We start from the raw sequence: 72089 nt of genomic DNA, 5'->3' as shown, positions 1-72089 counted from the left end.
TGTAATGTCTCTCTTTTTCTCTAGTGATGTTCTTTGCTCAAAAGTCTATCTTATCAGATATTAATATAGGAACTCCTGCTTTTTTTTTTTTTTTTTTTTTGTGGTACGCAGGCCTCTCACTGCTGTGGCCTCTACTGTTGTGGAGCACACGCTCCGGACGCACAGGCTCAGCGGCCATGGCTCACGGGCCTAGCTGCTCTGCGGCATGTGGGATCCTCCCGGACCGGGGCACGAACTCGTGTCCCCTGCATTGGGAGGCAGACTCTCAACCACTGCGCCACCAGGGAAGCCCATTTTTATCATTTTTTTTTAAATCCATTCTGCTGACTTCTGTCTTTTGATTGATGTGTTTAGACCATTTATGTGTAAGATAATTATCGATATGTTAGAGCTTTGGTCTGCCAAAGCTTTTATTATTCATTTTCTGTTTGATTCCTCTGATTATCATTTCTCTCTTTCTCTTTTCTTGACTTCCTGTGAATTTCTTGAACATTTTTTAGAATTCCATCTTGATTTATTTATAGTGTTTTTGAGTGTATCTCTTGGTATAGTTTTCTTAGTGCTTGCTGTCGGTGTTACATTATGCATATGTGACTTTACCACTTCAAGTAAAGTGTGGAAACCTTACTTTCATTTAGGTCCCTTTACTTTCTCTGTTTTTAAATACTGTGTACATGGGTATCAGATAGTGTCTTATATTTGTTTCAATCATCAAATATCCTTATAAACGTCATGAAGAGAATATTCTATTGTATGTAACCGTATATCTGTTTTATCCACTCTTCCTTCTTCTTTCCTGATGCTCCAAGATTCCTTCTTTTATCATTTCATTTCTACTTGAAGAGCATCCTATAGCAGTCTTTAAGGGTAGGTCTGCCAGTGTCAAATTCTTTTAGCTTCTCTTTGACTGAGGATGACTTTATTTCCCCTTTATTCATGAAGGATAATTTTGCTGGACATAGAACTCACTATTGACAGCTTCTCTTTCAGGACTTGAAAAAATGTGGTGCAATTTCAGCTGGCGTCCGTGGATTCCAATGAGAAATTTGTCATTCAAATTGGTGTTCCCCTATAGGTACTGTGTTGTTCCTCCCTGGCTGCATTCAAAATTTTGTGTTTGTCTTTAGTTCTTAAAAGTTTAATTATCATGTGTCTTAGCGTAGATTTCTTTAGATTTATCCTCTGGATTCACTCAGCTTCTTGAATCTGTAGGTTGTGTCTATAAAATTTGGAAAATTTTTGTTTTCAGCTATTATTTTTTTGGATACTCTTTTAACTCCTCTCTTTCTGGGACTCCAGTGCGTAATGTTGGCTTTTTTGTTATTATCCAACCAGAGCCTGAGGCTCTGTTAATTTTTTTTTTCTGTTTTTTTCTCTGTTCAACTGCTTAAATTCTTTTGGTCTGTCCTCAAGTTCACTGATTCTAGCTTGTCATCTCCTCTCTAATATTGAGACTAGCCAGCAAGATTTTTATTTTTGTTATTGCATTTTTCAGTTGGTTTTTGCATTTTGCATTTTCATTGGTTCTTTTTTTTTTTTTGCGGTACGCGGGCCTCTCACTGTTGTGGCCTCTCCCGTTGTGGAGCACAGGCTCCAGACGTGCAGGTTCAGCGGCCATGGCTCACAGGCCTAGCCGCTCCCTGGCATGTGGTTTCTTCCCGGACCGGGGCACAAACCCGTGTCCTCTGCATCAGCAGGCAGACTCTCAACCACTGCACCACCAGGGAAGCCCAATTGGTTCTTCTTTATGATTTCTTTTTTTGCTGAGAATTTCTATTTTTTCATTTGTTTCAAGAGGATTTGTAATTAGTTGTTGAAGGATTTTTATGACAACTGCTTTAAAATCCTTGTCAGGTAATTCCAACATTAATTTATCTTGATTGGTATCAGTTGATTTCTCATGCAAGTTGTGATTTTCTTGGTCCTTGGTGTAATGGATTTTTAAAAAATTGTTTCCTGGACATATTGTCTATTATGTTAGGATACTTGAGTAGCATACTTGAGGTCCTATTTAAATTTTTTTATTTTAGCAGGCATTCACTGTGCTTAGGTTTAGCACACAGGTCCTGGTCTACTTTGGTGGGCTGTGGTTTCAATGACAGTTTAATTTTCAGAGCCTTTGCAGTGTTATCTGGGTCTGCTTGGTTTATCTGATGCTGTTCCCATAGGCCTCTGCTGGAGCTGCCTATGGGGGAGGAAGGGGTTTCCCCAGACTGGAGCCACTGAGTGTCTCTCAGTTGGGGAGGGGACAAGGCCCATGGGGACAAAGAGGCTTCTTAGGCCAGGCACTTGCTATGGCAGAATCCCTCATGTCAATATCACCTGGCTACCCCCATCTTTGGGTGGGAGAATGGAGTTTCAAGCCCATGGGGACAAAGATGCTTCCTGGGCCAGGCTGCCTGTGGTGTTAGAGTCCCTCCTGCCAGTACCACCCACCACCACAGTATCCCCTTGATGGGCTTGGAAGGAGTCTGAGGCCCAGTGGAGAAGTGGAGCATTTCCCCCAGCTGCACTTTTTGTTCAGCAGGGTTCCCAATCTGTTCCACTTGCTAGTACTGCTGGGCTCCCCTAGTGCTGATGGAGAGATTCTTGCTAGATCTGAGGAAGGAGTGAGCTTACCTGGGCTGCCTTCTGTGGCTCAGTTGGGGGTTAGAAATGCTGTGCCTAGGGCGCCTTCCATTTGGTGGGGGGACATAAAACAAGGACTCTTCAGTTACTTCTTGTACGAGCACCCTGGCCTCCTCCCCGCTTTCCTTCTTCCCTTGCTCCTTGTGCACTAACTGCTTGTGGAGTGACCCTCACAGGTGACCTGGTATTGTGCCTGGCACTCTACCTGGCTCGGAAGTGCTCTGAAATTGTACCCTTGTATGATGACTTTGAGAGTAAAGCCCCACTAGCCTTTTCGGAACACATGGCTAATGGTTGTATCATGTTCAATTACAAGCCTGTGTTTGATGGCTGGACAGGTCCCTTTTAGCAGGTGCCAAGAAGGGGGTGGGGGGGAAGGAATGGAAAGTTCTTCCTCATTGTTCCATAGGTTCACAAAGGTTCTGGGCTGCCCTCTAAGTAGAATTTCTTTTTCCTCCCTAATGTGACTATTTCATAAGAGCCAGGAGGTTTAACATACTTTGAGATCTTATGGACACAATTATATCAGACATCTTGCAAATTTCCTGCCATCATTTTTGGCATATTTTTTATCTCCAATAAAAGGTCTAGTTGTCCATTATTAACACAGAGCTTCCTTCCTTTAAAATATTTATTCGCAAGATTTATTTAATTCGTATTTTGGGTTTGATTTTGTTAAAGGGCTGTGACAAAATAGGTGTCCTCCACCCAGCGTGGCCTTATCTGCTGGTGTGAATCCTACCTTCCTTCACGCCCAGCTTGCTGATTACTCCACCTGTGAAGCCTTCCTCACTCTCCTGCCCAGTGTCCTTACCTTCCTCACTACGACATCTGAACCGGGAAGTTATATACTGTTTTGCTCTCTCTCCTGCAAGGGCATTTTACTCTCACTTAGTATTTTGTTTAAACCCCTTTAGAATAAAATCCAAAATCTTTTCATGTTCTAAAGGGCCTACAGGATGCCGCTACCCTGTAATCCCCTCCCCCCCACCCCCCACCCCCACTCCTTCCTCCTCCCTCCTTCCCTCTGCCTCAGCCACGCTGCCCTTCCTGATCCTCGAGATGTCACCACACACACTGTTGAATCCCAGCTTCTAGAAGCATGCCTGGTGCAAGAGGCACTCAGTGAGGATCTACTGAGTGCATTAATTAATGGATTTAAATAAAGTTTTGCCATCAGAAATGTAGTGTGTTTATTTTAGAACTTTAGGAAGTACAGAATAGTGGGAAAACCCTTACCTAATTTCACATTTGAGAGGAAAAACATAATTTACACTCTTTTTTAAGAATATTTCTTCCCAGTCCTTTTACTGCTTATAGTATTCTGGTTGGTTTGTTTTATATGGTTATATTCATAATATATTTTGTGTAGAACTTGATCTTTTTATGTGTGTATGCCTTGCTTTTTCTGTTATATTTATTTATACTGTTTCTCATTTCAAAAATGATTTGAGGCCCTATGAGGTATGTAAGTACAGTATTTCGTTCTATTGCCCTCAGCTTGCAAGCCTGTGCTTTACCCCTGCTATGTGCCTGGGAAACTCGCTTTCCAGTGGAGAGCAGATGCACACTGTATCTGACTCCAGGAAGCAGCCAGGACCTCCCAGCTGTGCCGTCCACATAGTGCCTTTGAAAATGAGTTTGTCTCTGGTCCTTTGTATCCATCTGAATTCGTCTCTCCTTTCTGGAGAAGGAGTGGCCTCCCTCTAGACCAGATTAGACTCATTCCCTCCTGCAGATGTGTATCCCCAAAGGTGCTGTTTGCATGTGAAGCATGCTAAGCCCCAGCCCAGCAACTGGAAGTATCTGGGCCTCCTTCCCTCCCAAGCCCTAGAGGCAAACACTCCAGACCCGGACAAAACTGCCATCACCCTGCACCCTACCAAACGCCAGCATTCTGTGGCTGGGAGATTGCAAACAGGACGACATGTGTAGGTTTCCCAGAAGCCAGGGCCCTAAAATAGTGCTTATAGTTACTGGTGTAAGTGTTTACACCACACTCCCTCTGCCACAGGATCATTACACAGGTTGTTCTCTGCACATACACACACACACACACACATACACACACACACACACACACACACACCCCTACCTGCCCCAACCTACTCCCCCGTCAGATCTCAGCTTTGATGTGATTTCCTCAGGGTAGCCTTCCCCGCACCCTGGGTTCATCATGTGACCTATTAAATGGCCTCCTAACAAAACACTGTATATCCGTCTTTCTTGCACTCATTATACTTTATAGTTAGGCATGCTTTTGTATGTCTTTGTCCCCCCACTAGACTGAAAGCTCAATGAGGGTAGGAACCATGTTTACTCTTGTTCGCTGTCTCCAGTGCTTAGCACGGTAGTGCTCAATAAAGATTTTCCAATGAACGAATGAGTGAATGAGTCATGAACGTTTGCGTTGAGGCAGTGAAGAGTACTGCTTAAGAGAGTGAGCTTTGGAGCCAGATATCTAAGTCAAACCAGCTATGTGACCACATTTCGGTGCCACCGTTTCCCAGTCTGTAAAATGGAACTGATAACAGCACTTCTCTGGTGGGGTGCAGTGCAGGTCAGATGAGGGCCTCAGTGTAAAGACTTCAAGCAAAGCCAGACTCACAGTGAGTCCTCAATATCTATTACCTATTATGACTACTATTTTCTACTCTTTTGGCCAATACAAGCATTGCTGTAATGAATATTCTTTAACATATGTCTTGATATACTTTTTTTTTTTGCGGTACACGGACCTCTCACTGTTGTGGCCTCTCCCGTTGCGGAGCACAGGCTCTGGACTCGCAGGCTCAGCGGCCATGGCTCACGGGCCCAGCCGCTCCGCGGCATGTGGGATCTTCCCGGACCGGGGCACGAACCCATGTCCCCTGCATCGGCAGGTGGACTCTCAACCACTGCCCCACCAGGGAAGCCCGTCTTGATATACTTTTTATGAGCACTGCAATAGTTGAGATTCCTAGAAGTTGAATTGTTGCATCAGAAGGTTAATTTATTTGAATTAATTTTGGTGAACAGATTAAGGGAGAGATCAATTTTGCACTTTTCCAAATGGAGACTTGTGAGAGGCCAAGGCCCCCGTTAGTTGCTGGGTCCGCGGAAATTAGATATTCAGACGTGGAGTCAGTGAGGGCAAGCGATTACTTAACTCAGGTGAAGGGTACCTTGATGGAAAGCTTTCACAGTTCCTCACGACCCACCTTCTCTCTCTGAGGCTCACATAGGGTGGCAGAGGTTAGGATTAGGGGAATCTTTTGTATCTCCTCTGCTCGAGTTTTTATTCCCAATATAGTAGGAAGTCATGTTATTAATACAATAGCTCCCACCCCTACAGCAGTGTAACTACTCTGTACCTGCCAATCTAGACTCCAATTCTAGATGTCCTGATGTCTGGGTTCTTGTTCTCACATTAGCTGTGTCACAGACCTAGGACTTTTCAGTTTGACACGAGGGCTTTCCCTGCCGCGGAGAAACTTTCCGGCCTAGAGCCGCCCAAGCAGCAGGCCAGCCGTGGCCTCTCACACTGGCCAGCTGTCCCAACATCATTTACAAATTTCTTATAAATATAAGGGTCTATTTCTGAACTCTCTTCTGCTCCTCTAATTCTATAGATGTTGCTTTACTCCACCCTCATTGTTCCTATTTTTAAAAAACTCTTGGCTATAGTCTCATCCAAGAAAACCTGAGAATCAAGTTGTCCAAATTGTGCCCCTACCCCCTGCAAAAGTACTTGTTTACACGCACTACACACATGCCCACTAACGCATACACGTACACATTCTCACACACACTTGCTTCCACTAGAAATTTCACTGGAATTTTATTGAACCTATGGAATAATTTGAAGGGGATTGATTTCTTTTCAATACCAAGTCTTCCCATCCTGGTACATGGAATATTGTTCCTTTTATTCATGTCTTTTTTGTTCTTCAGTAGAATTTTATAGTTCCTGTATATTGATATCACACATTTTGTGTTCCTTGTTGCCATTGTCAGCAGGGCCTTATTTAGTATATTTATATTATATTATGAAATGAATATATTTATTTTTATATCTTATATAATTACTATACTTTAGGTTATTACTGGATATAGGAACAACATCTTTTACGTTTGCTACTCATGGTAAGAGGTGAGCTGAGACTCTGAGGCAGATGGCAAAGCTGACTTGGTTGGCATGTAACAGGCAGAGCGCTAAATCAGACATGGCAAACAACTCCCAGGCAGGGCCTAGAATAACCTGGGAGTTGTTCGATGGCGTGGAGTACACAATGGCCAATAACATCTTTACTTGGTTTGGTTGCCACGTAGAATTGCATATAGGTTTAGCTTTTACCTTATAACTACTATTCTGAGCAATCTGGTTATAATTTAAAGTAGCCAAGGGAAGGTGACATTAAAGTATCTTTTTAGATGATCCACTTTTATCTGGTTTTGAAGGTTTGGTTTTCTCAGAGTGCCTTCCTTACAGCACGTAGCACCCATTTTGCACTGATGGTTAGGTTCGCCTAGGGGATTATAGTTATTCAGACTATCTTTTGACCTTCAGTCTTTAGTCTTTGTTATCAAGATTCTGTCCTGCTTGTTTATTTATCTATCTATCTATTTATAGTATAACCATTTTATTGGGATGTAATTGACATACCATACAGTATACCCAGTTAAAGTGTACAGTTCAGTGTTTTTTCAGCATTTCACCAAGTTGAGCAACCATCACCACAATCATTTTTAGAACATTTTCATCACGCTCTAGGGAAATCCTGTACTATGAGCAGTCACTCCCATTTCCCTCCAACCTTCCTCAGCCCTAGGCAACTACTAATCTACTTTCTGGCGCTATAGATTTGCCTATTCTGCACATTTCATATAAAATGAATCATACAATATGTGATCTTTGATGACTGGCTTCTTTCACGTAGCATATCGTTTTCAAGGTTCATTTTTGTGTGGACATATGTTTTCATTTCTCTTGGATATATAACTAGGAGTGAAATTGCTGGATCATATATATGATAAATCTATGTTTAACCTTTTAAGAAACTGGCAAACTGCTTTCCACAGCAACCCCACCATGTTATGTTCCCACCAGCAGTGTTTGAGGCTTCCAAATTCTCCACCCTTGTCAACACTTGTTGCTATCTGTCTTTTATTTTTTTGTGTGTGTGTCAAGATTTTATTTTATGTTATTTTTTTAACATCTTTATTGGAGTATAATTGCTTTACACTGATGTGTTAGTTTCTGCTTTATAACAAACTGAATGAGTTATACATATACATATGTTCCCATATCTCTTCCCTCTTGCGTCTCCCTCCCTCCCACCCTCCCTATCCCACCCCTCTAGGTGGTCACAAAGCACCAAGCTGATCTCCCAATGCTATGTGGCTGCTTCCCACTAGCTATCTATTTTATGTTTGGTACTCTATATATGTGCATGCCACTCTCTCACTTTGTCACAGCTTACCCTTCCCCCTCCCCATATCCTGAAGTCCATTCTCTAGTAGGTCTGTGTCTTTATTCCTGTCTTACCCCTAGGTTCTTCATGACATTTTTTTTTTAGATCCCATATATATGTGGTAGCATATGGTATTTGTCTTTCTCTTTCTGACTTACTTCACTCTGTATGACAGACTCTAGGTCCATCTACATCACTACAAATAACCCAATTTCATTTCTTTGTATGGCTGAGTAGTATTCCATTGTATATATGTGCCACATCTTCTTTATCCATTCATCCGATGATGGACACTTAGATTGCTTCCATCTCCTGACTATTGTAAATAGAGCTGCAATGAACATTTTGGTACATGACTCTTTTTGAATTATGGTTTTCTCAGGGTATATGCCCAGTAGTGGGATTGCTGGGTCGTATGGTAGTTCTATTTGTAGTTTTTTAAGGAAACTCCATACTGTTCTCCATAGTGGCTGTATCAATTTACATTCCCACCAACATGCAAGAGGGTTCCCTTTTCTCCACACCCTCTCCAGCATTTATTGTTTCTAGACTTTTTGATGATGGCCATTCTGTCTGGTGTGACATGATATCTCATTGTAGTTTTGATTTGCATTTCTCTAATGATTAATGATGTTGAGCATTCATTCTTTCTTGTTTGTTGGCAATCTGTATATCTTCTTTGGAGAAATGTCTGTTTAGGTCTTCTGCCCATTTTTGGATTGGGTTTTTTTTGTTCTTGTTGTTATTGAGCTGCATGAGCTGCTTGTAAATTTTGGAGATTAATCCTTTGTCAGTTGCTTCATTTGCAAATATTTTCTCCCATTTTGAAGGTTGTCTTTTGGTCTTGTTTATGGTTTCCTTTGCTGTGCAAAAGCTTTGAAGTTTCATTAGGTCCCATTTGTTTATTTTTGTTTTTATTTCCATTTCTCTAGGAGGTGGGTCAAAAAGGATCTTGCTGTGATTTATGTCATAGAGTGTTCTGCCTATATTTTCCTCTAAGAGTTTGAAAGTTTCTGGTCTTACATTTAGGTCTTTAATCCATTTTGAGCTTATTTTTGTGTATGGTGTTAGGAAGTGTTGTAATCTCATACTTTTACATGTAGCTGTCCAGTTTTCCCAGCACCACTTATTGAAGAGGCTGTCTTTTCTCCACTCTATATTCTTGTCTCCTTTATCAAAGATAAGGTGACCAAATGTGCGTGGGTTTACCTCTGGGCTTTCTATCCTGTTCCATTGATCTATATTTCTGTTTTTGTGCCGGTACCTTACTTTTTTTTTTTTTTTTTGCGGTACACGGGCCTCTCACTGTTGTGGCCTCTCCTGTTGCACAGCACAGTCTCCCGACGCGCAGGCTCAGCAGCCATGGCTCACGTGCCCAGCTGCTCCTAGGCATGTGGGATCTTCCCAGACTGGGGCACAAGCCTGTGTCCCCTGCATCGGCAGGCAGACGCCCAACCACTCCACCACCAGGGAAGCCCTCTCTTGTGTTTCTTGTCTAGAGAAGTTCCTTTTGCATTTGTTGTAATGCTGGTTTGGTGGTGCTGAACTCTCTCAGCTTTTGCTTGTCTGTAAAGGTTTTAATTTCTCCATCAAATCTGAATGAGATCCTTGCTGGGTAGAGTAATCTTGGTTGTAGGTTTTTCTCCTTCATCACTTTAAATATGTCCTGCCAGTCCCTTCTGGCTTGCAGGGTTTCTTCTGAAAGATCAGCTGTTAACCTTATGGGGATTCCCTTGTGTGTTATTTGTTGGTTTTCCCTTGCTGCTTTTAATATGTTTCCTTTGTATTTAATTTTTGATAGTTTGATTAATATGTGTCTTGGCGTGTTTCTCCTTGGATTTATTCTGTATGGGACTCTTTGTGCTTCCTGGACTTGATTAACTGTGTCCTTTTCCATATTAGGGAAGTTTTCAACTATAATCTCTTCAAATATTTTCTCAGTCCCTTTCTTTTTCTCTTCTACTTCTGGGACCCCTATAATTCGAATGTTCGTGCATTTAATGTTGTCCCAGAGGTCTCTGAGACTGTCTTCAGTTCTTTTCATTCTTTTTTCTTTATTCTGCTCTGCAGTAGTTACTTCCACTATTTTATCTTCCAGGTCACTTATCCGTTCTTCTGCCTCAGTTATTCTGCTATTGATCCCACCTAGAGTATTTTTAATTTCACTTATTGTGTTGTTCATTGTTGCTTGTTTCCTCTTTAGGTCTTCTAGGTCCTTGTTAAATGTTTCTTGCATTTTCTCTATTCTATTTCCAAGATTTTGGATCATCTTTACTATCATTATTCTGAATTCTTTTTCAGGTAGACTGCCTATTTCCTCTTCATTTGTTTGGTCTGGTGGGTTTTTATCTTGCTCCTTCATCTGCTGTGTGTTTTTCTGTCTTATTTTGCTTATCTCACTGTGTTTGGGGTCTCCTCTTTGCAGGCTGCAGGTTCGTTGTTCCCGTTGTTTTTGGTTTCTGTCCCCAGTGGCTAAGGCTGGTTCAGTGGGTTGTGTAGGCTTCCTGGTGGAGGGGACTAGTGCCTGTGTTGTGGTGGATTAGGCTGGATCTTGTCTTTCTGGTGGGCAGGTCCACGTCTGGTGGTGTGTTTTGGGGTGTCTGTGGCCTTATTATGATTTTAGGCAGCCTCTCTGCTAATGGGTGGGGTTGTGTTCCTGTCTTGCTAGTTGTTTGGCCTAGGGTGTCCATCACTGTAGCTTGCTGGTCGTTGAGTGAAGCTGGGTCTTGGCATTGAGATGGAGATCTCTGGGAGATTTTCGCCGTTTGATATTACGTGGAGCTGGGAGGCCTCTTGTGAACAAGTGTCCTGAACTTGGCTCTCCCACCTCAGAGGCACAGTACTGACTCCTGGCTGGAGCACCATGAGCCTTTCATCCACACGGCTCAGAATAAAAGGGAGAAAAAGTAGAAGGAAAGAAAGAAATAGGATAAAATAAAATAAGATAAAAAATAAAGTTTTTAAAATAAAGAATAATTATTAAGAAAAAAAATTGGATGGACAGAACCCGAGGACAAATGGTGAAAGCAAAGCTATACAGACAAAATCTCACACAGAAGCATACACATACACACTCACAAAACGAGGAAAATGGGAAAAAATAATATATCTTGTTCTCAAAGTCCACCTCCTCAATTTGGGATGATTCGTTGTCTATTCAGGTATTCCACAGATGCAGGGTACATCAAGTTGATTGTGGAGTTTTAATCTGTTGCTCCTGAGGCTGCTGGGAGAGATTTCCCTTTCTCTTCTTTGTTCGCACAGCTCCTGGGGCTCAGCTTTGGATTTGGCCCTGCCTCTGCGTGTAGGTCGCCTGAGGGCGTCTGTTCTTCGCTCAGACAGGACGGGGTTAAAGGAGCCGCTGATTCGGGGGCTCTGGCTCACTCAGGCTGGGGGAGGGAGGGGCACGGAGTGTGGGATGAGCCTGCGGCGGCAGAGGCCAGCGGGACGTTGCACCAGCCTGAGGCGCACCATGCATTCTCCCGGGGAAGTTGTCCCTGGATCACGGGACCCTGGCAATGGTGGGCTGCGCAGGCTCCCGGGAGGGGAGTTGTGCAGAGTGACCTGTGCTCGCACACAGGCTTCTTGGTGGCGGCAGCAGCAGCCTTAGAGTCCCATGCCCGTCTCCGGGGTCCGCGCTTTTAGCCGCGGCTCGCGCCCGTCTCTGGAGCTCCTTTAAGCAGCACTCTTAATCCCCTCTCCTCAGGCACCAGGAAACAAAGAGGGAAGGAAAAGTCTCTTGCCTCTTCGGCAGGTCCAGACTTTTCCCCGGACTCCCTCCCGGCTAGCCGTGGCGCACTAACCCCCTGCAGGCTGTGTTCATGCTGCCAACCCCAGTCCTCTCCCTGCGCTCCGACCGAACCCCGAGCCTCAGCTCCCAGCCCCGCCCGCCCTGTCGGGTGAGCAGACAAGCCTCTCGGGCTGGTGAGTGCCGGTCGGCACCGATCCTCTCTGCGGGAATCTCCCCGCTTTGCCCTCCGCACCCCTGTTGCTATGCTCTCCTCCGTGGTCCGAAGCTCCCCCCTCCGCCACCCGCTCCCCCCTCCGCCACCCGCAGTCTCCGCCCGCAAAGGGGCTTCCTAGTGTGTGGAAACCTTTCCCCCTTCACAGCTCCCTCCCACTGGTGCAGGCCCCGTCCCTATTCTTTTGTCTCTGTTTATTCTTTTTTCTTTTACCCTACCCAGGTATGTGGGGAGTTTCTTGCCTTTTGGGAGGTCTGAGGTCTTCTGCCACCGTTCAGTAGGTGTTCTGTAGGAGTTGTTCCAGGTGTAGATGTATTTCTGATGTATCTGTGGGGAGGAAGGTGATCTCCGCGTCTTACTTTCCGCCATCTTCCTCCTCCCCCCTGTGATCTATCTGTCTTTTAGATTATAGCCATCCTACAATGGTAGGTGTGATGGTATCTCATTATGGTTTTGATTGGCATTTCCCTGATGTCTAAACCTATACTGTGTCTTGAATCTGATACTTAAATGCCCTCTTTTGCCTCTCCTTGGAGCTACTCTGGCTGGATAAATGATGGGATTTCATACTTACTCCCCCCCACCCCCGCCGATCCCAGAAACCCACACAACTGGAAAATGTGCTGTATGGCCATTGTTATTCCAGCAGAAAGGGTGGGACTTTATTAGACCCTCAGGAGGAAAAAAGCATCTAGAATGCATGTGGCTCATAAAAGAAGAAAAGTGGTTATTTAGCTATCTCAATCAACCATAAAATCTTTGTTACAGGTAATACAAAACTCAGCTAAATCAGGAAAGAAACTTTTTTCTAGTAGCTCTTATTCATTATTAACTCTTAGTGTCTCAACTGAAGAAAAATTTAATGTGTCCTATCTGCTGTGAAAATGCTGCCTGTAGCCTGGAAAGTGCTCTATAAACACCTGCTAATTGACTAAGAGAGTCATGAGGAGGAAGCACCAAGTGTGCATTTGAGATAAAGATTGCTGAACCGGGGGTCAGAGGGCACACGGGACTCAGATGTCAGAGAATAATCCGTAAGGGAAAAGAAGAGAGAAGACAAATAGGGAGTTAATAAAAGATGAGGGAGAAATGGAAAAAAAGTCAGTACTTTTGTCTGCATGGGGGCCTCTAAAACCTGAGTTTAAGGAGACTTGGAGAAAATCTTTGCTGTGGCAAGTGATATAATAACAGCCACCTTTTATTCCAGGTTTGCTATGTGAAGGGCGCACAGCTAAACCTGTCACATGGATTATTATATTTGCTCCTGTTTTACAGGTGAGAAAAACGAGGCCCAGCGAGATTATGGAACCTGTCCAAAGTCCAGTGGTGGCATTTGAAACCAAGCCCTTTTAGATCTTAACTCAGAACTCTGGTTGTTTCTGCAAGGTAATGGACCACAAAAGGAATAGTCTAGTTTGGGGGTAATAGAATTTGGGTGAAACTAAGAAGAAAATAGAGATTTCTTAGTAAACTGCCAAATGGAAAACCCAGATTAGGCAAGGCTAGCCCCAGGTGACTATATCAAAGAATGAAGACTTAAGGATTCTCTAAAAAAAAAGACTACATCTTACAAAGACTCAGATGGTCTTCACGGTTGTATAGGAAAATCAGGTACCTACCTCCACATACAGGTATGGAATTGTGTGAGCAGCACTCTGTACCCTTTGCAACCCCATAAACTCTCCCATCTGTAGTTGAATACGTTGTTACTTTCAAGACTGTTGATATTCTGTTTTCCTGGGAGGAGTGAGGAGTATGTCTGGAAAGAATGAAAAGAAAAAGTCTATACTGCCAATGTTAGAGCTCTAGGAAGAAAGGCAGTCCCCTGGATGATGGGGAATTGACAGTGAAGGGCTTGCCCGGCCTCATATTTTTTACCCCAGCTCATATCTTATAAGGTGTGGCAGCAACAAAAATTATGACTTGTAGCACAAAAAGGCCATCAACCCTCCCCCACCCAGCTCTCCACCCCCAGCTCCCCACCCCCATTTCTCAGAGAACCCTGGCTTAGTACTTGGGGACCATGGCAGTTTGCAGAGTGGAGCCAGTGTGAGGAACCAGTGTTTGGTCTGACAGCTCCTCCCTCAGACACACCTTTATGACTGAGACCCCTGGAGCCAGGGCCTGGCTGGGAGAACGTGCAAATTCCTGAACTTGGGGACAGTGAAGATCAGAGGTCTGGGGTGCATCACCCTTCACTCATCACATGTTAATTGGGGCTACTTTGGATTCTGGCATGGCATGGAAGATTCGCCCTGCACCTCCTTTTACAAGCTTCGTGACCATCAGCCTTTGTTTCCTCCTTTGGGAATTGTCTCAGGAGAATCCCAGACCATTCCAGTATGGAGCAATCACAGAGTCACAGGCTGCTGGAGTGAATAGGCACCCAGAAAGCACGCGGTCGGCCCACATATGTTGCTAAGGCTCCTGGCGACAAGCAGCTGGGCCTGGGTGTTACCTGCCTGGTGCTCCGGATGCAGTCATGGGACAGGTGGGGCTGGAGGAGCACACCTGACCTGCACCCCACATTTTTCTGAGAAGCTCTAGGCTTATTTTAGATAAACATCTGATGTTCTATCTTCCTTTGGAACTGAGGCAGAGAGAGATGGGAGGATGGCCAGGAGCATAGGGAGGCCATGCAGGTTTAGATGCTGACTATACTTCCCAGCCCACAACCACCTGAGGGGAGACATGTCAGGGGTCCCCGCGACCACCCCTAGGTTTGGTAATTTGCTAGGAGGACTCACGCGACTCAGCATATAGTTGTACTTGTGGCTGAGGTTTATTTCAGGGAAAGGATACAAAGCAGAATCAGCAAAGAGAAAAGCTGCATGGGGTGAAGGCCAGAGGAAACAAGGCCTAAGCTCTCAAGAGTCCTCTCCCACTGGAGTCATGCAGGATGTGCTTAATTCCTCAGCAGCACACAGTAACGACACATGTCAAATACCGTCAACAGGGGAAACTCATTAGAGAACTAGTCCCCAAGGTTGCTTCCAGGGGCTGGTCACATAGACACCCTCTGCCTAGCATTTACCAAACTTCCAGACTTCCAGGAGGAAAATGGTATTCAGCATAAACCATATTGTTTGCACAAACAGTCTAGGCACCTAGCTATGTGATCTTGGGCAAGTTGCTTAACCTCTCTGGGCTTCACTGACCTCATTTGTAGAATACAGGTACTAAAGGTACCTGATAAGATTGTTGTGAGGTTTAAGTGGGTTAATATATGTAAAGTGCTTACAATAGTACTTGGCAATGTGGCGAGCACTATATAAAGGTATTGTTGTTAATGTTATTATTATTTTTATTATTCAAGGTCCAGTTTCCGTGATTCTCCCAGGTCTTTCTTCCTAGGTACTTGCACATTATTCTGTCCTTACTATCTCTTCCCTTTAGGCAGTGCTCTTATGGAGAAAGGGCTACCTTATTTCTCTTTATATCCCCTGTATTTAACACCAAATAGATAATCTGCTGATGTTGAGTAGATGTTCACTGAAGGATGAGACAATAATTGTAGTAATAATTCTGAATTCTTATATCTGTCCTCATTTCCTTGTCCTGTCCATTTGTTTATGCAGCAACCGATGATTTTTTTGTCCTGGGGGTCTTTTCACATGCTCAGTAGGATTTGTAAGTGAAAACTGCATTGTAGAAACCATTCACATTAAACCAGCGTTTCTCCAACCATGGTCATGCTCATAGGTATTCTCCAAAAACAGGTTGCATGGATAAATAAGTTTGAGAAATTCTAGGTTACACAGGATTTATTTGTTGTTGTTTTTTTTATGTTTTTTTGACAGCGCCACATGGCTTGCAGGATCTTAGTTCCCCTACCAGGGATCAAACCCCGGGCCCCCTGCAGTAGGAGTGCAGATTCCTAACTGCTGGACCACCAGGGAAGTCCCTAGGTTACACAAGATTAACGAAATATCTTTCCTATAGGACTTCTCAGGCCTTTACTAGGGTAATTAATGCCCAGGGAGTTGGGTAGGATGCCAGGTAAAGTTAGCACATTTCTTAACTTTTTTTGACCAGAGGACCTTTTTCTCAGAACGTTATCAGCGTCTAGTGGGACTGGTTCTATGGAGTGTAGTTGGTGAAAAACTGCACTAAGCCTCATTCTCTCCTAGAACCGACTGGCCTAGGGCTTGGGTGTGCAGATGGGTGCCATTTAATTGCCATCTGTGGTCCCAGGCCTGTAGAGTGTCTGTACCTCTCCTAAAGCCTTTACCAAAGAATTACTGTGCAGCTCATGTATCCACTCAGTAAAGATTTATTGAGTTTCTGCTATGTGCACTGACTGTGGAGAAAACAGGATTCTTGCCAATCAAGGAACTGAGGACTCAGAACAGGGCCTGGTGAGTTGGATGTGGAGAGAGCAGGGCCCTCTGCTGGCTGCCCTGGGAGCTTGAAGGGTGAAGCTTTTGATTTTCCATCCAGACCTCTCAGTGTATAGGTGGGTATATGGGGAGATTGAAGTCAAGGAAGTGATCATTTTTAAAATTTAAAAATTTTCAAAAATTAAAAGAAGTTTTTAGTCCAAACATCTATTTGGAGGCAGACTGGAAGCAGTACTTCTCCACTGTATCACACTGACTCTGAGCCTAAGTGTCTGAATCAGAGAAACACATAGACAAGTCCAACCCGGGAAGAATTTATTCTGTGTTGCTGCCTGGTGGTCTTGAGCCTGTTCAGGACCATCATAGGTTGGATATCTTTCCCACTTCCATTTTCCCGTCAGTGACCCCAGATCAGGTTTATTTTTGCATATGTCTGTCTTCTCATTGCTTCCCTCTTTGAGCATCCTTGGTGAGGATGCCTGTGGCCTGACACGGACTGCAGTCAGAGAAGGGCACACTTTAGGAGCCAGAGGGCTCTGGCTGTGCTTTGCCAGCCAGGCAAGCGCTGGTGGGAAGAAAGTGATGAGAGTAACGCCTTCAGATGGGAGGGAGTTTGTGGTACTGCGGTTCCTGAGGTTCTGTGTACACACTAAGCAAACAGGAATGTAATATGTGTGCTGCAGATTAGAAGGAAACAGGCCACCCACTCTTGCTCCAGCCTGCTCACCGAGGCACCTGGTGTCTGATGCCAAGGAACTAACATCAGCTCCCCAAGGAAGTGCTGCTCCCTTCTCAGCAATCCCTCTCTGCTTTCTGAACGAAGTCCACAGGCTTCCAGGTTCTGTCCCTGGCACCAGACTGCATCTCTCAACTTCTCCTCTGATCTCCCTCTGTACTCGTTCCTGCTTCCTGAGAATGTGCCCCATACAGTCCCCATCCTGGAGTGCTTGCTTTTACACCCTCCTTGCCCTCCACCTCTGCTTGTTTGAAATCCCATCACTTTTCCAAGGCCTGTGAAGCAGCCAGTTTGGATTCAGCTGCATATAAGAGAAGTTATGCTGCAGGGGCCGAACCAACAGGGATCAATGTATCTCATGTAACAGGAAGCCCAGGAGCAGGCAGTCTAGGGCTGGTGTGGCAGCTTCATCCTGAATTCCTTCCAGAACCAGACTCTTTCTATCTACAGACAGCTGCTGTACTCTAAGCATAACCCAAGTTCCTGGAAGAACGAGGCAGAAGTGGTAGAAGCTGTCCTAGAAGGAACCTGCTTATGTCTCATTGGCCAGAAAGGAGTCTCCTCGCCACCCCAACTGCAAGGGAGTCAGGGATGGTCTCTGGCTTTCTAGCCTCTAAGGGCCAGCTAGAAGGGAGCTGAATGGGTGGTGAATGTTAACCTGTTTGAATTATTGCCTCTTCCCCGAAGCCTTTATCAAAGCATCTTAAACCTCCTCATTCTTATCTAACAAGGGTAAACCTTTTTAGAGCCCTTATATATTGCCGTGGGTTATGTACTTGTCTTGCTTTTTCTTCTTCTTCTTTTAATAGATCTTTACTGGAGTATAATTACTTCCCAATACTGTGTTAGTTTCTGTTGCACAGCAAAGCCAATCAGCCACATGCATACACATGCCCCATATCCCCTCCCTCTTGAGCCTCCCTCCCATCCTCCCTATCCCACCCCTGTAGGTCATTGTAAAGCACTGAGAAGATCTCCCTGTGCTATTGCCTTTTCTTCTTGATCATAAGCCTCTTAAGGATGATGAATACATCCTTGTCCCCCTCACAGCTTCTTTTGGATCGATTTGTGATTTCTGCTCCTTTCTCATATGTCCTTCCTCCTCAAAGTTTTCTTCCAGCTGTGAGACCTCAAGGACTCTTCTGACTGGGATTGATTAGCTGCCCTGGGACACTGCAAGGAGGTAAACCCCATCCAGGCCCAGAGAGAGTCAATGAAAGAGGGAGTGGAGACATCCAGGACCTCTCACTCACTGCACAGTGCAAGGGCCAGGCTGAGCCCAGAGGGACAGGAAGGTGAGAGCAGAAGGTAAAGAGAGACTGAGCCAGAATGGCATGGATAAAAGCGGGGGGTAAGACACTAGTTCTGGTGGCAGCAGGCAAGAGAAATCTGGGGAGGTCATGTTTCAGGAAGTGAGAACTCTCTGATCCCCAAATCTTGAAGCCCTTCTGAACCTCACCTTCTGATGACAAGAGGAGGGCTCTCACGAAGACCTCCTTTAGTTTTGGGGCAGGTAGAGGCCCATGTCTGGTATTATACATCAATTGGAACCAGTGCGTCTATCAATTTTATCAATTTATCCTCATGTGGGTTAGGGAAGCAAGACTTATGGGTTGAAGACCCAGGTCTGCCCTTGAGTTTTTCTGAACAAGTTAATTGCCCTCTCTGGGCTTTAGATTCCTAACTATAAAAGATAGGCCTGGCGTATATCACTAATTTTTAGATCTCTACCACTGGAACAAAAACAGATTAAAAGCTTGAAAAGATTCCTCAAGCAGCAACACATCTTCTTGGCAAGAGATACTTAATGATTTGTAGTATCTGGAGCATCTCTGAAGACTCCTGTGGCTGCAGGGAATACCAGTAGGTGATCTTGTAGCTCCGTCCCTGCTCGCTGACCTTGGCCTTTTCTGATTATGGTTACAGCTTTTTTTCCCCTCATATTTTCTGTCTACTGCAGTTTTTGCATTTTTAAAGAGATAACTAATGTACCATCATGACGTGATTTCAAGTTGGCATGTCTCAACTCTGTACATTGCTTGTTTCTGGTCATTCCTCAATTTCTTCATTGGAGTTTTTAATTGCCCTTCCCCACCCTAATAGTTTCCTTTGTCCTTGCCCAGACACCCATTCATGAGATGCGAAGACAAAGTCAGCCATTCCACATTGAGTGAGTCACAGGCAGTCAGTGAGGCTGATGCTGAAAAGAAGCCTCACACCTGGATGAGATGCTTGGTTCTACTTGGTGCCTCATCCAGGGGTGGAAGCTGCTGACTTTAACATTTTACTCATGTGGTCTCTTAGGTGCAGACCTTTCGTGGTTGGTTTCACAAGTGACCTGCTAGACCAGTTTCACTAGGTTCTGCAAGCCAAAAAAGTGATCTTCTTCCTCCTGTTTCAACTTATTAACAGCAAAAAAAAAAAATAACAGTGATACTCAACTAGCATTGATAGAGAGCCTGTTAGGTGCCAGGCCTAATCTCATTTCATCCTCCGACAGCCCTTCAGCTGACAACAGATCAATGACTTGTTGATTCAACACCTACTGTGTGCCAGGTTATTCTTGGATCTGGGTGGAACACAGAGATGATAGATTGCGTGTTAGGTGCCAGGCCTAATCTCATGTCATCTTCCAACAGCCCTTCAGGTGACAACAATGAATTGTTGATTCAACACCTACTGCGTGCCAGGTTATTCTTGGATCTGGGTGGGACACAGAAATGACTAAAATAAGGATTACATGAGATTTTTATTTTGTTTTATTTTCATTATTTTCCCACAATGAATTTATCATGAGAAAAGATTATCCTCTCCCCCCATCCCAAAAAAAGATAAGAAAAAAAAGTCAGAGCAGGCCCCATGAAGGAAATCACAGTCTAGTAGAAGAGACAGAAATGCACAGTGAACCAGCACATGTGGTAGGTCATGGTGAGTTTTATCAAAGTGGTACAAACAGCTGGGACAATTAATTGTGACTCTAGAAGCAGGAGGCCTTTACATGCTCTGTGAATTAGGAGCAATAATCATCCCTGTCCAGTCTGCCTCACAGAGTGGTTGCAAAAGCTCAACAAAATGGACACAAAGTCTCAAATCCTGTGCATCTGTACATCCTAAAAGGATTACTGCCCCGTCTGCTCATGTTTCCAGTAGAGTTGGGGGTGTTGGTCATTCTGTTCCCTCTGGCAGTTGTGCTGTGCAGGGGTCATCTGAGGACTGTCCTCTGGACAATCCTGTGAGCCCTTGAGTTCACATTGTGGGTGGCAGCCCCAGGGGCCACAAGTTCAGTCCTGCTGCTATATTGATTCTTGCCTCGTTTCCTGTCTTTGTCCCTTTTCCCATCTTCTTGTATTGAGCTTTCTTCATCCTTCCTACAAATCTCTTAATCCTTCTTGTCCTTTTTCCATAGTGTGTAGGTATCCCCAAGACCACTCCCAGGTTCTGTGATCTGTTAGGAGGACTCACAGCTGTGATTTATTACAGTGAAAGGACACAAGGTGAGATCAGTGAAGGGAAGAGGTACACGGGGCAGTCTAGAGGGCACCAGGCTCAGGCTTTCTGGAGTGTTAATAGATTCCCAGTAGATGTACCTTAATTCCTCCAGCAACAAATTGTGACCACACATGTGATATGTCATCTATCAGGGGCGCTCACTTGAGCCTAGGGGCCCGGGGTTTTATCGGGGGTCAGTCACATAAGTAGCCTCTGCCTGGCAGGCACCCAAACTCCAGGCTTCCAGAAGGAAAGCAGATATTCAGCATGAATCACATGGTTTGTACAAATAGCTCAGCACAGCGAGCCATTCATCATCTCAGGACTGGAGAGAGCCCTCCTGAAACCCATGTTGCCCAGTGCTAGCCAAGGGCCGGTCTTTCTGAAGTGCAGCCTCAGGCCTGCTATACTCGCTCTTTTCTGCACTGTCCACCCCCTCCATTCTTGGCCAGGGCATCTTTGCAGCAAAATTATTCTCATTAGGAGCGCATGCAGCAGGATGAGACCAGCCTGCAGCACTGACCTCAGTCATGCCCTTTAGAAGTTCGGGACTCTGCCAGTTAAACAAAGCCCAATAACCAGAAAGGGCTGTTTTAGCAATCCAGGTGGCTTTCTTGTCAAGTTTTTACTGGTCCGAGGCATCAGATGAGGTTCAGCACAGCTCTGCACGGAATGTGAAAGCTGACCCGAAGGCTTCCAAGGACGGAGGTGGTGCTAGAAAGTGCAACACACAAGAAGAGTACCCCAGAGGGTGCACGTGGAACCCCTGGAAACCAAGAGCTGATGATCTTTGGGGCACCCCATGCAGGACAGCCACTGGGCAGGCAGTACGGGTTCACAGGGCCCCCACTGTGGGTCCCCATCATGGGGCTCCCTCCGAAGGCCTCCAGTTCCATCCAGTTAGTTCAATTCAGTGTTCGGATTCGGAGGGACTGCCCAAGGCTGGCAGTTACGAACGGTGGGCTTGTCTGTGACAGAAGTTCATCCACCCGCAAGTGGACAGCATCTGCAGGTGTTCTCCACGTGAAGTGCGGGGAGCTGGGCTGCCCCTGCTGTCCCATGCTCAGAGCTGTCAGGTGTGATAAAGGCTCAGTGTGAGTTAAAAGCTTCCAGCCGCTTGGAAAGGTGCTCAGGGAGTTTTCCTTCAGGAAGAGGGGCAGCTTCCAGGGACAGTTTTGAAAAACAGGGCATTAGAGCTGCCCTGAGCCTCCCTAGGTGCTGGGATTTGGTTTTTCCTCTGTTGTTTCAAACTCAGTGTGTCCCATTCAGCAATCATAACCTTACATGTTAAAATCATCCCTTACTGTCATCCAAACCCTTCACCAGAAGGGTTGTATGCAAGAGGATCAAAAGCATTCTTACAGGGACTTCCCTGGTGGCACAGTGGTTGAGAGTCCACCTGCCGATGCAGGGGACACGGGTTCGTGCCCCGGTCCGGGAAGATCCCACATGCCACGGAGCGGCTGGGCCCGTGAGCCATGGCCGCTGAGCCTGCGCGTCCGGAGCCTGTGCTCCGCAATGGGAGAGGCCACAGCAGTGGGAGACCCGCGTACCGGGGGAAAAAAAAAAAAAAAAGCATTCTTACAGAAAAACATTTTTATACAACTGAACCAGAAAGATAATCCTGTTCAAGAATTGGGTGGGATGAAATTCAGCATCTTCAACGCCTTTCAGAATGGACTTACATAACTTCCCATCCTTTTCATCCTGATCTTTTATCCTGTGAGCATCGATTTCTAGAGCAGGCTGCGTTTGATTATCAAACTGCCTCCTAAGGTATGGGCCCAGGAGAGAGGGGAGGGGGAGGGCAAGGGAGCTGGGCCATCGATGCGTCTGCTGAGCTGAACTGACCTGGGAACAGCAGGGAGGCATCCCTGAGAGGGGCTTGAGAGCCCCATCTGTCAGGAGGGGACTGAGGGGTTACAGGCCCTGAGGTGTGCCCTCCCCACCTGGCAGCCGCCATCAGAATACCATCAGTCTCTGTATCAGAAGCACAGAGCCTATCAGGAGCTCCTTTTCAGAGGGTCCCATCTTGAACCTAAGCCCTTTCCTGTGGACCCTTGTATGCGACCCAGACAGTGCAGCCAGAATCCATGACATTCTCATTGTTTAGGGCCCTTTATCTACATAGGTCCCAGAGTTCCCAGAGCTCGGGTCCAGCTTTTCGTTCAGCCCAGCTCCAGCTGGGGCTACAAAGACCCAGAGCAGAGAGTATCAGATTTCAAGTTAGGCTCAGGCCCTTAGAGTCAGTGAATTCAGGACTCCAAAAAGGCCAATAGCATTTCTTTGGCAGCAGAAAAGTCTGACACTGGTGGACCAAAGGGCTGGGTTCCAAGCCCAGTGATAAGCCAGTCTTCCCTAAGCACCTTCTGTCTTATTCTTAGAGTCCAAGTTGATACACTCAGAATTTGCAAAGCAGACAAGAAAATCATCAGCCTGTTAGGGTCAGCGTTTACAACATCTGATATGATTACAGGTGGGCATTAGCTACTAAAGACTGCTTTTTAAATCTCCAAAGTGTGTTTTCTACTGGTGAGTGCTTCTCTTTTCATATCAATTGCCTTTTCCCAGTGAAACCAAGGGCAACCATCAATTAGATCCCTTAAATTATAACTTGCGTAGTAAATAATATCCTGTAACCTGCCTTCATTGATTAAGCTCACCTTAATTGTTCTCTCAAATCATCTCCTCCAAGCTTCATGAAACTTAGACAATATATCACGAGACTCCTTTAACCAACCCCTATAGATAACACCTTTGATGTGTGGGTCGCTATAGAATTGGTTGCTTAAGTTGTTTTCCAGGAACATGGAGCTAGTCTTGTCCAGTTCAAACCAGTAGAGACCACTTAACTGGGCCTGTGTGAGTGTCCAGTGGATGACCTTTTGACATCAGAGGCCAAAATCTCCACCCTCAGATCATGCTAGCCACCATTTTCTGAACACACATCCGATGAAGGAGCACACAAGCCAGATACACCTGCACAGAACACCGCTTACTTCACCTTTTCTTGCCTCCAGTCGTCTGTCCCCACACCTCAGACCACCCTGCTTCTTTATCCCATGAATATCCCAGCCCCTCGGATTTGAGACTTGTTCTCCCATGTCGTTGCTTGGCCGCCTGGTGAATAAAACCTTCCTCCACTGCAAACCTTGGCGTCTCAGCGTTTGGCTTGCGCTGGGCATTGGGCAAACGGACCCAGTTTTGGCACGCCAGAGGCTCCAATAGGCAAAACTCATAGTGAAAATCATCAGTATGGAGACTTATTCTGCTTAATATCCAAAGAGTTTAAATTCTAATTTACTCATCAGTGACAAAAAAGCAAGGAAGTTGTGTTTAATACTTTTTATTTTTTTGCAGTTCCCCTGCTTGGGATGATCCCTCTAGCATTTGTGAAATTACAAGGATAACACTTTTCTTCAATTTTTGCCATACATCCAAATGCCCTAGCCACAAAATAAAAGCCATTTAAAAAATTTCCCCTCCCCTTTTCTTTCATTTTTCAAATTTACTCAAATCCCACGCAGTAAATTCAGCATTTACATGGTTAACAGCTGCCAGGAAATCTTGGCTGGAGTGCCAGGGGTACATGGGCCTGAAGAATTGGCTGCATTGCCTCCTCCTTTATTTTTTCTCTAGTTGGTCTAAAGCTTTGCTCCTGGGAACCAATTTGCCCTCCCCCTTAGAGGAAAGAACATTACAAATGTCAACCTCTGTAGCCCACGTGAGCTCCTCTTTTGCAAGAGTTGGGCTCTGGAGGAGAGGACGAAAGCAAAGGCAACTCTCAGGCTGGATTTCCTCTCTCACTCTAGCCAGCAAGTAGCCAGGGCAGCTGCAAGCCTGTTCTTCTGGAGTTGAGCTCTCATTTTCAAAGTCTATGGGTAACTTTTCCCTCTCAGAAGAGGCAGCAGCCGAACTGCTGTTTTATGCCAGCCCTATCTCCAGAGCCATCCTGACACCAAGTGTTCAGCATCTCCTGCCCCTTCATCCTTCATTTTCCCAAACAGTCCTTTCACTGTATTTCAGAGTCAGGGTCCTTCTGGGGAAGCCCACTTCTGACTCTGCATTGGGGTCCCCCAGAACACCCACAGGTTCATTGATTCCTTATCAGGACTCACAGGACTCAGCATATAGTTGTACTCACAGCTAAGGTTTATTACAATGGAAGGACACAAAGCAAAATCAGCAAAGGGAAGAGGTGCATGGGGTGAAGCCCAGAGGAAACCAGGCCCAAGCTCCCAAGAGTCCTCTCCCAGTGGACACATTTAATTCTTCCAACAATGAATTGTGATAGCAGGTATGTAATCTTGCCTACCAGGGAAGCCTGCCTGACCTCAGGGGCCCAGGACTTTTAGTAGAGGTAGGTCACATAGGCACCCTCTGCCTAGCATGCACCAGAATTCCATACTCCCAGAAGGAAAGCAAAACCACATGGTTCCTACCAACAGTTTAGCACAGCAAGCCACTCTTTTCATTTAAGGAATGATAGAAACCTTCCCAAAATCTAGGTTCCCAGACTTATTGTCATATAATAATGTGAATAAAGTAATTTTTTTTTTTTTTTTTTTTTTACGTTTCCTCCGGTTGGTTTTAATGAATGGCAATACCACATCACATGCTACACCAGCTCAGGATGAGAATTTTCTAATAAACTTTTTCTGATACTAAAACTGCTTCCTTTCGTATCACCCAAAGGTCCACCCCAAGCTGAAGGAAGAGAAGGGCTGGATGAGCCCTAAGTTTCTTGGGGAAAATCTAAGTTGATATGTCCCTTCTTTGCAAGGAGATGGGGCAGGGAGAGTGAGTTCTAGCCCCCAGAGAAAGGACTAACAAGCAATAAACATGCTGCTGCATCCTTCTTAAGAGGCCCGCCTGCCCCTGACAGGCAAGTATACGCTTAACCCACAGGTATTTTGCAACATGGCGGTGGCGCATGCCGCTTCTACAGCAGCGTGCTGGGCTCCTCCCGGCTCCTCTGCCCGCCCGTTACCACCAGCGGTAGTGGGCCAGCGCGCGGTTGGCCTCGGCCATCTTGTGCATGTCATGCTTTCTCTTGATCACAGGGCCCCGGTTGTGAAAAGCCTCCAGCAGCTCCTGGGACAGCTTCTCCGGCATCAGCATCCGCCGGTGCTTCTTCTCCCGACACTCAGTAATCATCCACTTCACGGCCAGGAAGCGGCGACGCTGGTCGGCTAGCGGCACAGGGACCTGATAGAAATGGCCACCCTTGAGGATGGACACCAGCCCAATCACAGGCTCACAGTTTTTCAGTGCTTGGTGGAAGATGGTATAAGGGTTGCGTTCAATGGTTGCCTGTTCTTCAGCAGAAGCAGCGTGGTACTTCTCAAACTGTTTCCTTTTCACAGCTTCCAGAGTCTGTGTCATGAGGGATCTGGCCAGCATTTTGTTTCCTCCTTTCATCATCATGTTGGTGAATTTACTGATCACTGGGTCTTCAAACACAGAGCTTGTTCTCGTCGCAGGGGCAGCTTTGATAACCTGAGTCTTCCTGAGCTCCCTCTCATACTTTTCCTCCTCAGTCAGCGCGGCCAAGGGCTTGCGGTAATATCCCTTGTCAATCTGGGGGTCCTGGTATTCAGGACCATAGCGGCTCCACCTCACCTGGGTTAGCCCTATTAATCTGAGCCTTAAGAGCCTCTCACTCCGAGGTCTAAAGCGAAGAGTCAAAAGGAAACATTCGCTCTCCTATTATCAGTCGCAGCCTGGCGCCACCTTCGGTGGCGACGCTCGGTAATCTCAGCTGAATAAAATAATTTTCACAGAGTGAACACATTTGTGTAACCACCACGTAAATCAAGAAAAAAAAATTACCAGAATCCCCAAAGCCTCATTCATGTCCTCTTCTGGTCATAAATCCATCTCCCCAAGGGTAACCACTATTGTGACTACTAACACCATAATTTGTTCTATCTGTCCTTGAACTTCATATGAATGGAATCGTGTAGCACGTATGCTTTTGTGTCTCGCTTTTTTTCTTATCATGACATGTGAAATTCTCCCATGATGTTGTGCATAGGTTGCTCATTTTAATTGTTGTGTAGTATTCTTTTTGTGTAAATAAACAACAATTTGTTTATCCATTCTAATGTTGATGGAAATTTGGGTTGTTTGCAGTCTTTGCTATGAACATTCTAGTGCATATCTTTGGTGAACATACGAATACAATTGTGTTGGGTACACATCTGGGAGTGGAATTGCTGAGTCATGGGGTATGAATATATTCATTTTACTCAATGCCCCCACACATTATTCCAAAGTAGTTCTGTTTTACACACCCATGAGCAAACCCATGAGAGATTTAGTTGTTACCCATCCTTGTTAACATTTGCTATTATCTGTCCTTTTCATTTTAGCCATTCTGGTGGGTGAGGTTGGTATTATTACATTGTGGTTTTAATTTGTATTTCCTGTTGACTAATGAAATTGAGCACTTTTGTTATGCTTATTTGCCACTTGGCTATCGTCTTTTTTTTTTTTTTTTTTTTTCCGGTATGCGGGCCTCTCACGGTTGTGGCCTCTCCCGTTGCGGACCACAAGCTCCGGACTTGCAGGCTCAGCAGCCATGGCTCACGGGCCTAGCCACTCCACTGCATGTGGGATCTTCCTGGACCGGGGCACGAACCCGTGTCCCCTGCATCGGCAGGCGGACTCTCAACCACTGCGCCACCAGGGAAGCCCAGATATCGTCTTTTATGAAGGACTGGTTCAAGTCTTTTTCTCCCCTCTCTGTTGGGCTGTTTCCCTTCCAGTTTTTACCATTTTAAAAGCAGATCAAAAAGGCAGACAAAGGAAATAGGGATGGGGAAAAACTGATTAAATGTCGCTGCTGCATATCAGACACTGTATAGACTTATGTCATTTACTCTGTGTGACAATCCTGCTAAATCAGTATCATATCATTTTACAGATCCATTCACATTTCAAAAGAAATGAAGTGCCTACCATATTGCCCAGCACAATCCTTGGCGCTGGAGATACAATGAAGATCAAAATCAAGATGGTCCCTCCTATGGCACTTGCTGTGGGGGATAGTCAGGTAAAAGGCAGTTACAGTGCATCCTGTGGTTATAATAGAAGAAGCTCAGAGTTCTGTAGGAGCACTTCGATGGGTCCTAACTCAGACATGGGGAAGGCAGGACTCCCTGAAGCAACTAAAAGGACCTGGGTGACCAGGCACAGGATATGGGGTTGGAAGTGGTGGGTCGGGAAGATGAGAAACAAGGACGGAGTGGTAGGTAGACAGCAGACCCTGGGGAACCTGGTAAGAATTTTGGACTTATCCTGAGATTGGTAGGAAGGTTTTCATTGGTGGGATGACAGCATGAGATGTCCCAGTTCTGAAGAAGACTTAGCTAGAAGTGAGGTCACCTATGACCATGATCCAGAGCAGCAGGAACAGCAGCCTGAATGGGAAAGTATTGGGGGAAAGAAAGAAATGGAAGAGTTAAAGAAATCAGCGTAGGAATCAGCAGGACTCGGTGATTGATGTGCTGTTAGAGAAATCCAGCGTGGCTCTCAGGATTTGTCTTGGGCAGCACTTATGTTACACTGCCACCATCGACTCAGTTGCCCACAGGAGAGAACTGAAGTTCACAGAAGCAACTTGTCCAAAGTCAATCAGCTCATAAATAGTACAGCTGGGACTCAAACCCATCCCTGTTTGACAACTTCCTAATTCTATTGATTTCAGAATTTTCCTAGTCAAGATTGTCTGGAACAGGAGTGCACATGCTCAGAGGAAAGGCCATGTGAGGATTCAGCAAGAAGGTGGCCGTCTGCAAGCCAAGGAGAGAGGCCTCAGACAGAAGCAAACCGCTCTCTGTGATCTAGGACTGTGAGAAAGAACCAAGATGGCGGAGTAGAAGGACGAGCTCCCACTCCCTCTTGCAAGAACACCAGAATCGCAACTAGCTGCTGGACAATTATCGACAGGAAGACACTGGAACTCACCAAAAAAGACACCCCACATCCAAAGACAAAGGAGAAGCCACAATGAGACGGTAGGAGGGGCTCAATCACAATAAAATCAATTCCCATAACTGCTGGGTGGATGACTCACAAACTGGAGAACACTTGTACCACAGAAGTCCACACACTGGAGTGAAGGTTCTGAGCCCCACATCAGGTTCCCAACCTGGGCGTCCGGAAATGGGAGGAGGAATTCCTAGAGAATCAGACTTTGAAAGCTAGTGGGATTTGACTGCAGGACTTCAACAGGACTGGGGGAAACAGAGACTCCACTCTAAGAGGGCACACACAAAGTAGTGTGCACATTGGGACCCAGGGGAAGAAGCAGTGACCTCAGGGGAGACGGAAACAGACGTACCTGCTAGTGTTGGAGGGTCTCCTGCAGAGGCAGGGGGTGGCTGTGGCTCACTGTGGGAACAAGGACACTGGCAGCAGAAGTTCTGGGAAGTACTCCTTGGCGTGAGCCCTCCCAGAGTCCACCATTGGCCCCAACAAAGAGCCCAGGTAGGCTCCAGTGTTGGGTTGCCTCAGGCCAAACAACCAACAGGGAGGTAACCCAGCCCCACCCATCAGCATTAAAGTGGATTAAAGTTTTACTGAGCTCTACTCACCAGAGCAACAGTCAGCTCTACCAACCACCAGTCTCTCCCATCAGGAAATTTCCACAAGCCCCTTACATAGCCTCATCCACCAGAGGGCAGACAGCAGAAGAAAGAAGAACTACAGTCCTGAAGCCTGTGGAACAAAAACCACATACACAGAAACATAGACAAGATGAAAAGGCAGAGGGCTATGCACCAGATAAAGGAACAAGATAAAACCCCAGAAAAACAGCTAAATGAAACGGAGATAGGCAACCTTCCAGAAAGAGAATTCAGAATAATGATAGTGAAGATGATCCACGTCCTTGGAAAAAGAATAGAAGCAAACATCGAGAAGATGCAAGAAATGTTGAACTAAGATATAAAGAATTAAAGAACAAACAAACAGAGATGAACAATACAATAACTGAAATGAAAAATACACTAGAAGGAATCAATAGCAGAATAACTGAGGCAGAAGAACGGATAAGTGACCTGCAAGACAGAATAGTGGAATTCACTGCTGTGGAACAGACTAAAGAAAAAAGAATGAAAAGAAATGAAGACAGCCTAAGAGACCTCTGGGACAACATTAAACACAACAACTTTAGCATTATAGGGGTCCCAGAAGGAGAAGAGAGAGAGAAAGGAACCAAGAAAATATTTGAAGAGATTATAGTCAAAAATTCCCTCACATGGGAAAGGAAATAGCCACCCAAGTCCAGAAAGCACAGAGAGTCCCATACAGGATAAACCCAAGGAGAAATACACTGAGAAACATAGTAATCAAATTGGCAAAAATTAAAGACAAAGAAAAATTATTGAAAGCAGCAAGGGAAAAATGACAACATACAAGGGAACTCCCATAAGGTTAACAGCTGATTTCTCAGCAGGAACTCTACAAGCCAGAAGGGAGTGGCATGATATACTTAAAGTGATGAAAGGGAAAACCTACAACCAAGATTACTCCACTGGGCAAGGATCTCATTCAGATTCCATGGAGAAATCAAAAGCTTTACAGACAAGCAAAAGCTAAGAGAATTCAGCACCACCAAACCAACTCTACAACAAATGCTAAAGGAACTTCTCTAAGTGGGAAACACAAGAGGAGAAAAGGACCTACAAAAGCAAACCCAAAACTGTTAAGAAAATGGTCATAGGAACATACATATTGATAATTACCTTAAATGTGAATGGATTAAATGCTCCAATCAAAAGACACAGGCTTGCTGAATAGATACAAAAACAAGACGCATATATATGCTGTCTACAAGAGACCCACTTCAGACCTAGGGACACATATAGACTGAAAGTGGGAGAATGGAAAAAGATATTCCATGCAAATGGAAATCAAAAGAAAGCTGGAGTAGCAATACTCATATCAGATAAAATAGACTTTAAAATAAGAATGAGACAAGGAAGAGACAAGGAAGGACACTACATAATGATCAAGGGATCAATCCAAGAAGAAGATACAACAATTATAAATATATATGCACCCAACATAGGGGCACCTCAGTACATAAGGCAACTGCTAACAGGTGTAAAAGAAGAAATCGAAAGTAACACAATAATAGTGGGGAACTTTAACACCCAACTTACACCAATGGACAGATCATCCAAAATGAAAATAAATAAGGAAACAGAAGCTTTAAGTGACACAACAGACCAGATAGATTTAATTGATATTTATGGGACATTCCATCCAAAACCAGCAGATTACACTTTCTTCTCAGTTGTGCATGGAACATTCTCCAGGATAGATCACGTCTTGGGTCACAAATCAGCCACAGAAAATTTAAGAAAATTGAAATCATAGCACGCATCTTTTCTGACCACAACGCTATGAGATTAGAAATGAACTACAGGGAAGAAAACGTAAAAAACACAAACACATGGAGGCTAAACAATACATTACTAAATAACCAAGAAATCAAAAAGGAAATCAAAACGTACCTAGAGACAAACTACAGTGAATACACGATGATCCAAAAGCTACGGGATGCAGCAAAAGCAGTTCTAAGAGGGAAGTTTATAGCTATACAAGCCTACCTCAAGAAACAAGAAAAATCTCAAATAAACAATCTAAACTTACACCTAAAGGAACTAGAGAAAGAAGAACAAACAAAACCCAAAGTTAGCAGAAGGAAAGCAATCATAAAGATCAGAGCAGAAATAAATGACATAGAAACAAAGAAAACAATAGCAAATATCAATAAAACTAAAAGCTGGTTCTTTGAGAAGATAAGCAAAATTGATAAACCATTAGCCAGACTCATCAAGAAAAATAGGGAGAGGACTCAAATCAATAAAATTAGAAATGAAAAAGGAAAGTGAGAGAGTGGCATGGACATATATACAATACTAAATGTAAAATAGATAGCTAGTGGGAAGCAGCTGCATAGCACAGGGAGATCAGCTCGGTGTTTTGTGACCACCTAGAGGGGTGGATAGAGCAGGTGGAGGGAGGGAGATACAAGAGGGAAGAGATATGGGGACATAGGTATATGTATAACTGATTAACATTGTTATAAAGCAGAAACTAACACACCATTGTAAAGCAATTATACTCTAATAAAGATGTTAAAAAAAAAAAAAAGAAAAAGGAGAAGTTACAACAGACACCACAGAAATACAAAGCACCTAAGACTACTACAAGCAATTCTATGCCAATAAAATGGACAACCTGGAAGAAATGGACAAATTCTTAGAAAGGTATAACCTTCCAAGACTGAACCAGGAAGAAATAAAAAATATGAACAGACCAATCACAAGTAATGAAATTGAAACTGTGATTAAAAATCTTCCAACAGGGGCTTCCCTGGTGGCGCAATGTTGAGAGTCCGCCCGCCGATGCAGGGGACACGGGTTCATATCCCGGTCCGGGAAGATCCCACATGCCACGGAGTGGCTAGGCCCGTGAGACATGGCCACTGAGCCTGCGTGTCCAGAGCCTGTGTTCCACAACGGGAGAGGCCACAACAGTGAGAGACCCGCGTACCGCAAAAAAAAAAAAAAATCTTCCAACAGGGCTTCCCTGGTGGCGCAGTGGTTGAGAGTCCGCCTGCCGATGCAGGGGACACGGGTTCATATCCCGGTCCGGGAAGATCCCACATGCCGCGGAGTGGCTAGGCCCGTGAGACATGACCACTGAGCCTGCGTGTCCAGAGCCTGTGCTCCACAACGGGAGAGGCCACAACAGTGAGAGACCCGCGTACCGCAAAAAAAAAAAAAATCTTCCAACAGGGCTTCCCTGGTGGCGCAGTGGTTGAGAGTCCGCCTGCCGATGCAGGGCCCACGTGTTTGTGCCCTGGTCTCGGAAGATCCCACATGTCGTGGAGCACCTGGGCCTGTAAGACACGGCCGTTGAGCCTGCACATCCGGAGCCTGTGCTCCGCAATGGGAGAGGCCACAGCAGTGAGAGGCCCGCGTACTGCAAAAAAAAAAAAAAAAAAAAAAAAAATCTTCCAACAAAAAAAAGTCCAGGACCAGATGGCTTCACAGGCGAATTCTATCAAACATTTCGAGAAGAGCTAACACCCATCCTTCTCAAACTCTTCCAAAAAATTGCGGAGGAAGGAACACTCCCAAACTTATTCTATGAGGCCACTATCACCCTGATACCAAAACCAGACAAAGATACTACAAGAAAAGAAAATTACAGACCAATATCACTGATGAATATAGATGCAAAAATCCTCAACAAAATACTAGCAAAGAGAATCCAACAACACATTAAAAGGATCATACACCATTATCAAGTGGGATTTATCCCAGGCATGCAAGGATTCTTTTATATATGTAAATCTATTACTGTGATAAACTATATTAAAAAATAGAATAATAAAAACCATATGATCATCTCAATAGATGCAGAAAAAGCTGACAAAATTCAGCACCCATTTATGATAAAAACTCTCCAGAAAGTGGGCATAGAGGGAAACTACCTCAACATAATAAAGGCCATATATGACAAACCCACAGCAAACATCATTCTCAATGGTGAAAAACTGAAAGCATTTCCTCTAAGATCAGGAACAAGACAAGGATATCCACTCTCACCACTATTATTCAACATAGTTTTGGAAGTCCTAGGCATGGCAATCAGAGAAGAAAAAAGAAATACAAATTGGAAAAGAAGAAGTAAAACTGTCACTTTTTGCAGATGACTTGATACTATACATGGAGAATCCTAGAGATGCCACCAGAAAACTACTAGAGCTAATCAATGAATTTGGTAAAGTTGCAGGATACAAAATTAATGCACAGAAATCTCTTGCATTCCTGTACACTAATGATGAACTATCTGAAAGAGAAACTAAGGAAACATTCCCATTTACCATTGCAACAAAAAGAATAAAATACCTAGGAGTAAACCTACCTAGGGAGACAAAAGACCTGTATGCAGAAAACTATAAGACACTGATGAAAGAAATTAAAGATGATACAAACAGATGGAGAGATATACCATGTTCTTGGATTGGAAGAATCAATATTGTGAAAATGACTATACTACCCAAAGCAATCTACATATTCATTGCAATCCCTATCAAATTACCAATGCCGTTTTTTACAGAACTAGAACAATAAATCTTAAAATTTGTATGGAAACACAAAAGACCCCGAATAGCCAAAGCAATCTTGAGGGAAAAAAACGGAGTTGGAGGAATAAGACTCCCTGACTTCAGACTATACTACAAAGCTACAGTAATCAAGACAATATGGTACTGGCACAAAAACAGAAACATAGATCAATGGAACAAGATAGAAAGTCCAGAGATATACCCACGCACCTATGGTCAACTAATCTGCGACAAAGGAGGCAAGGATATACAATGGAGAAAAGACAGTCTCTTCAATAAGTGGTGCTGGGAACACTGGAGAGCTACATGTAAAAGAATAAAATTAGAACCCTCCCAACACCATACACAAAAATAAACTCAAAATGGATTAGAGACCTAAATGTAAGACCGGACACTATAAAACTCTTAGAGGAAAACATAGGAAGAACACTCTTTGACATAAATCACAGCAAGATCTTTTTTGATCCACCTACTAGAGTAATGGAAATAAAAACAAAAATAAACAAATGGGACCTATTGAAACTTCAAAGCTTTTGCACAGCAAAGGAAACCATAAACAAGATGAATAGACAACCCTCAGAATGGGAGAAAATATTTGCAAACGAATCAACGGACAAAGGTTTAATCTCCAAAATATATAAAGAGCTCATGCAACTCAATATTAAAAAAACCAAACAACCCAATCCAAAAATGGGCAGAAGACCTAAATAGACTTTTCTCCAAAGAAGACATACAGATGGCCAAGAGGCACATGAAAAGCTGCTGAACATCACTAATTATTAGTGAAATGCAAATCAAAACTACAATGAGGTATCGCCTCACACCAGTTAGAATTGGCATCATCAGAAAATCTACAAACAACAAATGCTGGAGAGGATGTGGTGAAAGGGAACCCTCTTGCACTGTTGGTGGGAATGTAAATTGATACAGCCACTATGGAGAACAGTACGGAGGTTCCTTAAAAAACTAAAAATAGAATTACCATATGACCCAGCAATCCCACTACTGGGCTATACCCAGTAATTCCAAAAGACACATGCACCCCAATGTTCATTGCAGCACTATTTACAATAGCCATGTCATGGAAGCAACCTAAATGCCCATCGACAGATGAATGGATAAAGAAGATGTGGTACATATATACAATGGAATATTACTCAGCCATAAAAAGGAACGAAATTGGGTCATTTGTAGAGATGTGGATGGATCTAGAGACTGTCATACAGAATGAAGTAAGTCAGAAAGAGAAAAACAAATATCGTATATTAACACATATATGTGGAACCTAGAAAAAATGGTACAGATAAACTGGTTTGCAGGGCAGAAATTGAGACAGATGTAGAGAACAAACATATGGACACTAAGAGGGGAAAGCGGCGGGGGGGGGTGTGTGATGAATTGGGCGATTGGGATTGACATGTATACATTGATGTGTATAAAATTGATGACTAATAAGGACCTGCTGTATAAATAAATAAATAAAATAAAAATTTTTTAAAAAAACATTGTCTGGACAACAGCCTTGAACAGCTTTGGCCAAAGCACACAGTTCCTTTGAAAGAAATATTAAGAACCTCTCCCACCCAATCCCCTGTTGCAGAGAACTAGTCACTATCCCAAAATTCAGCCTGGGTCATGAAAGTATCAGTAACCTGGGTTGCGAAACCTGAGTTCAAGTTCTGGTCCTGCCACATTCCCTACCTTCTCTGGGCCACAGTTTCCTAATCTAAGAATTAATGAGTTGGGCCTGTTGACCTCTAACAGCCATCTCAGTATCGTCTTCTAAGATTCTACATGTCTGGGGAGCAGGAAATGTGCTTAAACATGTAGGGTTATAGGCTAGAGGCATTCTGGCGACCATTTAGTTTGACTTTCTAAATGATATGTTATCCTCCTCTAATGGTGTCCCAGCTGTGACCCATGTAAGTTGGGGCGTGCACAGACCCATGTCACATTGATCAAGGCAGAATTTGTGACTGGAGCTGCAGAGAGGAATCTTTGAACACTCTCTAGGAATCAGTGTGTAATGAGGAATGAGAGCTGCTGTTCTAGAAGATGCTGGGAAATCACCAAGGTGTGTGTCACCCACAGGAAGCCAGTGGGAAGGTCGAGGGCCTCCACAGAAAAGAAATCAGCCCTGTGAAGTGTCAGGCATTCAAGATCAGGGAGGGAAGTGAATGTATGGCTGAGAGTTAATCCTGACTCAGCTCTAAAATGTGTTTCTGGTGCCACAGAAAAAGAATATATAGGGAAAATGAAGCAAGGGTTCAAGCCCTTGAAGACTTAAATATATGACATGACACTGTAAAACTCCTAGAAGAGAATATAGGTAAAACATTCTCTGACATAATTCATACCAATGTCTTCTTAGATGAGTCTCCCAAGGCAACAGAAATAAAAGCAAAACTAAACAAATGAAACCTAATAAAGCTTACAAGATTTTGTACAGCAAAGGAAACCATAAACAAAAGGAAAAGACAACATACGGACTGGGAGAAAATACTTGCAAATGATACAACCAACAAGGGCTTAATTTCCAAAATATACAAACCACTCATACAACTCAACAACAAAAAACAAACAACCTAATCGAAAAATGAGAAGACCTAAATAGACATTTCTCTGAAGAAGAAGGCATTCAGATGGCCAACACACTCATGAAAAGATGCTCAACATCTCTAACTATTAGAGAAATGCAAATCAACACTAAAATGAGGTACCACCTTATACCGGTCAGAATGGCCATTATTAAAAAATCTACAAATAACAAATGCTGGAGAGGGTGTGGAGATAAGGGAACCCTCCTACACTGTTGGTGGGAATGTAAATTGGTGCAGCCACAATGGAGAACAGTATGGAGGTTCCTCAAAAAACTAAAAATAGAGTTGCCATATGACCCAGCAATCCCACTACTGGGCATATATCCGGACAAAACCATAATTCAAAAAGAGTCATGTACCAAAATGTTCATTGCAGCTCTATTTACAATAGCCAGGACATGGAAACAACTTAAGTGTCCATCAACAGATGAATGGATAAAGAAGATGTGGCACAGGTCTTCCCTTGTGGTACAGTGGTTGTGAGTCCACCTGCCGATGCGGGGGACGTGGGTTCGTGCCCTGGTCCGGGAGGATCCCACATGCCGCGGAGCAGCTGGGCCCGTGAGCCATGGCCGCTGAGCCTGTGCATCCGGAGCCTGTGCTCTGCAGCAGGAGAGGCCACAACAGTGAGAGGCCCACGTACTGCAAAAAAAAAAAAAAGAGGATGTAGCACATATATACAATGGAATATTACTCAGCCATATAAAGGAACAAAATAGTTATTTGTAGTGAGGTGGATGGACCTAGAGTCTGTCATACAGAGTGAAGTAATTCAGAAAGAGAAAAACAAATACTGTATGCTAACACATGTATATGGAATCTAAAAAAAAAGATGGTCAGAGGAGCCTGGGGGCAAGACGGGAATAAAGATGCAGACCTACTAGAGAATGGACTTGAGGATACGGGGAGGGGGAAGGGTAGTCTGGGGCAAAGTGAGAGAGTGGCATGGACATATATACACTACCAAACGTAAAATAGATAGCTAGTGGGAAGCAGCCGCATAGCACAGGGAGATCAGCTCGGTGCTTTTTCACCACCTAGAGGGGTGGGATAGGGAGGGTGGGAGGGAGACGCAAGAGGAGAGGATATGGGGACATACATATATGTATAACTGACTCACTTTGTTATAAAGCAGAAACTAACACACCATTGTAAAACAATTATACTCTTAATAAAGATGTTTTTTAAAAAAACCCCAAAAACCCCAAAACGATACATGCATCCCTATGTTCCTAACGGCACTGTTCACAATAGCCAGGACATGGAAACAACCTAAATGTCCATCAATGGATGGACAAAGATGTGGTACATATATACAATGGAATACTACTCAGCCATAAAAAAGAATGAAATAATGCCATTTGCAGCCACATGGATGCAACTAGAGATTATCATACTAAGTGAAGTCAGAAAGACAAATACCATATGATATCACTTATATGTGGAATCTAAAATGTGACACAAATGAACCTATCTACAAAACAGAAACAGACTCACAGACATAGAGAACAGACTTGTGGTTGCCAAGAGGGAGGGAGGGGGAGGGTTGCATTGGGAGTTTGGGGTTAGCAGATGCAAACTATTATATATGGGATGGATAAGCAACAAGGTCCTGCTGTATAGCACAGGGAACTATATTCAATATCCTGTGATAAACAATAATGGAAAAGAATATAAAAAGAATGTATATATGTATATAACTGAATCACTTTGCTGCACAGTAGAAATTAACACAACATTGTGAATCCACTATACTTCAACAAAGTAAATTTTTTTAAAAAAGAATTCAAGCCTTTCGCCCCGTTGCTCCTCTCCCTCAATCCCTTCAGAGCACCTTCCCAGCTCTCTGCTCCCGCAGCATCAGCGTGAGTATTGTTGCCTTCATCAGGCTCAGAGGGTGAAGGGACTTGCTACAGTCCCACAAGAGAAGACAGAAAATGCCCTGAGTTGTTCAGAGTAAAGCAAGATTATGTCTGGTCAAGAGATGGGGGGAGACTTTGTGAAAGCAGCACCTTAAATTTCATCAGTAAGAATCTGTCAACAAACATGTATGCATACCCACTCTGCCAGGCTCTATACCTCCCCTGAGATGCAAACAGGAAGGATGCAGACTTGGACCATTACCCTCCAGATCAGAGGAGGTGACAGACAAGAAACATTCAATAACAGTGTAGTGTGAGAGGCTCTGGAAGCCCAGAGGAGGGCTATTAAAGCTCAAGCCAGGCATTCCAGGAAGGCTTCCTGGAGGAGCTGGTGGTTGAGCTGACTTTTGAAGGACAGGTTTGAATTATCCAGGTAGAAAGGGGTGTGTGTGAGAGAGAGGGAGGTATTGATGCCATTACAGTGTTTTGTATGGTCCAAAGCCCTTATCCATCCATTATTTTATTCAGTGTTGATATGATATTGGTTGGGAAATTCACAGATGAGAGTTTTTTTGGACCTCCTGACCCTCGAGGGACTAGAATGGGAGGCTACCCTCATCATTACCGTAGGAGAATCAGAGGCCCTCACTTGACAAATACACTGATTATGGAAGGAATCTTCTCTGGTGCTGGGACTCTATCCATGATCCCCCTCAGTCTTTCTAGTAACATGGGACATGGGTGGAATTTTCTCTACTTTATCAAGGAAGAAACCAAGGCTTAGAGAGCATTTTCCATTGACACTTGTGTACTTAATGACTAAGCAAGGGCTCAGCACCTTTAAACACTTTCTGGATTAAGGTGAAGACTACATTAACAAATAGTCCTCCTGAAGCAATGTTTTCTTTTACCGCATCTGTCTGCTGTACACAGGAGGAATTATGATGATGCCGACGATGTACCTCACCCACTCCCTGTTTAATCCTGGTTGTTCAGCTACCATAACCCAGCAATATTAATGACAATGAGGTTGTTTTAATTTGGCTATGGATAATTAAAATCATGCCATTTTTGTGAGCTTCTCCCATGATTACTTAACTCGTGTCACAGCAGAGCTGATGATGTCTAGGGCTTAAGCACAACGTCAGCTTGATCCTTCTAGTTGTACTTCAAACAGTGATGCAGAGATGTGGGTACAGAACTTTGCCAGAACGCCCTAAGATTTCCAGGAAGTGCTAGTAGATTCCAACACATACTGTAGCTCCCAGGTATAGGGGTCTATGTGTTCAAGATAATTTATTACCAGTGAATCACAGTAGAATGTGGAGATTGTGAAGGACATGTTGTAGTTCAGAATATTGTTTTGATAATCAGCTTTTTAAAAAATTAGATAGTTTTAAAAGTTCCCTTGTATCTAAAATAGAGGTTGCTCTACTATGAGGAGAAAAACCATAGTCGCAAATTTTAGATGAATAGGAAAACTACCATTTAATTCTGGAGAGGGGAGGGAGACTTTATTTATTTATTTATTTATTAGAAATTAATGTGTAATTTACATACAGTGCAATACACCTTTCTTAGTAAACATTTCCCCAAGTTTTGACAAATGCCTATAGCCACATAACCACCACCACAATGCAGGTATAGAACAGTTCCATCACCCCTCAGATTTTCTCCTGGCTCTTTATAGCCAAGCCCTCACACCACCCTGAGCCCCGACAACCACTGATCTGTTTTCTCTCCCTATAGTTTTTTTTGTGTGTGTGTGGTTCTTTTTTTTTCTTTAACACCTTTATTGGATTATAATTGCTTCACCATGTTGTGTTAGTTTCTTCTGTTCAACAAAGTGAATCAGCTATATGTATACATTTATCCCTTCCCTCTTGAGCCTCCCTCCCACCCTCACCGTCCCACCCCTCTAGGTCATCACAAAGCACGGAGCTGATCTCCGTGTGCTATGTAGCAGCTCCCTATAGTTTTGCCTTTTCTGTTTTTCATCATAATGGGATTACACAGATGTAGCTTTTGAGGGACTTTTCACTGCATACTTTTTCATATCTCGTTAATTTTTTACCATGTGTGTATATTACCTATTCAAAAAATAGATACTATTTTTGGAAGGTAAAAATCATATTTCTAAATAACTCATGTTAAAGAGGAAAGCCAAGGAAAATTATAAAATACTTAGGACTGAATATATGAAAGCATTAATTAAATGCGTTTTTGTATTATCACACACAATGGAAGTAATCAAAACACATGTATGCAACAAAAGTGATACCTGGAGAAAAATTCATAACCTTAAGTGCACTCATTAGAAAACAAAAAAAATTTTTTTTAATATTTATTTTATTTATTTTGGCTGCATCGCATCTATGTGTGGCACATGGGACCTTCACTGTGGCATGCGGAATCTTTTCGTTGTGGTGCGGGGCTTCTCTCTAGCTGTGGTGCTCGGGCTCCAGAGCTCTAGAGCACGTGGTTTTAGTTGCTCCACAGCATGTGGGATCTTAGTTCCCCCACCAGGGATCGAACCTGCATCCCCTGCATTGGAAGGAAGATTTTTAACCACTGGGCCACCAGGGAAGTCCCCCCAAAATTTTTTTAAAGAACCTAAACCTATTTTAAGAGCCAGAGGGGAAAAAAAGGTAAACCCAAAGAAACTAGAATATAAATAAGATAATTATTGAGTAATTAATGAGTAAAGACAAAAAAGTAAATGGCAATAATAAAAATACATATGATTTGTATATTGATGCACAAACCAACTGAGGGTGGTGGAATGAACATTGGACTTAACACCTTTGAGCCTCAGTTTCCTCACTTCTCTGATGGAGGTAGTAATACCAGCCTCTGCCCAGCAGTTGGTAGGACTTCCACCAGTAAGGATTTATTTGGCCGTGATAGCACTTCCTTTTCCATGTGCATCGACATAAAAGACCATTACAGTGATGATTATCGTGTGCCATTAGGGAAGTTTCTCATCAAGATATTACATCTGTGTTCCCTTACCTGAATTTCTTTCTTCTCTCCTACCTCTTAAATCTCTTCTCTCCTACCTCTTAAATCTTTCCTTTCCTCCTCTGCTATTGACCTATGTTAGCGAGGCACTCAGAAGAGGGACACTGGGGCCTCTGAACTCTCGGTCAGGCCAGTGGGAGCTCACACCCTGGATTCTGGACCGTCTGAGATACAAACTAAAGCCCTGTATTCGGAGGCCAGGGTTTCCAACCACATCTACCTCCTTCTAGCTGTGTGGTCATAAGCTAACCTCTTAATCGTTTTGAGTTTTGTGTCTGTATCTATCAAATGGGATCATAATAATGCCCATACTATAGGACTGTTATGAGAATCAAATGAGATGATACATGTGAAAGTATTCTATAAATTGCAAACTGCTATAAAAACATCAGTTATTATGGCAATTACTGTTATTAAACTTGTTCACCAAGAGTATACCCCAAAAATACTTCCTCCATTCTAATATGACTTCTGTGCCTGTGACAGTTGGATTGGAATGGTAGTTCTTCAGAAGCCAGATTAGATGTCTGGCTTCCTGGGTTGGCTGGCCAGCCACCCAGCAATACTTCAGTGGATTTCCCAGCTTTTCAGGTGTGTGGTTAAAGAGACTGCAATGGAAACTTTAGGGAAAGGGTTAAGGTAGAGAAAAGAAGGAGGAATTTTGTTGCTGTTGTCGTGAAGAAAGTTAATTACTCTCACCTTTATTTCCTAGGTTCTCAGATAGCCTGAACAAAGGAGCTTTTACTGAAAGGTTAACAACTCATATATAATTCTTTTTTGTTCATTTTTAAAGCTTTTTTCTTTTTTTACACAACATAGTGATTTGATATTTTTATACATTACAAAATAATCACCACGATAAATCTAGTAGTTACCATCTCTCACCATGCAAAGTTACTATGATATTATTGACTATATTCCCTGTGCTGTATGTTACATCCCTGTGGCTTATTTATTTTATAACTGGAAGGTTGTATCTCATAAGTTCTCTCACCTATTTTATTCATCTCCCCCAACCCTCCAATATATAATTCTTTTTCTAAAGCTTCTATAGACTAGATTGCAGTGCTGTTCAATAGAATTGTAACGCAAGCCACAAAGGAAAGCCATACATGGAATTTAAAGTTTTCCAGTAGCCATATTAAAAAAGAAACAAATGTGATTGATTTTAATAATATTTTATTTAACCCAGTGTATCCAAACTATTATTGGTTGAACAATATAAAAAAATTAGTAGTGAGATATTTTACAGTCTTCTTTCACACTAATCCTTCAAAATTTGAGATTCATTTATAGCCCATCTATTTGGACCTGCCACATTTCAAGTGCTCAGTAATCACATGTGACTTGTGACTGTCATATTGGACAGTGAGGACTAGGGCTTAGTTAGGCTTGAAGAAAGTAGCCTCACTTCTGAAGGGTAGAAAATATGGTAGGAATCTAAAAAGTTTCTTGTAGAGCACAGTCAGGGGAGAAAAACGCATAACAGATTTGGGTTCAATCAGTCATTCATTTATCCAGTATTTATTTATCTAGCACTTACTTTGTACCAAGCACTGTGGTCTTGGCTCTGCAGCCGATTCACTCAATGACTGTGGGCAAGTCATTTCTCTTCTCAGGGCCTCAGACTCCCTGTTCCACCTTTGAGAAAATTAAGATACCCATATAGGAAGGAGAGAAATGTTTGTACCAGCTGGAGGAAAATGCACCTGGAACTCATTAGCTTACTTGGTGGAGTTTTGACAGGCCATCAGTACCAGTCACTTTCATTGGTTGTTTGATGAACCTCTCACAATCCCTTTATTATTAATGTCAAAACTTAATCGACCCCATAGGAATTTACGGGAGGACTTAATCATATAACTCTTATCCATGGAAATGGTGATTTGTCATGTTGATGGTGTCACCCAGGACACTGAAATCTTCACCAGTGTCTTATGGACCACACTTTTAAGGAGGTTCTAAGGAAGAACTAATAAAAACAAATCATAAATTCCTTTGTGACACGAAGTGCTTTAGAAATGCTAAGTAGAACGTGTCTGGGGGATGTTGCAAGTAGAACGTCTGTCTCAGAACCGTCATCAAGGCTTGGAAATAAAATCACATTCATTAGCTTGTAGGTGGCTATGACTTAGAATGACTGTAGCTTAAATAGAAAAAGGAAATGGAGCTACACTTTGTGGTAACAGGGTGGCATCAGCCAAACAGCTGGGCTACCAGGTGAAATCAGTTTTCAACTTCCGTGTTGGGAGAATGATCCTTGCACGTATTTAGAAGGAGAGAGAATGACTCAGAAAATACAAGTGTTGGAAAATTATTGAGATAATAATCAGACCATTAGGTTTCATCACTTGTGGTTGCAGCCCAAGCCGGGACTGGTAATCAGGAAGCATGGAGACAAGCAGGCATCACAAGGGCTACCACAAGTTCAGGTGGTAAGCATGGAAAAATAATACCTGACATTGGTACCTGGCCTTTTAACTTTACAAAGTGCTTTCACAACATTGTCTCACTGGAGCATCACAACAGCTCTTCCTGGTAAGTTGAGGAGACAGAGGCCCATGGTGAATGGCAAAGATGTCTCTAAGTGATGGGTTTTTGTTGTGTTTTTGTTTATGATCACTACATCTTCCTAAGCTTCCCCAGAACAGAAAAGTGGCCTTGAATTCTTATACAACTTGGGGCATGTGAGGCGCTTCTTAGAAGACTGTGTGTCTAGAGAGATCCCAGCAGTTAAGCAGACTTTCAGTTAACTGAAGAGAACTGAAGCATAGAAGGCAGTCATCCTCTATTCTCTCATAAATGTGTTGACTTTTCACTTTGGATGGGATGGAAGGAAGGACAATAGCTGTTCTCATCTACTCTATTTCCACTGGTGTCAGCCACAAAAGATGTAGGATCATTGCTAAGAAACACTTCCCTAGAACTGAACATAATGGACTTTATTAGAAAGGAAAAAATATTCTAGATCTCATCTTATACATAACAACCCTTTCTCTTTCCAACGTACTTTATAAAACTTTTTCAGACATATCTCAACTCATACGTGTAGCAATTCCACAAGTAGAGAAAGTTATTACTTCTTGCATACAGTGCTCTGTTGAGTTAATGAATAAATGAATCTCCAACTTACAGATGAGAAAATTGAGGTCCAAAGAGTGGGGGACCCAAGACTGAATCCTTTTGAATTTTCTGAGTTCAAGTCTGATCATGTTCCTCTATGAGTTCTCCCTTGATATCTGGTTTCAGAACCTGCACTATGGCAAATCACTGGGGGAAACAGTCAGACTTTCCATGATGTAAGGATGTGGGGGTATCTCAGGCCTCTCCAGTCGTTCCTGACCATTATTCACTCTCTCTGGAAGAGCAGTAAAAAGGTCAAATTGGCATTCTGCTTCCCAAACAGCCCAAGGCAGAGTGAAGATGGCAGTGAACAGAAGCCAAATTTCTAATCATCTCATCAGAAACCAAAACAGAGGAATTAATCCATGAGCCATCAATCACAAGTGTAAAATGATGCCAGCTTGGCAAAGAAAGTGGAGGAAATACATACACACACACACACACATTTAACCCCACCCCCCCAGCCCAAGCAGCTCCTGGCACTGAAATCCCAGTTTATGGGACAGATGTCTCAACAAGGAAGACTGTGCTTATTTATTCTCCAGGAATTTCAAAAGTGAAGAGAGAAATCTTAAAAGAAGTTGAGAGCTCCATGTGTTTATTAGTAGGCCTCAAACGAGGAATGATGGTCGGTGGTGAGGGAAAGGATGTGATTTCTATAAATCCAGAGGTTTTTGGAGAAATGATTTCTTTCAGGAAGGATCCAGGCACTACTGGACAACCTCTGCCCCAAAGGGCAAGCATCTCCTTCTCAGGAATTTTCTAGAATTCAAGTCTCCACACTGAAAGGGCCCTTAAATTGACCATCTAGTGTAACCCCCTTGACCCCAGCTGGTCTGCCAACTGTCTCCAAAACATTTCTGTCGCGGTCATTGAGCCTCCACTTGTCCTGCAGTGGTGGACAAATCCAGCATCCTTTGAAGTACTGTTTCTCTTGATCTGAGTTCTGGAAAGTGTGGCCCTTATGTTGAGCTAAACCTGCCATTCAGGTGCCTCTACGTTAGAGCTCATTCCACACACAGCTAATCCCTCTTCAACGTGACAGCCCATCAGCTACTGAATACCTTAATCGTGATGCTTCTGTCTCATGCAGCCAAACATCTCTACACCAAGTAACTCCAGTCAGAGGGTAGTCCCTGAAAACATTCCAAGAAGAATTGGGTTTGCAGACCCATTATCATCATGGCCATCCTCCTGGCCAAATTTCAGAATTGAGCTGGACTCCAGAGATAGTCTGAACTGCAGAGAGCACTTCCTCTTGGACGGTTACCCAACGCCTACCTCTGACCTCAGAAAAATGCCCACTGAGAGGGGAGGGAGTGCAGGATGGAAAGGTGGTCTCTGAGCTCAGGGAGCTTTAGAGCTTTAGAACTGGTAGGATCCACGTCCTGAGACTGTTCTGGGTAATCATGGCAACAGGCAGCATTGTGTCAATACCTCAGCGCTCTAGCCATCAGGGCCTGGCCCTGGCCTGTGCCTGTGGCTGTGGGCCCAGCAGAGGGCAAGGGGCTGAGCTCTTGAGAGGGTCCCTCAGGGCAAGCTGGCTCTCCCTCCTGCAGCTCAGGCTGCAGCCCCATCAGGCCCACTCTTGCCCAGGCAAAGTAGTTGTAATTTAATTTATACTCTGCCAGGAGCACGGCCTGCCCATCCTGGGCCTTGAGTCTCTCGAACATGGGTTCTATAACCTCAAGAGAAAAAACATGCCCAGTAAATGGCCAGGGATTAAATGGGTGAGGCCATAGCACAGGGGAAGTGAGAGATAGTAGGATGTCAGCTATGCTTTGCCCTTTGACTTGAAGCTCCCTTCCATTGAACATCCACAGAGAAACATCACAAACTCAACCTCCTCCTTCTTGGATATGAGGAAACAGGCTCAGAGAGAGGGGAGGTGACCCCCGCACCGCCACCCACCCAACAACAAGGGCACACAGAGCCGCAGAGGCAGAGTCTGAGAAAGGCCCAGTACCTGCCCCCTGGAGTCTGGAGCAGCTAGTCCTGTCTTTCTAAGGACCTACCTCGAAGGCTCTCTAGCAGGAGGCACTGGATACAGTGCCCCCTTTTCTCCACCCAGTCCCCACAGATAGTGTGCAGGCTCACAAGCACTGCGTTTTGATTTCCCACCACGATCGCTTAAGTCTCACACTGCACATGGACTGTGGGCGGGGGCCCAGTGCTGGATCCCAGCGACGCGAGACCTCAGCCCCCTGGCCTCACTTTCCGCATGTAGCCTGGCCTGGATTACTTAGTCACCAAGCTCTCTTTTCCAGCTCTAACTTTCCGTGATGGTTCTGTGGTAAAGACGTCAATTTGATTTTATTTAAACCAACTTTCTCCAAAATCTTCTGACCTCCTTCTCCTCCCTGAGGAACTGCTGTTGTGAGGCACACAGCCTGGGAGATCCTGAACTAGACGATCTCCAAGGCCTCTTGTAATATATCCCATCCAGAGATGAGGTAGCCTGATGTAGGGAAAAGACCAGGGATTTGGAGTCAGACAGACCTGGGTTTGAATTTCGGCCCTGTCTTTTCATAGCTGTGTGGCCTTAACCAAGTTACTTAACTTTCCAGACTTGGATTTCCTCATCTGTAAGATGAGCATGATAGCACCTACTTGTTAAGGTTGTAGGTTACTGAGAGAATTCAGTGAGATAACAGATATGGAGTATCTAGTACAGTGTCTCACACATAGGAGACCCATAATAAATATCAGTTCCTTTGCCCCATTACTCCTGACACTCTTCTTCAATCTCTCAACCCCACGTCCTTCAAACCCAGAGCCAGCCACTGGCAGGGCCGAGAACGTAGCAGGAGGTACGCCGAGTCGCAGTCCCCACATGACTCTGGCCGTGTTCCCTCAGTTTCATAGAAGGACCATACCCCAGCAGGACCGAGGCGAAGGGGCCCAGGGGGAGGTAGCAGAGAATCCTGACCTTCTTTGCCAAGCAAGTGTGTCCTCTCTGCCTTAGGCAACCAGATGCTGTTGTTGAAAAGAGAAGACTGAAGAATGCTGTCAAACTGTTCCAGAAGAAATGCCTACTGTCATAAATCCACTACCTAAAATACTAAGCCCTACTCAAGTCCCAACTTGAGGTCAAAGCCTTGGCCTGTCTGCCTGGGCAAGAAGCTGAAACAAAAGCAGTGCTCTGAGTGATGGCAGCAAAAAGGGCAGGATTCAGGATGGCTCCTAGGAGCCTTGACACCAGGACAGCCACAGCAGAATCTGCCCTTGGAGCAGAGCCACCGCTTGACAAACAAGTCAAGCACCGGGTTTGTGCCAGAAACAGGGCTTGATCATGGTGGAGGAAGCCAGGAGTTTGCAGGGGAGGCAAGAATGGCCATGGAGCTTGGCTCTTCATAGGAACTGAACAGGCTGGCTGGACCAAATGCATTGACTCTGCAGAGGACCCTGTTTTTGTAGAGCTCCTTTCTTCCTCCCTTCCCACGGCAGGGCAGTGTTAGGAGAAATAGTGTAGGCCTTAGAAACGGAAGTGGCTTCAAGTCTTACTCTGCCTTTGCTAGTTTCGTGACCTTGAGCAAGTTGCTTAACCCCTCTGAACCTTAATTTCCTCATAGGTAGGATGAGGACCATTAACCTTACCTCTGAGAGTAGCGGCAAAGACTGAATGAGCTAATGTAGATGTACCCTGAAGTGCGGCATGAGTAACTATGACATGGGGACAAATATTTTTTTAATTCTAATAGTTATATGTTTATTTAAATACGCATTAGAAAAATAACTAACATACCAAACCATTCTATAGATATTGATTGGTAGACGGCTAAAGTAGGTATATAAGTTAAAGAAAACAAGAGAGTTGATTTAAAGAAAACGAGAGAGAGGCATGGACATATATACACTACCAAACATAAAATAGATAGCTAGTGGGAAGCAGCCGCATAGCACACGGAGATCAGCTCGGTGCTTTGTGACCACCTGGAGGGGTGGGATAGGGAGGGTGGGAGGGAGGGAGACGCAAGAGGGAAGAGATATGGGAACATATGTATATGTATAACTGATTCATTTTGTTATAAAGCAGAAACTAACACACCATTGTAAAGCAATTATACTCTAATAAAGATGTAAAAAAAAAAAAGAAAGAAAACTACTAAGTAGATAATGGTATAGCTGGTGTGTAGACATGGCAAAACCCATGAACGTGCTATATGAGTGACTGAGGAGTGGGAAGCTGTACAGAACTGAACACAGTGGCTGGCACATGGCAGGCTTTGGAGGTCTTTTCTCCTTCTTTCTCTTCTACTCCCAAGAGATGAAGGAGAGTAGGGAAAGTAGGAGGAAAGAGGGAGGAAGCAAACCTACTTACTTATGACCTACTTGACTTGTATGTCTATTTCAGCCCCACACTTCTTGTTCCCAAGTTTCCCTCTATGTAGGAATTGCCTCCTTACCTCTGTTACCTCCCAGATGCAGATCTTAGCTGTTCCACTAGAACATGATTTTTGCCTTAAGTCTTCTGATATAATCAGGTTTTGGAAGCTCTAACCACCTATACTAAATCCTCACAGTTCAGTACGTCCTCCTCTGGCGCTTTGCAAGAGATAAACGTTTTAATGGATGTGAGAGAGAAAGAGACAGAGAGAGCACGAGAGGAGATGGGAGGAGAGGGAGCAGAATTCAGGAGGGGGAGGCTGTGGGGCTGCAGAGTCAGATCATGGCTCTTGAGTCTTTGGGACTCTCCGGAGTTGTCTTCCTGTTTCCTAAATGTTTTTGTTTTTGTTTTTTCTCTTGAGGAAGTGGAAATTCAGAGAGGGGAAGTGATTTGCTCAAGAAAGCAGCAACTTAAACCTGGATATCTCAATTCTTGGTCCTATTTCTTGCTTTCTCTCATAATGGGGGCTCTGGGCTTTACAATCCTAGGAGAACCAAAGCAGTTCTTAAAAAGAAGCTCTGCTGTTCAAAACAAAACAAGAGCCAAAACACTGGGACGAAATATCTCTAAAACCCATACTCTCTCAGGTCAAGGCCCGGCTTTTACATAGCGCAGGTGAATGGGCGCTGGAGAAAGAATCCCTGCCTGCATGAAGATTTCACCACGTGGAGCTGGGGGGAGGGGCACGTGACCCCAATGTCACAGGCTCTCGCTCTTCCTACTGAGATTTAGGAGGTCTTCTTAAGTAAATGCATTTGCTGTATGGCTGTAGAATAATTTCCAGAGACGTTATATGATTTTTTAATAATTTTCACCAGTTAGATGTTTGTGTTGCTTGGGGGGAGTCCATTAAGTTCCCCACACCACCAGTCACACAGTCACTTCTCTCATGGTGACTCTTTGCTCCCCTTATTTCAAGGATTTTTGGTATGTATATGTATAAAGTACATATACATAAAATATATATGTATATATACATATATATACACATATGTATATATGTATATATACATGTATATATACATTACATAAAACATATAATAAATATATATATATATATTTTAAGACAATACACATCTATCAGAATGACCCAGATCTAGAAAACTGACAACACCAAAGGCTGGAGAGACTGTGGAGCAATGGCAACTCTTATTCTTTGCTGATGGGAATGCAAGATGTCACAGCCACTTTGGAAGACAGTTTTGCAATTTCTTACAAAACTAAACATGCTCTTACACTGAGGAACTGAAAATTTATGTCCACACAAAAACCTGCACACGGTTGTTTATATCAGCTTTCTTCATAATTACATCTTGGAACCAACCAAATGTCCTTCAGTAGGTAAATGGATAAATACACCGTACATGAAGAAAATGGGATATCATTGGCATTAAAAAGAAACGAGCTATTAAGTCATGAAAAGACATGGAGGAAATTTAAATGCATATCACTAATTTAATTTAATTACTAATCTAATTACTAATGCAACCTGCAAAGGCTAAACACTGTATGATTCCAACTACATGACACTCTGAAAATGACAAAACTATGGAGACAATAAAAAGATCAGTGGTTACCAGGGACTGGGGAGGGGTAGGATGAATAGGCAGAGCACAGCGGATTTTTAGGGCAGTGAAGCTATTCCGTGTGATACTATAATGATGGCTACATGTCATTATACGTTTGTCCAACCCCACAGAGTATATAACACCAGGAGTGAACCCCCATGTAAACTATGGACTTTCACTAATTGTGATGTGTCAATGTAAGTTCATCAGTTGTAACAATTGTACCCTCTGCTGGGGGATATTAATAGTGGGGGAGGCTATACATGTGTGGCGGCTGAGGGTATATGGAAAATCTCTGTACATTTCCCTCAATTTTGCTGTGAACCCAAAACTTCTCTAAAAAGACAAAGTCTTAATTTTAAAAAGACAACACATATATGACAGACACTACTAATTACAAAGCTCGTATCCTTTCTCTCCATTCTTACTAACAGAACCCCAGTTTTACATGAGGTGGCAATATGTCCCAGCCTCCCTTGCAGTCAGAAGTGACAGAGCCACACAAGTTCTGAGCAATGAAATGTAAGTAGAAGTAAGCTGAGGAGGGTTACCAGACAGCTCTTTTAAGTGGTCATAATCAGCAGGCACTGCCCTTTGCCCTTTCACCTTCCTGCCTGAAACACAGGGGTCGTGCCTAGAGGTATAGCAGCTGTCTGTGAGCTTGCCGCCTGATGCAGGCCAGAATCTCAGGAAGGGGAACAGAGAGCTGGAAGGAGCCTGCGTCCTTAATAACATGGTACCAGCTCTGGACAGCCTGCCCCAGACTTCTTATTTAGTAAGAATAATAAAATCCCTTGTTTGCTTAAGTCACCGTTTCTCAGGTCTCTTTTATATGCAGTCAGTTGGCATTCCTAACTTAATATGTATCCGGTAAATGAATTCAATGAGGATACAGTGAAAAGTCAGTCTCTTTGTTTCCTTAACCACCAGACTCTAGGTCTCTTCCCTAGAGAAAAACCACCGTTAGCACCTTCTTTTAAATCTTTTCAGTTATTGTCTAAGCACACACAAGTATATGCAGGCATCATTGTGTGTGTGTCTATTTTTTTAGTGCTCTTTTGATAATAATTTAAATCTACAATCCTAAACCTTAAGACTTGGGGGTGTGAAACATACAAAGGTCATTTTGTTGAGATTCTCAGAGAAGGTCAGAGAATGGGCCACACTTGTTGACCATCACTGTGTCCAAAGAGGTGTTTTGGATGAGAGTGTGTAGAACGTGTGATGGTGTAGGGGCTGAAGAGAAGGTCTGACCTACTGACTGACACCAAACCCCACATTTCCAAGGTCTCCAAGTAAATTAGTGAAGAGCCAGGACTAGCACTAAGTTTCCAGTTATCTAATTAACTGCTCAAATGTCACCCAAATATAATCATTAAGGACAGAGACTCTGAGCCAGAGGAAGTCCTCCTGGCTGTTTTGCTGCGGGGCAAAGCTGAAGAGAGGCCAAGTGTGTGGGGCCTGTTGGAAGCAGTTAGTGGCTCGTAAATTCTTTAATTGGTCCTGTGTCTCGATTGACTTGAAATTCCACTTCCTCTCATGTTCCCTGTGCACAAGTCCTGTGAATATTGCCACCTCTCTGAGAGTCAGCCTACTTGGACTTTCCAGGACTTCATGCTCCAGAGCGGTGAACAGAGCCGTTCCCAGAACTTCTAGTGTCCTGACTCTCTTCCAGCAGACAGGGTTCTAGCATTGTTTGCCAGTCACTCTTCCGGTTTAAAGTCAGTAACTTCCTTGCTGTGAAGGGCCATGTTATGCCAGCACAAGCTTGAGCCCTCTGTAGTTTATACCTTTCTTTATAGATGCATGAAACTAAGAGCTAAATCTGATGCGTGGGAAATCCCCACTTGTCCTTGAGAACTGAAGAACCTTTAGTATCAGATACATTCGGTGAAGACGAAAATTGCCAGTCAAACCCAGCCAAGAACCAATAATTCAAACTGTAAAATAATTCACTCATAAGTCACCTAGCGCCAAATCCATGTTTCTTTCCCTCATCCAGTATACAACAAGATCAAAACAGGATGGAAAGTGCACCCTTTGCACTCATTCAGAGCGGGCTGTTTGAAAAGGTGTGGACAAACTTGATAACTAAGCACGATGCTTGGCTGGGAAAGGCAGGCAGCTTACAGAGAAGAGTTGATCATGTGTGATCAAGCCTCTTCCCTGCCTTTTCGCTGCTAAGAATGCCCTTTCCTCCAATTTTTGTTTGTTCATATCTACCTTTTAAAGAGTGGCTCAAATGTCTTCCATGAATCTCTCCTCGAGTCCTTTTCACTGTGATTGTTCCCTTCTCATAGCAGGTAAGCCTGCAGAACGCTGCTGCACAGTGTTGTCAGGTTTTCTCTTCTCATCTCCTCTGTTAGACTGTTAGAGTTAACTCTTTAGAGGCAGGGATTCTATTTTATTAATACTTTTTTTAGAAAAATAAAAAATTTACTGTTACATAATTTTACTTTCCTGTTAATAATTTATGCATATTCATTCTAGACAGCAGACAATACAGCAAAGCAAAATCAGGGAATACAAATCATTTGCATTTTGTTGTACAACATTCTAAGCTTTTAAAATTCCTACATTTAATAACAAAACAGCAGACTCAGAGATATAGAGAGTAAACTAGTGGATACCAGTGGGGAGAGAGAAGGGGAGGGACAATATAGAGATGGGATTAAGAGGTACAAACTATTAGGTATGAAATAAACTACAAGAATATACTGTACAACACAGGGAATATAGCCAATATTTTATAATAACTATAAATGGAGTATAACCTGTAAAACTTGTGAATCAGTATATTGTACACCTGTAACTTATACAATATTGTAAATCAGCTACACTTGAATTAAAAAAATTCCTACATGGGCTTCCCTGGTGGCACAGTGGTTGAGAGTCCGCCTGCCGATGCAGGGGACATGGGTTCATGCCCCGGTCCGGGAAGATCCCACATGCCATGGAGCCACTAGGCCCGTGAGCCATGGCCGCTGAGCCTGTGCGTCCGGAGCCTGTGCTCTGCAACAGGAGAGGCCACAACAGTGAGAGACCCGCGTACCGCAAAAAAAGAAAAAAGAAAAAAGAAAAAATTCCTACATTTAAAATTCTTACCTTTATAGGTGTATCAAAATTGGATTACCCTATAAAGTTTTTAAATCTTTTTTTATGTTACTCTATATCATTAACATCAGTAAATATGACGTTATTTTTTTAATGAAAATATGTTGTTTTCTGATTTTTTAAAAATGAGAATATGTTGTTTTTCTGATTATAAAAATATGTGATACGATTCATAAAAATTGAAAGAATACAGAATTGCATACAGTATCAAGATTATCTTTTTTTTTAACATCTTTACTGGAGTATAATTGCTTTACATTGTTGTGTTAGTTGCTGCTGTATAACAAAGTGAATCAGCTATACGTATACATATGTCCCCATATCCCCTCCTCTTGCGTCTCCCTCCCACCCTCCCTATCCCACCCCTCTAGGTGGTCACAAAGCACCGAGCTCATCTCCCTGTGCTATGTGGCTGCTTCCCACTAGCTATTTACTTTACACTTGATACTGTATATATGTCAATGCCACTCTCACTTTGTCCCAGCTTACCCTTACCCCTCCCCATGTCCTCAAGTTCATTCTCTACGTCTCCGTCTTTATTCCTGTCCTGACCCTAGGTTCATCAGAACCATTGTTTTTTGATTCCATATATGTGTGTTAGCATATGGTATTTGTTTTTCTCTTTCTGACTTCACTCTGTGTGACAGACTCTAGGTCCATCCACCTCACTACAAATAACTCAATTTCATTTCTTTTTATGGCTGAGTAATATTCCATTGTATATATGTGCCACACAAGATTATCTTTTAATCACACCACATAGACCACTATTTCCATTCTCGTATGTAGCCTTCTATATATTTGACTAGATTTTCTTCTGAGAGCAAGTATGCGTATATGTATCACACTCATATATATTAATACTTATTTAAATATGTTCATTCATACATACTTTTTTTTTCTTTTTGGGTACGCAGGTCTCTCACGTTGCCTCCACTGTTGTGGAGCACAGGTTCTGGACGTGCAGGCCCAGCGGCCATGGCTCATGGGCCCAGCCGCTCCGCGGCATGTGGGATCCCCCTGGACCGGGGCACGAACCTGTGTCCCCTGCATCGGCAGGCAGACTCTCAACCACTGCTCACCAGGGAAGCCCTTACATACTGTTTTTTAAAACATGAACATCTTTCAGTGTCAAATTCTCATGTATCTACATCATCCCTTTTAATACCTGCATAATGTATGGATCTGCCACAAGTTAATAAATTTCCTATTATTGAACATTTACATTTTTTCCAAAATATTTCCTTTTATTAACAAATTTATGGATCATTTTGTTATATGCACTTGTATATGTATACTTTTAAAGGTTTTGGTACAAATTGCCCTTCATGAAATGTGTTTATGTTTGAATTTTCCAAAATGTCTAAAGAGAGCCTTGCACATGGTGGACATAATAAATGTGAGGTGGATGAATGCATGGAATATAGAAAAATATTTGCCCCTCCCTCTAATCTTTCTTCTTGTCTTTCGAGACCTCTGTGGAAGATCTGTTGATTCTTCAGGCACCATGGGAAGGGCCCAGGTTAGAGGCAGTGCCTGTGTAAACTAAACACCTCAATTCTCTTAACACTTTGGAGGCTGGGGAGATGGGCCCTGAGAGGGGGCGTCTGGCTCTGAGCCCGCCTGTGGGTGAGCAGCAGGGCTGGGGCCAGACAGAGCCGCCTGAAGCTATGGACTCCCAGCCCAGCCCATGCCTTCCCCACTTCACTCCCCTGGACAGCTCTTCACCTCTTCCCAAACCTTTAGATTCTGCGTAAATCACATTTATAGTCAAGTAACTTACGTTATGTCAGGTGGTAAAAATAAAGTGAAACGCTGTACATACAAGTTACTCTAAGCATCCAGCACGTGAGTGAGCTTAAACATCTTTTTTTCCATTTATTGTTGTTATTATTTTTTTAACATCTTTACTGGAGTATAATTGCTTTACATTGTTCTGTTAGTTGCTGCTGTATAACAAAGTGAATCAGCTATACGTATACATATGTCCCCATATCCCCTCCCTCTTAAGCCTCCCTCCGACCCTCCCTATCCCACCCCTCTAGGTGGTAACAAAGCACCGAGCTCATCTCCCTGTGCTACGTAGCTGCTTCCCACTAGCTATTTTACATTTGATACTGTATAGATGTCAATGCCACTCTCTCACTTTGTCCCAACTTATCCTTCCCCCTCCCCATGTCCTCAAGCCCATTCTTTATGTCTGCATCTTTATTCCTGTCCTGCCTCTAGGTTCTTCAGAACATTTTTCTTAGATTCCATATATATGTGTTAGCATACGGCATTTGTTTTTCTCTTTCTGACTTACTTCACTCTGTAGGACAGTCTCTAGGTCCATCCACCTCACTACAAATAACTCAGTTTCGTTTCTTTTTATGGCTGAGTAATATTCCATTGTATATATGTGTCACATCTTCTTTGTCCATTCATCTGTCGATGGAGACTTAGGTTGCTTCCATGTCCTGGCTATTGTAAATAGTGCTGCAGTGAACACTGTGGTACATGACTCTTTTTGAATTACGGGTTTTTTCAGGGTATATGCCCAGTAGTGGGATTGCTGAGTCATATGGTAATTTTATTTTTAGTTTTTTAAGGAACCTCCATACTGTTCTCCATAGTGGTTGTATCAATTTACATGCCCATCAACAATGCAAGAGGGTTCCCTTTTCTCCACACCCTCTCCAGCATTTAATGTTTCTAGATTTTTTGATGATGGCCATTCTGACTGGTGTGAGGTGATACCTCACTGTAGTTTTGATTTGCATTTCTCTAATGATTAGTGATGTTGAGCATCCTTTCATGTGTTTGTTGGCAATCTGTATATCTTCTTTGGAGAAATGTCTAGTTAGGTCTTCTGCCCATTTTTGGATTGGGTTGTTTGGATTTTTGATATTAAGTTGCATGAGCTGCTTGTAAATTTTGGAGATTACTTCTTTATCAGTTGCTTCATTTGCAAATATTTTCCCCCATTCTGAGGGTTGTCTTTTCGTCTTGTTTATGGTTTCCTTTGCTGTGCAAAAACTTTTAAGTTTCACTAGGTCCCATTTGTTTATTTTTGTTTTTATTTCCTTTTCTCTAGGAGGTAGCTCCAAAAGGATCTTGCTGTGATTTATGTCATAGAGTGTTCTGCCTATGTTTTCCTCTAAGAGTATTATAGTGTCTGACCTTACATTTAGGTCTTTAAGCCATTTTGCGTTTATTTTTATGTATGGTGTTAGGGAGTATTCTAATTTCATACTTTTACATGTAGCTGTCCAGTTTTCCCAGCACCACTTATTGAAGAGGCTGTCTTTTCTCCATTGTATATTCTTGCCTCCTTTATCAAAGATAAGGTGACCATATGTGCGTGGGTTTACCTCTGGGCTCTCTATGCTGTTCCATTGATCTCTATTTCCTTTTTTGTGACAGTACCATACTGTCTTGATTATTGTAGCTTTGTTGTATAGTCTGAAGTCAGGAAGTCTAGTTCCTACAGCTCTGTTTTTCTTTCCCAAGATTGCTTTGGCTATTCGGGGTCTTTTGTGTTTCCATACAAATTGTGAAATTTTTTGTTCTATTCTGTGAAAAATGCCAGTGGTAGTTTGATAGGGATTGCATTGAATCTGTAGATTGCTTTGGGTAGTAGAGTCATTTTCACAATGTTGACTCTTCCAATCCAGGAACATGGTATATCTCTCCATCTGTTGGTATCATCTTTAATTTCTTTCATCAGTGTCTTATAGTTTTCTGCATACAGGTCTTTTGTCTCCTTAGGTAGGTTTATTCCTAGGTATTATATTCTTTTTGTTGCAGTGGTAAATGGGAGTGTTTCCTTAATTCTTCCTTCAGAGTTTTCATCATTAGTGTACAGGAATGCAAGAGATATCTGTGCATTAATTTTGTAACCTGCTACTTTACCAAATTCATTAATTAGCTCTAATAGTTTTCTGGTAGCATCTTTAGGATTCTTTATGTATAGCGTCATGTCATCTGCAAACAGTGACAGGTTTACTTCTTCTTTTCCAATTTGGATTCCTTTTATTTCTTTTTTGTCTCTGATTGGTGTGGCTAAAACTTCCAAAACTATGTTGAATAATAGTGGTGAAAGTGGGCAACCTTGTCTTGTTCATGATCTTAGTGGAAATGGTTTCAGTTTTTCAACATTGAGAACAATGTTGGCTGTGGGTTTGTCATATATGGCCTTTATCATGTTGAGTTAAGTTCCCTCTATGCCTACTTTCTGGAGAGTTTTTATCATAAATGGGTTTTGGATATTGTCAAAAGCTTTTTTCTGCATCTACTGAGATTATTGTACGGTTTTTATCCTTCAGTTTGTTAATGTGGTGTATCACATTGATTGATTTGCGTATACTGAAGAATCCTTGCATTTCTGGGATAAACCCCACTTGATCATGGTGTATGATCCTTTTAATGTGCTGCTGGATTCTGTTTGCTAGTATTTTGTTGAGGATTTTTGCATCTATATTCATCAGTGATATTGGCCTGTAGTTTTCTTTTTTTATGACATCTTTGTCTTGTTTTGGTATCAGGGTGATGGTGACCTTGTAGAATGAGTTTGGGAGTGTTCCTCCCTCTGCTATATTTTGGAAGAGTTTGAGAAGAATAAGTGTTAGCTCTTCTCTAAATGTTGGATAGAATTCGTCTGTGAATCCATCTGGTCCTGCACTTTTGTTTGTTGGAAGATTTTTAATCACAGTTTCAATTTCAGTGCTTGTGATTGGTCTGTTTATATTTTCTATTTCTTCCTGGTTCAGTCTCAGAAGGTCATGCCTTTCTAAGAATTTGTCCATATTAGCACTTGACATGAGGTGGAGAAGAAGGAGGATGAAATTAGGAGTCAAAGGTTTAGATTTGAGTCTGGCTTCTGCTAAGACACAGAATCTATCTGGGCCTCCATTCTCTTCCTTATAACATGGCAGTTGTACTAAAATCTGCTCCTAGGAGCCCAGTAAGTATCAGGGGAGATGGTGAATATAAAAGCAAATGTTGTGATAATTGTACAAATATTTAACAATGTTAATAATATTTGCTGCTATTGATAAGATTGAAAAATATTTCCTTAATCTTGCATATCCGACTCTTGAGGCCTTTCTAAGATGGGTTTCTTAACTGAAAAAAAGGAACGGACCAAAATGGCAGCAGGTAGAGCAGAGTGTGGCAAGCAGGGAAGCCCGCATCCTAGTTCCAGGTGTTGGGGCTCACTGTTCTCTTTGGTGGAAGGAAGAAGTGAGACAAATGACCTTCAATGCTCTTCTAGTTCTGAGGCCAGGCCAGTTTATCCTGTGACCATAGGCAAATCATTTCTCCAAAGGCCTCAGTTCTCCCATATGTAAAAGGCAGGTTTGGGCTGAATGAACTTTCTGGGCCACTTCCTTTCTGAGGACTTATGCAACTCCCCGGGGACCTGCCCTCTGTCCTTCTTGTTTCCTGGCAGGCAAACCCCGGGACCTGCCCTCTGTGCTCTTGTTTCCTGGCAGGCAAACCCCAGGACCTGCCCTCTGTGCTCTTGTTTCCTGGCAGGCAAACCCCGGCACCTGCCCTCTGTGCTCTTGTTTCCTGGCAGGCAAACCCCGGGACCTGCCCTCTGTGCTCTTGTTTCCTGGCAGGCAAACCCCGGGACCTGCCCTCTGTGCTCTTGTTTCCTGGCAGGCAAACCCCGGCACCTGCCCTCTGTGCTCTTGTTTCCTGGCAGGCAAACCCCGGGACCTGCCCTCTGTGCTCTTGTTCCCTGGCATGCTCTTCGTGCCTGTGCTCTTGTGCACACCGCCAGCCTTCTGGTGGTGGCTTCTTCTCTTCCTTGTTTGGTTTTTCAGCCACACACTCACAGGTGGCTGAGTGACAGCTTGACAGAGTGAACCAACCCTTCCGTCAAGAGGCATCACGGATGCGCTGAGCGGGGCTGCCTTCTGATGTCCCTTCCTCATGCCCGAGGATCGTGTCCTCAGCCTGTTTCCGGGCAGAGCTGGCCTCCCCCACCCTCTCCCACTGTCTTCGCGCTGGTGCTTCCCATAAACTCACGTGCAGTCTTTTCCTGAGAAGGCTACCCGCTCTCCTCTGCCTGGACTGGCTCTCTCTGGTCTTTTCCTGCCTCCCCCTCAATAAATAACTCTTTTTAATCTCCGCAATCGGTGGCCATCACTTGTTCTGCAGCTCTTTCCAGCTCTTACGAGTTTCTGCTTTTAAAACAAGTTCAGCTTCTCCCTAAGCTGCTCCCTCTCTTCCTGAGGGCTTGGAGTCTCCAGTCCTGACCAGTTCCCACCCCTCCGACAGACATTGCGTGAAATGAGCACTGACATGAACTGTGAGGGACTTTTACAAGTCTACTCTCCCTCCAAGGTTTTGCTTTATTTGTTTGTTTGGGTGGGAGTGGAAAATTTGGACATAAACACATTGAAGTCGAGGCTTTGATATTAGTTCCGAAGGGGCCCTTCCTTCTGTCCAGCCTTGAGTTAACATCATTGTCACCAGTATCAGTAACAACAATATCCTGAAGGCAAGACCCAGAGACACCCTGGTGTCACTGAACTGGAGGATTCATCAGAGACAGGGTAACATAGATAGGCCTCTGCTGTCCAGCAGACCCGGGTTCAGATCCTGCTTTGCTACTTGTTAGCTGTGTACCCTTGTCAAGTTCCTTAGTTTCTCTAACTAAGCCTCTGGTTTCTTATTTATAAAATGGAATTGTACTATCTCCCTGGGAGGATTGTTGCGAGGTTTAAAAGTCAACTGATGTGAAACACTTGGCACAAGGCCTGGTGTCAGGAAACGGTGGCCAGCCATGCAGACTCACACACTCCCCTCCTGAGGAAACGTCGCTAACAGAGTCAGATCGTGTATCGTTAGGTGCCTGATGCATGACACTGGACAAGTTCCAGAGGCTCACACGGAGAGAAGTCAATGTACCTTGTCATTTACAAAGAGCTTTTACGTGTATCATCACACGATTCCTCAGAACGCTCTGGAGGGTGAGCAGTGCTGGCATCATCATACCCATTTTTCAGAGGAGGAACCTTAGGCTCAGAGATGTTAAGTGATCTGCCCAAGGTCCATGTGATTATAAGGATATGTGCTCATGAAATGTGTCTGGGGCTCAAACCTAGGTTTGCTTGTTTCATCACAAACCCTTTTTCCACAACATACTGGAATGACCAGGAGGAGAGGAGACACTTGCTTTGGGCCTTGGAAGTGATAAGACCTTGATACAGTAGGAATAGGGAAGGTGTTCCAGGCAGGGGCATTTTATAAACAGGTATAGAGGCAGGGACAATCATGTGGGGTTCCAGGAAAAATGATTAGACATGCTTTGCTGAATAGGAGAGTTCGTGTAAGAGTGGTAGAAAAAAACAGAATTAAGCCGGGCATTCGCTGAAGTGAATGCCAGACTAAGGAACTTGAGCTGTGATAGGCCATGGGGAGCCACTGGGAGCCATCGAAGCTTTCGGAAGAGGGGAGCACATGATCTCATCAAGAGGAGAGGCCTCTAAATCATGACTCACTAAAAATGGTTGGAGAGACGAACGTCTAACCTAGAGAAGAATAGACTTATTGGGAGAGATGGGGGTGTTTGCCAGACTTGGGGGAGAACACGATGGTTGTTGGGTGAAGAGGGGGATGGGGGACTCAGGTGGGATCAGTGAGGGGTGGGGAGAAGCAGCGAGGATCAATGGGCAGAAGCTCTAAGGAGACAGATTCTCAGTTCAAAGGAGAAGAACTTTCTGGTCCTTTCAACGCACTTTAAACCCCAGTTCCTGAGAGCCCACGGTGTGCTCTGGGCACAGTGATGCACTGGGGATGGCGCAGTGATGGATCTGGAAAAAAGCTCCTGCCTTCACAGAACTCCTATGAAATGGGGGAAGATATGCCTTAAACAGAATCATCCCAGAAATGGATGTTACAGCCAGAGCTGTCTGGTTCGTGTATGGGCTGCTTTGAGACTGTGAGTTCCCTGTCACCGGAGTTTTCAAGAGAAATGTGTCAGGAAAGGGGATTCTTACACTGGGAAAAAGGCTGAGTAGATGACTTCTCATAAGGTTTTGTACCTTTACACGTGTAGTGAAATCTTCAGCAACTCTAAATCCCTTAATTAGAGGGAGAAAAAAAGGCAAATGATCAAATAGCGTCTCCTTTTTTTTTAAAGCCCATATTTGCATGTTCCATCCTAATGGAGTCTGAGGTGCAGAAAGGGTGGCCAAGCAGGAATTTCATCATGCGTGTGGCTGGGTGACTCCACCTGTGAATTGAAAATCATTAGCTGAAATTGTGACACAGCATGCCAATTACAGCATTACCCCCGCCTGCAGGCTGGGGCTGTGGCTGCATCTGTGGCCGTGGTACAATCCTCCAGCAGCTAATGTGAAGTCAGCTCAGAGCAAGGAGGCAAGGCCCCACTGCTGGGCAGTTAGCAGGCTGCAGGGAGCCGGGCCAGAGCGGCAGGCAGGGCGGAGGGACGCCGGCACCACCCTTCTATAGGGGAGTGTCATATCTACGATTTCAGAGTTCTGAACCTCACAACAGCACTGGGAGGTGTGTGCATAGGCTGATGAGGAAACTGAGGCTCAGAGAAGGAAAAGGATTCTGCCAAAGTCACACAGTGGGCAAGCCCCAGAGCCCGGTGTTTAGTTGGGCTCCTCTGAATCCAACTTGGGCATCTTTCTACCACACCACCCTGGGGTCAAGACTGATCAGCTACAGATCTTTCCAAGGGGAAACCAAGGGGCCGGTGGGCAGGCACCACTGTCCACACTGTGGGTCCCATCGCGAAATCTATGACACTCGTTACTGCGGGGTGCTGTACGGGCAATGAGCATACCAATAGCATCAGTGCTACCGTGTTATGCTGAGTGGTGCCAGACGTGATGCCGAGCACTTGTATTCATGCTCTCCTTCGATCCTCGTGGGGCTTGTATCTCAGCTTTACTGATGAGGGAACAGAGGCTCCAAGAGTTGAGGTGGTGGCACAGCCGAGTTTGGACCCCGGTCTGCGTGACTTCAGGATTCTTCAAGGGCAGCACTGCCTCCCTGTCCCCTTGTCAGTTTTTCCTGCCAGGTCACTGAAAAGGATGCCCTGGGTCCAATTCTTGGCTGCCAGGCCAACAACAGCAGTAGTAATAATAAGCAGCCCCTCCCCCCATTTCTTTATCCCTCACTTGAGGGCTTGTGCAGCCCTTCACATCCACTCATCCCCTTGGAATCACGCAGCTCTCGGGGTTTCTGGCAGGACTGACTCAGCATAGTGAGGGCCTTGCCCAGAGTCCCAGCCAGTGCCACGGCAGGGGCCAGGATGCATGCCACACACCCAGCTGCTGCTGGGGCCAGCTCTCCCCGCCATTACCTCTCTACACTCTGCTCTCTTCCGAGTCATCTGCCAGAGCCAACAGTGGCCACAGTCCACGGGGCCATGGGTGCAGAGCCGCCAGAGGCCTGGGAAAGGCTGAGGTCCCACGTCACTTAGGCGGCCAACCTCCAGGTTAAGCAGATGGGCTCTGGAGTCGCTCACATATGGGTGTGAATCTCCTGGTCACACAGACTTGTGTTAACCCATTTCTCCCTCCCGTAAGATAGCAAAAGTAATGGTACCCATGCCATAAGACTGATCTGAAGACAAGAAAAGGTAATACATGTGAAGCGTTTAGACAGTGCCTGCCCAGGGTGGGCTCTACATTGATGGTAATTATTTCCACCTTTACACTGATTGTTTGATCCACTCATTCAAAAATATGTGTGCTTCTGCCGTGTGACAAGCCTATGCTCTGTTCTGAGAAGATGTGGATAACACACAGCCTGGACCTTCAGAGAGTGAGTGATGGGGACAGACCTAACCAGATTGCCCCAGTGCAGGGAGATGCATTTGGTAAGAGAGGCCCTAAGATGTACCAAGTGCTGTGGGAGCCCAGAGTACAGAGACACAATGCGGATGCCTCTTTCCCCGTCCACCTGTCTATTCACTCTCACTTCTCTCAAGATCCAGCATTCCCACCTTCTCCCTAACGCCCTAACCATGTCCTGGTGCTTCCCTCCCCCTCCAGCCTGGGGGAAGCCTTGGGAATCTCCACTCTGTCATGGACCCTTGGAGCGCTATCACGTTTTAACAGTCCCTTGTCTGTCACAGGAAACCTTGGAACTTGTAAACAGCCACAATAGGATCTTTTGAAAAATATATCCCCTTAAAACAACAAACAAGCAAATAAAATACGTAGAATGAGAGTCTCCCTCTCCTTTATGTAACCAGTATAGAAGCTAGGCTCAGAGATGGTCCGTGACTTACCCTCCAGTGTTACGGAGAGTACATGGCAGAGCCAGAATGAAAGCATGCCACAGCTACAGGTTCAGGGGCTGTCCCCACTGCCTCATTAAAAAGAACAGTCCCCCCCCTGCCCCTCCCCACATCTGAATCAAACCGACATTTGATTCCAGGTGACAACTGGATTTAATCCATTATGGTGCACATCCGTGCACTTCCCACTCACATCACCTATTTGATTATTCCCCCACTTATCGAGTTGAGAAGGGTGGGCATGCCTCCACTCTAGTCAGACGAGGCTTCCAAGGTTTCAAGGTTTAGTGATAGCCCAGGACCCAGCCAGCATCGGAACTGAGTGCTTCTAACCCCAAATCAAATGCACTTTCTGGCACACTGCAACCTGAACAGTGAACCGTGATGAGCAACTCACACCCCTCATGCAAGTGGAGACCATCAGCGTGTGCAGATGGTGAGAAAGGACTAGGCAATTTTCTGCTCTGCATTCTGGGGAGACATTTCTTTGACCTCCGCAAGGGACTTCTCAGCATCAGCTCTGGACAAACTACTTCAAGAAAAGCATGACATCGGGCTTCCCTGGTGACGCAGCGGTTGAGAGCCTGCCTGCCGATGCAGGGGACACGGGTTCGTGCCCCGGTCCGGGAGGATCCCACATGCCACGGAGCGGCTGGGCCCGTGAGCCATGGCTGCTGAGCCTGCACGTCTGGAGCCTGTGCTCCGCAACGGGAGAGGCCACAACAGTGAGAGGCCCGCGTACCGTAAAAAGAAAGAGAGAAAAACCTGACATCATTTCCTAAACCCTACGATCCAGGAAGTTGCTCATCTTGAAAAAAAAATCATAAACTCAAACTCTGCATGTTTTTTCTTACCTCCCTTCTTTTCCCCAAGCTGGTCTTGCACAAGCAGCATGACCTTCCATTGGGTGACAAGTATGTGGTTAGTGAAACGCTTACAGGTACTACAGGAAGGACCTGTAATGAGGTGGGTGCCTCACCCACCTCATTAGGACTCTCACTGGGGTGTGTAGGAGAAGCTTCTATAAATGGTAAGGTGATCCCAGCGGCCAGTCTCCCCACACCATCTGTGCCATTCCCAGACGAACCCAGAGAGGAGGCAAAGGAAGGTGAAACATGTCTGGTGAGTACATGGAATCTTCTCTGCCAGCCCCCGCTGGATGCCCATGCTTCTGGGCCGACTGAGAGGCAAGAATGTCCAGTTCGGGACAGCTGCCTTGGAAACTCTGAAGGCTAGACCTTGATATTTTAGGGTTCTCTTTCTCAGTGGCTGCCTATTCCCTCTAGCATGGTCCCGGAGATAGAGCGTGTTTGGGATGGAGTCCTGAATAATGGGCAGGGTCTTCAGCGCAGCTGGAGGTCACGTCCCCTTAGACAGACAGACAAGCTTTGCCTTTTCAAGCCAGTTGGTACCTGCTTTCTGTGTTTCTCAGTGCAGTTTTACCAGCTGTCAGTCACTCTGGCAAAGAAAAGTGCATCTCAGGGCTACAAGGGAGGGAGGGAGTGACAGCATGTGAGTTGATTTAAAAGAAACCATCGGCAGCGCCGGAATTCTCCTAAGTAAACTACACATCCAGAAGCACCAGCAAGCTCTTTAAAAGTGACTTGGTGAGCTGGAACCGCCAGGAGCAGAAGGGAGCAGGTGTGCCGAGGACAGTTCCTACCAGCGGCCCCTGGGACGGGGGTGAAAAATCACTGCTGGGGAGCTCAGGTTCTCTGGCTCTGAGGTCACTTTGAGGACTGGGCTCGATTTGACGGCGCCCCTGCTAAGCAGCAGGCTAATTATTGCCTGTCATGGGTGCTCTGCCCAGTGGTTTGGCAGCTACACCAAATCCAAACAAGGCAAGAGTCAAACCGGTAAAATACTGTGAATGGTGGTTAGGTCTGCAGGAAGGTTTGCCCAAGAAATCGCTGAGCACGATGCAAACGGGCAATGCTGGTTACTTCAGAAGTCACAACGACCAGGACAGGGTGGCAGCAAAAAGGACCATTCCCTTATCCCCAGCTTCCTCCCGTGAGCATGCAGCAGTGCTGGGTTGCTAAGAAAGGGAGCTTTGGATCCTGTAGACTTTAGCAAGAGGGGATGCCAGCTGTCAGCCAGGCCATCTCCCTCCCTCTGGAGGAGATGGTGGCCCAGGAAGGTACAGACACTTACCGGGGTCCCACAGAAAGCTGATAGCAGGGCCCAGACTCGGTTCTAGTAGCACCCTTTCCACTGTGTCCTACTATCAGAGCCGAGCTTATCCATGAGTGCGGGTGACGTCTGCGACACAGGAAAGCAGTACTGAACCTGGTTCCTCATTTGAGCCTGAGCCTCTGCTGCCGCTGAGCCTCAGGCTCCCGATTCAAGACAAAGGGCTTGAAATGGATAGACTTCCAGGCTCCTGCCAGTACTGACAGCTCTCTCACCATGAAAGGGCACCCGGGACAGAGAGCAATGGGCCCCAGCAGAGGCTCACCCTCTGGGGGCATGCGCACCCACAGCAGCCTGCCCACCGGGAGACCTGCATGACATCCTGAGGAGCCCAGTGTGTCAGTGCCTGTGACTCATGGAATTGAGCTCTTAAGGCTCAACTTCTGGATCCACCAGATGTTCTAAGGTCACAGTGAAATGTGGACGATGGTCAGTTCAGAGAAAATCAAATTTTTAAAAAGAGAGACAGGGAAACACCTTCACTCCTTTGAAGCTCTCACACCTGAGTTCCTGGCCCATCCTGGTCAGTCAGCCAAGCAGGTTTCAGAAAATGGTTCCTGAATGAACGGGTTCACTTACTGGACACCCAGGGAAAGAGCCACGAGGCGCGGTGGAGCACAGAGATCATGAGCTGCGGTCTCTGCCCTCGTGGGGCTCGAAGTGGATTGTCATTAGGCTGTGTTACAAATCCAAGCAAGAGCCAGGGGGCCAAGAGGAGGAGGGGATTAATCTTGGCCATGGTTTGGGGTAGGAAAGACCCTGGGACACAGGTGGCACTTGGTATGGACGATGAGTTGGACTCAGTCAGAAGTAGTTTTGTGGGGGCTTCCCTGGTGGTGCAGTGCTTAAGAATCCGCCTGCCAATGCAGGGGACACGGCTTCAAGCCCTGGTCTGGGAAGATCCCACATGCCGCAGAGCAACTAAGCCCATGTGCCACAACTACTGAGCCTGTGCTCTAGAGCCCACGAGCCACAACTACTGGGCCCACGTGACACAACTACTGAAGCCCGTGTACTTAGAGCCCGTGCTCTGCAACAAGAGAAGCCACCTCAATGAGAAGCCCACACACCGCAATGAAGAGTAGCCCGCGCTCGCCACAACGAGAGAAAGCCCACGCGCAGCAGTGAAGACCCAATGCAGCCAAAAAAACAAATTAATTAATTTTTTTAAAAAAAGTAGTTTTGTGGAATGAGGAGTGTTCTGGGCGGAGGGAACAGGAAAAGAAACGTGGGTGGTTGAGCACGTGTGACCCAGGGGACTATCAGGGTCGCAGCGTGCTGGTCTGAGAGGGCTGCGTCTAGCTCCCAAGTTAAGGTTCATGTTGGAATCCGGGGTGTGCGGTTACTCCGCCTCCCGGAGTGGGGGATGATGTGGTGGAGGAAGGCCTGGCAGCCTTCTGCACAGAGTGGTCGGGCACCATCTGCCTGCCAGGCACCGAGGCCAGAGCCCCACGCCAGACAGGAATGCAGGCTGTGGACACAGACGCTGGGCCCAGTGTGGAGGGGAAGCATTGTTCCCCATCCTTGAAGCCACTCGGAGGCCCTGGGTCAGAGGCAGGATCCCCAAGGTTCCAACCTGGATGCAGACCTCTGCCTGCAGGAGGCCAGAACCTCTGTGCTGGGGACTGACGCCCTGTCCCGTTGGGATGGTACGCTTTCCCGCCAGCCGCTTTGCTGGGCAGAGCGCTGGCTTCAGGACTTACCCTCTCTGGCCTCAAGCCCCAGTGTGCAGAGGACCCGTGCCGTTCTGGGCTGTGGGTCTGCACAGAAGCCCTTTCCTGGGAGCTGGGATGCCAGCGGCTCTTTCCCCATTTCCAAGCCCCTGCGCTGTGTCCGTGCTGCTCTGTTCACCTCAGAGAACTTCTCGGCTTAGCCTCCACCCTGCTGGGCTGCGCTCCACAGCTGGAGCAATGGTTCCTTCCCCAGGGCCCACGTGTTGGCCTGGGGTGTGAGCTGGAGTGAGGAAGTAAGGAACGGGGACCCAGGTCACTGGATTGCTGAAGTAAGGAACGGGGACTCAGGTCTCTGGTAGGGGCTGAGGGGGATTCCGAAGGAGTCTGCACTCGTCTCTCTCAGCCTGTTTTCCTCCTTTGTAAACAGGAGATGGTGACTGCCCCATCTGCCTCCCTCCCAGAGCAGCTGTGTGGCTCAGGGGAGAGAATTCACTGAAAGGAGCTTTGATTAGTATAAACGCTATGTAGGCCTAAGGCAGTGATTCTCAGTCCTGGCTCTGGCTCCGAATTAGAATCACCAGGAGAGGTTAAGGGAAAAAAATCAACGCTGTCCCTAACGCAGAGATCGAGATCCTGATTTCGTGGGTCAGGGGTGGGGCTTAGGCTAATATGAATTCTCCAAATGATCCTTGGACTCAGTGAGGGTCTAAGAGATCCTAAACTCTCTCTGGAAGTGAAGGGGGCCCAGAATCCTTCTTCCTTCCTCTCCTCTCATGCTGACCATATAATGTCGAGGCGGGGAGGAAGCTGTGGGTGGCCCTTTCTCTCTGGCAGCTTCCTGGAACTGTGCCCAGGTCATGCCACCACCATGACCTCAGCTGGCTGCAGGGTGGCAGCGTGGAAATTGCGTGTGGTCAGGCCGCACCAGCTCCCAGTCTGGGCTCAGGCCAGGCTCTGCCTGAGCAAGTGATATTTGGCAAGTGACATCACCTGACTGGACTTTCAAATCACTCATCTGTGAAATGAGAATGACAACATAGAAGGGTTTGTAACTATGAAAGGACACATGCTCACACATGCTTAACAGTGTCTGCACATCTGAGGCCCTCAATGGCAGCCCATGAGAAAGCTCAAACTCTCCTCTATCCTGTGTTGCTGGTGCCATTATGTGTGGGATCCTAAGGCATTTGTATCCCCCTGCCAGAGGGCCAGGCCCTAGTGATGGGCACACGTGGGATCCCAACAAAAGCCCTACAAGGGAGGATGTTTGCTTTCACTGTCCCCTTCTACAGAGATGCTGAGACCTTGCTCAAGGCTGCTCAGACCATCCGTTCAGGGCTCATTCATCCCGGGATCCTCAGCAGCCCCTCATTCAGCCACCCAGGGAACCCCCATTTCCCCACGACCTGGGTGCCAAGAAATTGTACCACCCATGCTGCACAGGGATTGAAAATGTCTGAATGTGGGGGAAAGATGCAGGGAAGCAGCACAGGCTAGAGAGAGAGAAAGAAGAGAGTGGCAAGGGCTGGAGCGAGGGGGGGTCCTGCCAGGAGCTGGAAACATCCCAGTGCCTGGAGCTGAAGGGGACATTGGGAATGACTCACAGCCCACCAGTGACCAAGATCTAAGACCTGGTTTCTGAGCCAAGCTCTGCCTCTAAACTACCCTGTGACCTCAGCAGATGGCTTCCCCTTCCAACGCCTCAGCTTTCTTACCTGTCATATGGGAATATTGGATCACATCACTGTCTTTCAAGCTGCCAGTTGTCACCCATTAGCAAGTTGTGAGATCAGTTTAGTGGATTGTGATCAGCAAATTAAAAAAAAAAAAAAACAGAAAATATCAGTGCATTGTACATAGTAAGGGTTAGTATTTTTTTGTGAAACTTTACGTCAATCATAGACCCATGTGTGTAAGCAATGTACAAAATGTATTTCTGTATTAATGAAGTCTCTAACAAAAAGCTTGAAGACACTTGGCTAGATGACTTTTAATATATCTCTCAGCCCTAATTAACTCTAGAAATCTGTAAGATTAAAAAAAATCTTAGTCTAGAGAAGAGACCTAGGGAATAGGGTCTGGGCAGGTGGGGAAGATGCAGCCCCTAGAGTATCATTATGTGATGGGCACCTGCCAGCAGCTCTCTGTGGTCCTCCCGGAAACAGCAAGTGAAAACCCCAGTCCCACACCTGCAACCAAGTCATCCTCCCCACCTGCTGCAGGTGACTCGATTACAGAGCCCAGCTGATAAGGATGGAGACGGTTGCCCTAGTGAGCCCGCTTTCACAATCTGGAATCTGTTCTGTGCTTCTCATGTTACCCCTGCCAAAGGTGGACCACAGAAGAAGGGGAGGTTACATTATCAGGTATATGTAATTAGGTTTAGCTGTGAATGACAGTGAACCCCAAATAACAATGGCTTAGAGAAATAAACAAGACAGAAGTTTACTTCTTCCTTACACAATAGGCCTGGATGTAGGCCATTCTGGTGGAGAGGACAGCTGCACAATCCCCAGGGGCCTGGGCTCTGTGCAGTTCTCCACTCTGATGTCCTGAGGGCATGCGTGGTCTAGAGTTGAGTCTACATCACACCCACACCCCGGGCAGCAGGTGGAAGAAGATGGAAGTGAGCAGGCTAAGGGCATTTGCCAACTTTTGAAAAAGAGGTTTCCTCAGAAGGATTGAAAACAGGTATTCAAACAAATACTTGCAAATGAATGTTCATAGCAGCACTATTTACAAGAGCCCAAAGGTAGAAACAACCCAAATGTCCCTCAACTGATGAAGGGATGAACAAAATACAGTATATAAACATAGTGGAATATTATTCAGCCATAAAGAAGGAAGGAGCTACTGATAAACGCTACCACATGGATGAACCTTGAAAACATTATGCTGAGTGAAAAACCAGACTCAAAGACTACGTACACGTGTGACTCGATTGATATGAAATGACCAAAATAGGCAAATCCAGGGGAACAGAAAGTAGATTAATGGTTGCCAGGGGCTGCAGTTAGCGGGGAATGGGGAGTGACTGCAGATGAGTGGGGGATATATTTGGGGTTGATGCAAAAGTTCTGAAAGTAGATAGTGGTGATGGTTGTACAACATTGTGAATATACTAAATGCCACCGAATTGTATGCTTTAAATGGTTAAAACAGTGAATTTCACCTCAATTTAAGAAAAAGAGGTTTCCTAGAAGTTAATACACATCACTATACCTACAAGTCATTGCCCAGAACTCATTCACATGACCCCCAGCTGCAGGGGAGCCTGGCCATTAACATGGGGGATTTTATTACCAAGAAAGAAGGAGCAAGTGAATACTGGGATAGACTTTTTTTTTTTTTTGCAGTACGCGGGCCTCTCACCGTTGTGGCCTCTCCCATTGCGGAGCACAGGCTCCGGACGCGCAGGCTCAGCGGCCATGGCTCACGGGCCCAGCCGCTCCGCGGCACATGGGATCTTCCTGGACCGGGGCATGAACCCGTGTCCCCTGCATCGGCAGGCCGACTCTCAACCACTGCGCCACCAGGGAAGCCCTGGGATAGACATTTGTCAGTTGCTACCACATTAGTGTTGCTGGTGGCACTGATATTCTCAGGAAAAAAAAATTGGGGAAATTGCCCCCGGCCTGATGGTAGAGTTAAGCAGTGACTCAAGGAGGCGGTGTGGGATTGTGAGACGGGCCCTGGATGAGAGTTCAGAAACATCCCACTGTGGGCAAACCACCTCCTGGGCCTCCACGTCCTCACAGCCAGAATAAGGGTGTGGGGAGATGCTCGGTCTCCAACGCTTCTCCCTCTGATGTTTTTGAGAGTCTGTGTTGATGAGTCAATTGTAAGGGCGAAGCCACTCTCCTTTCATCCCTGCCCTTCATCCAGGCAGGTGTAAAAAATAGCTCTGAGGCTCATAAACATCCATGAAGTTGTAAACTCAAGAAGAAACTTGGATGGCTGTGCACCTCCCCTACCCCCTGCCCTACCCTTTCTAGAACACTCTGGCTGTGATTAGTGCTATGCCAAGGGGTGGTGGGTGGGGGAACAAAGGCCCTGGATAATCCACAGACAGGATCATCAGATCCTTGATTTGGGGCTGGCAGAAACGATCCTAGGGCTTACACGTGGGATGGTGACAGAGGGAGGCAGGAACCACCTGGGGACTTTGGGAGCGTGCACTCAGCATGCCGTCCCCCTCGGGATTCAGGGATGCTCCTCTTCTACTCACCTCCCATGTAGAATGCCTTTTGGAACACATTTCCCCTTCCAGGTGCTCACTCTCTCCTCCGTGTCAGGATGCAAATGCCAGAAGGGAGGACAATGCACAGTGAGGGCTTCTCACCACCTGGGTCCCCCTCCCAGGTGGAGAACAGGGGACCATGGCAACAGGGAGGGTCAGTAAGACCTGGGTTCAGAATCCTGGCTCTGCCAATCATTAGGTATATGACCTCGAATAAGGTATCAGTTTCTTTCTTTTTTTTTTTTTTAGTTGAAGTATACTTGATCTACGATGTTCT

General features: G+C 44.9%; 1 protein-coding gene across 1 annotated transcript; it reads right to left on the bottom strand.

Annotated features, from left to right (window-relative positions):
* Positions 1-25185: 25185 nt before the first annotated feature.
* On the bottom strand, positions 25186-70134 carry LOC309973524 (small ribosomal subunit protein uS7m-like; the record flags this gene model as incomplete). Its single annotated transcript, XM_082857812.1, has 2 exons — positions 25186-26314; positions 70033-70134. The coding sequence occupies 2 exons, from the start codon at positions 70132-70134 to the stop codon at positions 25595-25597; spliced, it is 822 nt and encodes a 273-aa protein (XP_082713938.1). The 3' UTR covers positions 25186-25594.
* Positions 70135-72089: the final 1955 nt, after the last annotated feature.

The sequence above is a fragment of the Leucopleurus acutus genome, assembly GCF_964270905.1.
Source record: "Leucopleurus acutus genome assembly, chromosome: 16".
NCBI classification, from domain to species: Eukaryota; Metazoa; Chordata; class Mammalia; order Artiodactyla; family Delphinidae; genus Leucopleurus; species Leucopleurus acutus.
Note: the sequence above shows the minus strand (reverse complement) of the source record. Positions and strands in the feature narration are given on the sequence as shown.